The 72,089-nt window shown below is 34.6% G+C and overlaps 1 protein-coding gene and 1 pseudogene across 1 annotated transcript; both read left to right on the forward strand.

The window, feature by feature from the left end:
• Positions 1-12,124: 12,124 nt before the first annotated feature.
• Positions 12,125-12,802, forward strand: LOC131658175 (uncharacterized mitochondrial protein AtMg00310-like). The gene has a single exon (XM_058927504.1). It carries the CDS (start codon positions 12,125-12,127, stop codon positions 12,800-12,802), a length of 678 nt encoding a protein of 225 aa, XP_058783487.1.
• Positions 12,803-13,364: 562 nt separating this feature from the next.
• LOC131658181 (protein FAR1-RELATED SEQUENCE 11-like) lies at positions 13,365-57,948 on the forward strand (annotated as a pseudogene).
• Positions 57,949-72,089: the final 14,141 nt, after the last annotated feature.

Here is a 72,089-nt window from a genome sequence, read left to right on the forward strand (position 1 = left end):
CATAAACCCTAAAACGCTTGATCCAACGTCAAGTTGGTAATCTTCTTTTTTTTAACTATGTCAAAGTGATTAAGTGACAAGGGGCGAACACCTCTTGAATACCTTTGATCCTTTGAATCGAGCCTTAAAATTTAATGAAAGTGATTAAGTGACAAGGGGTGCACACCTCTTGAATACCTTTGATCCTTTGAATCAAACATTAAAATTTCTTTCTTAATTAAATCAAAGTGATTAAGTGACAAGGGGTGCACACCTCTTGAATACCTTTGATCCTTTGAATCAAACGATTACAAAATATTTCTTAATTAAATCAAAGTGATTAAGTGACAAGGGGTGCACACCTCTTGAATACCTTTGATCCTTTGAATCAAACATTAAAAAAATCCTTCTTAATTAAATAAAAGTGATTAAGTGACAAGGGGTGCACACCTCTTGAATACCTTTGATCCTTTGAACCAAACACTTTACTAAACATCCGCAATCATCCATCCTAAAATCAATCAACAAACGCGTAGTTCTTTCGAACTACAATCGCTCTGATTCTTCCATTGAAGATATGTAGGCACAAGAATCAAATGTCTTGGCGAGCACACTAATAAAAAACCTAATTTCGTAACCTCGAACTACGATTGCTCTAACTTTCCCCATTGGGAATACGTAGGCATAAGACTCAAACGTCTTGGCGAGCATAATAATAAAAAATCTTTTCTTTTTTTTCTTCATAATAAAAAACACAAAAACATGTTCTTTCTCTTAATTAAATAAACATAGACTTAAGCTAACTCTCGATTTCGAAACAACTAAATGGGTCTCATCGAGTACGATGGAGGTAAGGGGTGCTAATACCTTCCCCTTGCTTAACCGATTCCCGAACCCAAATTTGGTTGCGAAGACCATCTTATTCATTGTTTTCATTTCCCAAGGGTTTTATCAATATTTTCCCTTTCCCATCGGAATAAATAAAATTTGGTGGCGACTCTGTTTGTTACAATTTCGTGGCGATGATTTTTTGACCCGCGACAACTGGAGACTCTGCTGGGGATTATCCTAAGAGAGTCAACCCTAGTTTAGTTTGTTTTATGTTTGAGTGTTTGTTTTTGTTTGTTTATTCTTGTGTTTTTTATGTTTATGTTCTTTATATTTATTCTTGAATTATTTATGTTTCTTTACTCTTGCTTTACTGCTTTTTATTTATTTCTGTATATACTCAATTGTGGGTATGGGAATGATACTTGAGTGAAGCTCTCAACCCGAGCTTTGAAAAACAAGAGAAAAAACATAAGTTAGGAGGTGGTTGTGTAGTGCTAGTCCCCAAGGTGAACACCTTGAATGGCTAATACGAAAACCCCCCTTGGAGGAGACTTATTCATGAAATTTGTCATAAGATGGCTAGCCCATCGCATGACGAAAATCTGATTTCGTCGTTAACTCCAAGGACCTTTAGAACCCGTTCCATCTATAGTGATGTAGACATCTCTATTATCTAAAAATCTTAGGGCCATCATGTGAGGGGATATTTGGGTAAAAGAACTTTGAACTATCCCATCATAAGGAGCCTTCCTCATTAGGTTGTGTTTTTCCATATTACATCAATCTATTTTATAGCATCATATTGCATTCCATAATGTATGTATGCCATTGCATCTCATAAGAATCACTCTTGCATAAAAAATCATCATGCATTTGCATTCATTAAATATGCATTTCCCAGAGTCCTGTATTCATACCTTTCTTCCTCCAACACAATTTATAAGGAAAGTTTGATTACCCGACACTGTATTGGACTTAAAGCATGTCTCAGAAGAAGTTGAGTGAAATCCAAAGAGACAAGAAATGAATTCAGAAGATCTATGGTCAATATCATGGAAATGCTTCAAAGCATTAAATACCAAGAAGGGTCAACCTCAACACACTATGTGGTTAACAACCCCATGCCCTGAAAGGTGCCAAGTCGCTGAGGACATGTCTAAAGCCAATTATCAGACGAGAAAGCTCTCCCTTGTTTGTATTGTGCTGTATTGCATTTGAATTTTGTCGTTTGTAATCGTAATTTTAATGAAATAAGCACTGCATTAATTTTGAATCAATCATGACATGTTCTCTTGCTTTACTTCTGTATCACTAACACAAATTCAAAAATACAAAAACAAAAAATTGCTTTTTCCACTTCACTTCCTTTATCAGCTTTTGTAAGCAAAGATTGGAGGGAGGATGACGATAAACGAAATACCCGATTTGCATCAGTATGCTTTCAAATAGAACTTTGTTGATGATGTACAGGCATTCTTTCAAATCCCCAAACACTGGAGATATAAGGATGATAATCCCTCGTTAACCCCTTTGAGCCTTAGAAGTAAGTGTTTTCTTTCTGCATGAAAATTGAAACCCTTAATCAAAACCTGGGGCAGGGAAGTTATTCAGTTAAAATGACTAATGCATGTGGTCTCCAAGAGAATCATTTCATGGGAACCATTCTCGACTTGAGATTCAATTGTATCCTCTCTTCGTACACAATGTCAAAGTATTAGTGAACATCCATAGCTTACAACAGTTGTTTCCCTTGGAGCATCAATACGGCAGTCACAACTTTCAAACTCTCATATCATTGAACAAATGTCATACAAGTTTGTTCCAAAAAAATCAAAGAAAATCCCGCTAAGTCAAAACCTAAAAAGGAGACCTAGGCAAAAATTAGGGATACAAAAGTCAAAATAAAAATAGATCAAAAGATCATTGTCAAAAGAAAAGCAAAAACAAACTTGTGTGACTTCCAAAGAAGAATAGGGGACTGCCACCTTAGAATCCACTGGTTCTCAAGCATCAGTCGTAATCCTTCTTGGAAATTGAATACACGAGTCAGTTAACTGATCTTAGGACTGGAGTACATCACGAAGAATGGGTGGGTTAAAATCAAAATTTGAGCCTATATCCTTTGTTTCTTAAACCATGAACCTGACCAAGTTACAACCTTCAAAAGTCCTAATTGAAGCAAGGTTTCTTTTGAAAGCATACTGAAGCAAGGTTGCGTTAACCTGACTCCTAATTGTTTGCTAAATCATTTGTTTTGATACCACGCTATCACATCATCTTTCACACCTTGAATTTCAAACTTCCATTGCGTCCTCATTAGGATTTATTCATCGAATATCACAATTTCATTTCAATAAATGATTGATTTTCAAAAACACGCATGCACGTCGCCTTAAAATTACCATTTTAAATAGAATAGTTTCATTTGTAATGTCAGCACTTTCCATCAAGGAAGTTTCGATAATGAAAATCATTTGAAGAGCCTATAGTGGAACCATCAGGGTTGCATCACTTCACAAGTCCTTCACTCAGAGGTTTCCCATTTCAAAGTTCCAAGCACTAGGGTAATTCATTTCAAAGTTCCCAAAGACTGGGGCATGTCATCTTAGGATCATCAGTTTGAATCCAAAACTTTGTTGAAGCAAATTTCTCCATAGACTCAACATTCTGGGGCAAATCAATGCCAAGACCTTTCCTTCAAGCAGTCAAAGCAGACTACGCCATATCAAGCAGTACTCAAATTCAAAATCAGTGTCGGGAATTATGCTTGCACAAACCTCCTACCACAAGACCTTTTCCACTTCAAAAAAAAACCATTGCCCTCCACTGGGGCATTCCTTCAAATATTCCAAACCATAAATTTCATTCATAGCATGCATTCATCAATCATGCATATCATTCATGGGGCAATCTCCCACAACATCAAATCATAATTTTAATCTTGCTCGGTCTTTTCCATTGAAAACCAAGCCTGGTCCACCATGGATACCCAAAAAATTCACGGCCCATTGGCACCCATCCAGTAAATTCATTACTTGCATTGATCAGTCATCATTTCACGTGCATCAATTTGCACAAAAGAAAAACAAAAATGTCTCATACATCAGCACAAAGCATGCATAGGAGATCATTATCTTCTTGTTAATTTGAGTCAACCCATTGGTTAAAATCAATCATCAATTCTCTTGTCATTTGAATAAACCCATTGGTTGAGAATAATCCTTCTCTTGTTGTCAGCCCATTGGTTGAAATTTATCATTTACCTCCTCAACTCATTGGTTGAAATTTCAGTCTAATTTTCCATTTAACTCAAATCAACTCATAGGTTGAAATCACTTTCTTCATACCCTCATCAGCTCATTGGTTGATGGCAACTTTATTTCTGTTCTGATCGTACTCAACTCATTGGTTGTGTACAATGTATCGACTTTCATCAACTCATTGGTTGATGTCAGTTATGTCTTTTAAAAGTCAACTCATTGGTTGATAACGAATTGTTGTTCACCTTAATTAGCTCATTGGTTGATGTTGGCGTCCTCCTGTTTTAAATCGTACTCGACTCATTGGTTGAGAACGATGTGTCGACTTTCATCAGCTTAGTGGTTGAAGTTAGTTATGTCTTTTTTTCAACTCATTGGTTGATAACTAATTGTTGTTTACCTTCATTAACTCATTGGTCGATGTTGGTGTCTTTCATGTTTTAATCGTACTCAACTCATTGGTTGTGGACGACGTGTCGACTTTCATCAGCTCATTAGTTGATGTCAGTTATGTCTTTTAAAGTCAACTCATTGGTTGATAACAAATTGTTGTTTACCTACATTAGCTCATTGGTCGATGTTGGTTGTTTCCTTGTTTTAGTCAACTCATTGGTTGATACCGAATTGTTGTTTACCTACATTAGCTCATTGGTCGATGTTGGTTGTTTCCTTGTTTTAATCAACTCAATGGTTGATAACGAATTGTTGTTTTCCCTCATTAACTCGTTGGTTGATGTTGGCGTCTATCTGTTTTAATCGTACTAGACTCATTGGTTGAGAACGATGTGTCGAATTTCATCAGCTTAGTGGTTGATGTCAGTTATGTCTTTTTTCAACTCATTGGTTTATAACGAATTGTTGTTTACCCTCATTAACTCGTTGGTTGATGTTGGCGTCTATCTGTTTTAATCGTACTCGACTCATTGGTTGAGAACGATGTGTCGACTTCCATCAGCTTAGTGGTTGATGTTAGTTATGTCTTTTTTTCAACTCATTGGTTGATAACGAATTGTTGTTTACCCTTATTAACTCGTTGGTTGATGTTGGCGTCTATCTGTTTTAATCGTACTCAACTCATTGGTTGAGAACGATGTGTCGACTTTCATCAACTCATTGGTTGATGTCACTTATGTCTTTTGAAATCAGCTCATTGGTTGATGACAATTTGTTTCTTTACCCTCATCAGCTCTTTGGTTGATGTTGGCTATATTTCTTGTTTTGATTGAACTCAATCCATTGGTCGAGAACGATTCTTTTTGGCACCATTGCCTTTCCCCAGCAAGTGTTCTCATTGGAACTCCTTGACTAATCATTTCATCAATCCCCACCGATTTACTTTCAGTTTTCATATCCCCATCAAGAATTCATACATCCATGCATTCCTAACATCTCATTGTGTCAAAGGGCAAAATTTAGGTCTTTCGGTATTTAATTCTCTTCCGCCATTGATATCACGAAGACTAAGTCATTCAAGCTATCTGCCTAAAGAAAATTAAATAGGGGCATCTGTCATACCCTAAATTTTGACCTAAGTTTTTTTTGTTAATAAATCAATTCATCAACATAGCATCAAGTCATAATAGATTCATTTGCACCATCTTTACCTGATCATTCATTTGCATCCATTATCCTTTTATTATTTATTTTAAATAATCGATTTATTTACTAATTGAAATGTCATATTTTGATTATTAAATAAATGAATATTAAACTATATGATAAATTTGAAAAAAAAAAACAATGAGATTTTTGTTACAAATCCATTCCAATTCATGCATAAATAAATGGTTGGGCTATGGCAAGGTTTAAGGCCCAAGTCTTTTTTTTTTGTCTTTGTTACAAACCTTAATTTTGAAACAATAAGTTTTAGAAGCCATGTGATTTACAATTGCATCCAGCATGTACAAAATGACAACAGAAAAAAAAGAAAGGAAAAAGTGTTTCTTCGTGAGCCCTGATTTCATCTCCACGTCTCAGTCCATCATCTTCACCATTAAACCATCATCTTCATACAACATATTCTTTGTACAAAACAACAAACAAAACAGTCCAAAAAAAAATACTGCAAATCTGCTGCTCTATTCCAACAACCTTCCTGCACCACTGTCCAAACCTTGCACCAAAATGGACAACCACAAAACCTGTACAAAAAGCAATGAAATCAGATCACCAGAAGTGTTCAAAATCCAGCCAATTTCCCCCCCAAAAGATCCCTCAATCCAGCTATAAATTGAGACTCTCACAACAATAAAAGGGAGGAGAAAACGCAAACAAAAGAAGCCTCCAACCTTTGCCCAGAAAATTACTCTCCATACACCAACAAAGAACTGTGCTCAAATCACCTTCACAAAATCAACCATCACATACAGAACCTCATCCTCATTCAACCCTTCAATCGAATACCAAACATTACACACAAAGCTTCAACCATTCACCCAATACTCAGCAACCATAACTCACGCCCTGCAACCTAAACATACCAACACCTTCATCTCTCAGACACTCATACACTCAACTTCATCCAAATCCATAGCTTCACTCACCGAGCCACCCCCACCCAATTCCTTCACAAAACCGACACACCACACACTCATTCACTCCACAACCAAACTCTCATAAACCTTAAACTTCAACCTTCACCTATTGCAATACTCAGCACAGAAACGCACAGCCTTATCACTAGAACTTCTGCCAAGAACTCACCCATACAACCTCACAATGCTCACACACACAGACCGACATAATTGCACTCAACAGACATAACAGCAGAAGCAGCAGAAGAAGGATTGAGCAAAATCAGAAGCAAATGAAGAACAGACGTTGAAGTAAGAAGAACATACCTGAGTTTGCATTTTCTTCTTTGATTCTGTTTTGATTTTCTTTCAATCTCTTCTTATACACCTGTGTAAATTTATGAATCATTGAATTAGGGCTTAGGATTTATGTTTGTTTGAGTTGTTATTGAGCCATAATCGAAAAAGATTGCGAGAGATGGAGAGAAATCGTGAGGAAGAGCGTGTTTTTGTTGTCGTTGTTCGCAGAGCATGAGCTTCAGAAGCAGAGCGTGAAATGGCTTCTATTCTTCTCCTTAAACGCGTTTTGGTTTCTTGGTTGCTTTAGGGTTTGCATCCTAATGGGCCTGACCCTCAAGGCCCATGCGCCTAATCTCTTTACACCCCCATTTTCAAATAAAAAATCACCATCTCTTTTAGTTATCTATTATATTAGTTTTTTGTTAAATTGCTATTAATTTCTCATGCCATTATGCTTAGAACATACGTCAAAAATCCTCAGAAAAACTATTTTCATTCAATAAACACTCGACTCGATCCAACATCGAGTCCATTTCAAAACTTCTCACAAAAACTTCAAAAAATCAATTCAAACTCATTACTTCATTTTTCGCCCAAGCGCGAAGTCTTTTCATTGCCCAAGTGCAAATTTCGCCCAAGTGCGAATCTTATTTCAAAAACTTGTCTTTTCCGCCCAAGTGCGATTAGACCCATTTCATAAACCCTAAAACGCTTGATCCAACGTCAAGTTGTTAATCTTCTTTTTTTAACTATGTCAAAGTGATTAAGTGACAAGGGGTAAACACCTCTTGAATACCTTTGATCCTTTGAATCGAACCTTAAAATTAAATCAAAGTGATTAAGTGACAAGGGGTGCACACCTCTTGAATACCTTTGATCCTTTGAAACAAACATTAAAATTTCTTTCTTAATTAAATCAAAGTGATTAAGTGACAAGGGGTTCACACCTCTTGAATACCTTTGATCCTTTGAATCAAACGATTACAAAATATTTCTTAATTAAATCAAAGTGATTAAGTGACAAGGGGTGCACACCTCTTGAATACCTTTGATCCTTCGAATCAAACATTAAAAAAATCCTTCTTAATTAAATCAAAGTGATTAAGTGACAAGGGGTGCACACCTCTTGAATACCTTTGATCCTTTGAACCAAACACTTTACTAAACATCCGCAATCATACATCCTAAAATCAATCAACAAACTCGTAGTTCTTTCGAACTACAATCGCTTTGATTCTTCCATTGAAGATATGTAGGCACAAGACTCAAATGTCTTGGCGAGCACACTAATAAAAAACCTAATTTCGTAGCCTCGAACTAAGATTGCTCTGACTTTCCCCATTGGGAATACGTAGGCATAAGACTCAAACGTCTTGGCGAGCATAATAATAAAAAATCTTTTCTTTTTTTTCTTCATAATAAAAAACACAAAAACATGTTCTTTCTCTTAATTAAATAAACATAGACTTAAGCTAACTCTCGATTTCGAAACAACTAAATGGGTCTCATCGAGTACGATGGAGGTAAGGGGTGCTAATACCTTCCCCTTGCTTAACCGACTCCCGAACCCAAATTTGGTTGCGAAGACCATCTTATTCATTGTTTTCATTTCCCAAGGGTTTTATCAATATTTTCCCTTTCCCATCGGAATAAATAAAATTTGGTGGCGACTCTGTTTGTTACAATTTCGTGGCGATGATTTTTTGACCCGCGACATACGCAAAAACGCATACAACAGAACGTACAACCGGAACTACGGATAAAACAATAAATGACCAATCAAGGCACTTCATATGTATTACACCAGTATACATAAACCGTGTCCATACCCATATTAGGATTTTCAATGCCATAACATAATTATGGATTCCAATTACTCATCATCATTTAATTTCTACTAAAATGATCATATCATACCATTAGGAATTCAATTACCATATTCCATAATTGAACCAAATTCATTATATTTAAACATTTTACTATTAAAGACCATTGAAAGACCTTTCCAACGCTTCCGACCGGGCTTCGTTTCGAGTGGTAGAACCCAAGTTATGGTCGAAACAATAAAGGAATAATTTTCTGTGAGGTGCAATCGATTGCTCACTGAACCAGAAGCACAGAATGTCAATTTTTCATAGTGCAATCGATTGCTTGACCCATGCAATCGATTGGTCACTGAACCAGAAGTAAAAATCACATTTTTCTTGCATTATACCAGTTCCAATACATCTATTTTCATCCAAAACTATTCCAAGCATAAAATAACCATTCTTAGCAGAATATACATGTAATTAACACCTCTATCATCATTATGAACATAGCAACAATTATGATCATGCAACCAAGAGCAAGGTTTTTGTGATTCACAACTATATGCAACATAGTAATAAAAGCAAGGCAATTAGGGTTCATAATCACCCTTAACCTGCAATATTAGTCCATCTTCTGGGCAAGCTTCTGATGATCTTCTTGACATGACCAGCCTTTGTATATCCCTTGTCAAGCACTCTTAATCCAGCAGTTAGGGTTTGAAATCTTGAGAACATTGTTTCAATGTTTTCATCATCCTCCATCTTGAAGGCTTCATACTTCTGGATTAATGCAAGAGCTTTAGTCTCCTTGACTTGGGCATTTCCTTCATGAGTCATTTTCAATGATTCATAGATGTCATTGGCCGTTTCTCTGTTTGATATCTTCTCATATTCAGCATGAGAAATAGCATTCAGCAGAATAGTCCTACACTTGTGATGATTTTTGAATTGTTTCTTTTGATCATCACTCATTTCTTGTCTTGACATCTTTACTCCTCTAGCATTTATCGGATGTCTGTAACCATCCATAAGAAGATCCCATAAGTCACCATCTAGACCAAGGAAGTAACTTTCTAATCTGTCTTTCCAGTATTCAAAGTTTTCACCATCAAACACTGGTGGTCTAGTGTAGCCATTGTTTCCATTGTTTTGTTCAACAACAGAACCAGATGTAGATGTATCTTTTTCAGCAGCCATAAAGACGTGTTTTTCTCTTCCTGAATCTTTTTCTAACACGGTTAAGTGCTTGAACCTAGAACCGACGCTCTGATGCCAATTGAAGGATAGAAAAACACTTAGAAAGAGGGGGTTTGAATAAGTGTGACTTTAAAAACTCTTAAGATAAAAACAATTGCCCAATGATTTTTATCCTAGTTCGTTGTTAATGAAACTACTCCATTCCACCCCCTTAGAGTGATTTACCTCAACTGAGGATTTAATCCACTAATCAATCTTGATTACAATGGTTTTCCACTTAGATACCCTCTAAGTCTTCTAGAGTATTCTGATCACAACTTGATCACTCTAGGAATACACCACTTAGAAACTTCTAAGTCTTCTAGAGTCTACTGATCACAGCTTGATCACTCTAGGAACCTTTTACAAATCAATGTAAAATAAATGTTTACAAGAGTATTCAAATGCTTCTTAAAAATCTATAATCATAACTGTGATATTTCTCTTAAGTTATAAGCTTAAATCTTACTAAGATATTACAAGTGTAGTGAGGTTGAAGATGAAGTTTGAGAGCTTTTGAATTTGAGAGCGTTTCTGTATTTTACGCAAGAGTTCTGTGTGTTCAGCTTCTCATCAGAACTTCTATTTATAGGCGTTTGAGAAGATGACCGTTGGGAGCATTTAATGAGCTGCGTGTTCCGTATAGCTCTGCATTTAATGTTTCACTCTTTTGTCAACTACCTCGAGCCTTGCTTTTACTGCTTCTACTGACTTTGCCTTTTGTAGCTTCTAACGTTCCTTTTGTTAGTCAAAGTAACCTGTCACCTTGTACTTGCTTCTGATATGATATTTGTAGATACAACGTTTGAATAATCAAAGTCAAACAGCTTGGTGCAGAGCATCTTCTTGTCTTCTGACTTTGAAGTGCTTTAGCGTGATACCATAAGAACTTCAGTGCTTCTGCTTTTGATCTCATGTTTTTCTGATGCTTCAATAGACCATGTTCTGATTCTGCTTGACCATCTTCTGATGTCTTGCGAGAGCATGTTTTGATGTTGCATACCTGAACCTTCTGAGTCAGTGCTTCTAGCGCTAAATTGTGCGTACTCCTTATATAATTCCTGAAATGGAAAATGCATAGGATTAGAGTACCACATTATCTTATACAAAATTCATATACATTGTTATCATCAAAACTAAGAATATTGATCAGAACAAATCTTGTTCTAACAAAATCTTCTCAAAGGAAGAAAGTCAATATAATTCAACAGTTGAAGGATGAGGATGGTAATTGGAGGGCGGGAAGGAGGAGTTGTGAAGATTTGTTAATAAAGTACTTCTCTGATATATTTTTACAACTTCTAACCCAAACTGTAATGAGTTAACTTACAATGTGGTGAGGGATAAGCCTAATGCGCAACAAAAATTGTTGTATGAGAATAGATTCAGTGAGGAGGAGGTGGAGACAACCCTTCAGCAGATGCATCCCTTGAAAGCTCCAGGACCAGACGATTTACCAGCCCTTTTTTTCAAAAGTACTGACATGTGGTGGGGAAGGATATGAAAGAGACAGTTATGGGAATTTTCAATGATACTCAAGATCCTACTGAAATAAATAACACTTTCATTGCCCTTATCCCCAAAACCAAAAACCCTTCATTCCCCAAAGAGTATATACCTATCAGCCTTTGTAATGTTATCATGAAGCTGGTTACCAAAACCATTGCGAATAGAATGAAGATGATCTTCCCTGAATTAATTGATGAAGAGTAAAGTGCGTTCATTAAAGGAAGGTTGATTACAGATAAAACACTCATTGCCTTAGAGTGTTTTCATTGGATGAAGAAGAAGAAAAAAGGTAAGAAGGGCGTGATGGCTTTAAAACTTGACATGTCCAAGGCATATGATAAAGTTGAATGGAATTTAGTCATTGGGGTCCTCAAGACCATGGGATTTCCGAATTTAATGGTCCAAGTAATCACCCGCTGCATCAAATCTGTCACTTACCAAGTTTTACTTAATGGTCAGCCTAGTAGTATGATTTATCCTGGCAGGGGGCTCCAACAAAGGGACCCAATCCCCTTACCTTTTTGTGTTATGTGCTGACAATTTATCTGATATGCTTAGGAAGGAGGCAAGCTAGTGAAGTATTCATGGAATTAAAGTGGCGAGGACTGCTCCAGCAATTACACATCTCCTTTTTGCTGACGATAGTTTGCTATTCACAAGAGCATCTATTTTAGAAGCGGATCGTATGGTGGAGGTGTTAAAGAGATATCAAGATTCGTCGGGACAGATGGTTAATCTTGATAAGTCTGAGGCTTCGTTTAGTCAAAATGTGGCTGAAAGTGAGAAAAATTTAATCCGTAACAAGATGGGTGTAAAGACGATTGAAGCTCATACTAAATATCCGGGGTTACCAGTTCTGTTTGGCAGATCTAAAAAGGTAGTCTTTTCTCAAGTTATTGACAGGGTGTGGAAAAAGGTGAAAGTGTGGAAGGAAAAGATTATCTCGAGGGCTGGAAAGGAAGTGCTAATCAAATCAGTGGCTCAAGCAATCCTGACATATGTTATGGGTTATTTGAGGCTTCCTAAAGAATGTTGCAAAGAGATAGATGAGCTTCTAGCTAGGTTCTGGTGTGGTTCCTCAAAAGAGGAAAGAAGGATCCATTGGATGAGTTGGTCCAAGATGGCTAAAGCGGAAAGTTCGGAAGGTTTGGGCTTTAGGGTTATCAGTGACTTCAATGTTAGTCTGCTTGGTAAACAGTATTGGAGGCTTTTAACTGGAAGCTCCTCTTTGCTTGAACGTGTGTTTAAGATCCGATACTGCCCAAGAACTTCTATCAGTGAGGCACAAGTGGGTTACAGGCCCAGTTACGCTTGGAGAAATATTCTTGGAGCAAGAGGTGCGGTGGAATTGGGGAGTAGATGAAGGATAGGAAATGGGAGGAAAGTTGACATATTAAAGGATCGTTGGCTGCCTCTAGTGCCTAGATTTAAGGTGCTAGGGAATGTTTGGGGATTGGATCAAGGAGCCACGGTCACTGATCTCATTGATAGTGATCTATGCTGCTAGAAGCGGGAATTAATTTCTGATTGCTTTGGGCCTGTGACTAGTTTTCAAATTTGCAGCATACCTCTTTCTTGGATCAACTTGGATGATTCTATCATTTGGCACTCTTTGAAAACGATGGTCTGTATTTGGTGAAGTCTGCGTACCATCTATTGAAAACGAATCATGAGACTAAAGCACCAGAATCCTCCATTCACTCCCAAGGCAGAATTTGGAAGAAAATTTGGAATGCACCCATCCACACCAGATCTGGAATTTTCTGTGGCGTTTAGTTAAGAATATTCTTCCTACTCGTGGTAACCTAGTCAAGAAAGGCATCAAGACCACAACGGAATGCCAACTCTGTCATGGCAGGGATGAAACCGTGGACCATCTCTTTTTTCACTATCATTTCATTAAACAAGTTTGGTTTTTGTCACCTATGGGGTTAAGAGTCGGTGTTAATTCCTATGTTGACTATTGGTTGGAGAAAGTATTGATTGATGGGGATCCCCTTGGTTCTCAATTTTTCAGTGTCATTTTATGGAAAGTCTGGCATCATAGGAATATGGTTGTTTTTAACAATAGCAGGTTCTCCACACAATTGGTTGTAGAAGAGGCGAAGGGTTGGGTGCTCGATTTCAACAAGTCTAATTCGGTTCACAAGTCTCATAGAAGACAACAGGTCCTGGTAGAAGAGGATGATAATGGTAACGGTTTGGTAAGAATTTATATGTATGCAGGTGTCTTCGGTGATGGGTCAATTGCTATGGGTTGTGTCATGAAAAGCAATGAGGGAAGTGTCTTCTATTTTGCAACAGATAGAGTTATCATGGAAGTAGATCCTACGGTTGCTGAAGCATTTGCTATTAGGTGGGCGCTCAGCATTGTAAGGGCATTGAGTATCCACAAGATCATTATTTTCTCTAATGCCCTTTCTGTAGTTGATGGTATCAAATTTCTGTTAATGTTGTTTTAGAATCTTATGTTGTGGACTGTCTGGCTTTGCTGAAGCAGTTTATTGTAGCCACAATTGTTTTTATAAGTAAGAATGGTAATCAGGAAGCCCACCAACTTGTTGGTTTGGGTCATAGTGGAGGATCCAGATCTTGGTTGGATTTTCCTTTCTCTGATGTACCTCTTGCTTTTGTATCAGACTTTCCTTCTAGTTAATAGAATTGTCTTTGCATAAAAAAAATATTAAAAAAAAAAGGAAAAACTATAAATTAAGATACTATTTGAAATATTGTTTAGAAAATAAACTATAAATTAATAAATATATTATAAATTCATGATGAAAATACCGTTATCAAATAAATCTTTATTGTCATATAAACGTATGAGCTATATGCTACTCCTGCATTCTATATTATAAGTAAATTTTATTTTTAAAATTTATTAAATAACTAATAGATTTTGTTTAAATATAAACCCATTATATATTATATTGATTATAGGGTGAATCTGAAAAGTAAAATTTAATTAAACAATATTAAACGGAGGAAGGATAAACTATAAGCTTAAAATAAAATATGTGATGACAAATAGAGCATTAGTCTTTACATTCACACATCAATAAACGGAAGATGCAGCTGATTGGTTTTGTTAATTTAATGATTGATTGTAATTCTTTATTTCAAATATTTTTAATTGGACTTAATTAATTTGTTTGTTTAAAAATGTCAATCATTTTGAAGTAAAAAAAAACCTCAAAGTACAAACAAAAAAATGAATGAAAGGAGTAAGTTGCCTTTTATGGAAGCTCAAAGGCCATATTGGCCATATTTTTAGGGCATTTAGGCAAGTGTTGACCTGAATTGGATTGCATTGTACCATGTACAGGTGACAAGGTGACAGATATATTATTTTCGTTGATATATCATTATACTTGCTTATCTAAACTATCTCACTTTTTTTTTCTTTCTTCTTATCTCTATTTTGTTTGACACCATCTTTGACGTGAGTCATAGGAGACGTGAGATTTTGAAAAACAAAATTCCATATATTAAAAAAAAAAAAAGTGTATATATTAATTATTGAAAACGCGGTATGTCTAACAAATTGCCTTATTAAGAGCTCAAAGGCCGTATTAATATTTGTTGACCTAAATGGGTTGTACTTTTTGTCAAAAAAAAAAATGGGTTGTACTTGTACAGTTTACCTACCATAAGCTTTTGAATGCCTCACGATTCACGAACTAAGATGATGATCAACCATTAGTTTTTTTTGAAAAATCATGAATAATAAGTTCATTAAAAAGGTTTTTTTATTTATTTTTAAACAATATTTTACTCCATTTTATTGATCTCTAGAGTCCATTTTATTGTAAAAGAAATGAAAGTCCTTATTTACATGAGCCATGACTCTTCAACTAGAAGTTTTTCATACCCTATGGTTATCCATCTACCCCAACAATTTTTAAATATTTTAAATTTACTCTTTTTAAATTGACACACCATTTTCATGTGAACCGGATAACCTGCTACAAAGATATTTGATATGTTATTTTTCTTAATCGGATAAGTTGACTATCTAAAATTCAGTTCAACTTCTCAATAAACTGAAAAACATGGTAAACAGTTATCTGGTTCGATAAATTCATCTGCATTACTTGTCTTAATGTTATGTGGTTCACTACATTTACAACACCGGGTAACTTCCATCCAAGTGTTCTGGTTTTGCTTTTTTTAATTACCAACTAGATTTCTTTCCTAGGTTCGCCTTTTTTAAAATATTTTCTTGATTGATTTTTTTTATTTATATTTAACAAGTATGGGTATTCTTTTTATCATATGTGATAAAAAATAAGACATGCATAGATACCAGTGATGTATTTGCAACTGCTCAAAAATTTGATACACGAGAAGAGGTAATAAGTTGGATTAGAGAGATTGGAATTAGGAATAAAGTGACGGTTATAATGACTCATTCAGATACCAAAACAGACAGAAGAGAAAGAAGTGACAAAGTAATATTTGATTGTGATTGAGGTGGAAAATACAAAGAAGAAGATAATGAACTATAAAGAGTTAGTAAGTGATCGGAAAATAGCAAGTGTACTATTTTTATTACCGATGTAGTTATTAAAATGGAGTTGAATCCAAGTATCGATCACAAGGACTGCGGGTAAAATATAAGCCAGGACTAAATTTTCAATTGAACAAAAAGCTATGGTTGGTTTTTTGATTTGCTTGATAAAACTACTAACTGTTTATAATTAAAAACGATAAGTAAATGATGATTTGGTTCACAAATGAGAAAGCATGCTAAGGTTGATGTATAAATCTTATGTAACCCCTTGAAAACACCGTTGTTCATGAAAAGATGTGCCCACAATTGAGTATCAATTCTATAAAATAGTTTTCCCTAATTCCTTAGTGGGGAACTTCTTAATACTTAAAAGTCAATTTCAATTCCTCAATAATTGATTTTAGTATTAAGGCATTATGCATCGTGTTCTAGAATGGATGATCACTATGGTGAAATCCTTATTCCTTAGCGATTTACCGGTAATGTTTTGATTCAAAACGCATTAGAGTGGTGTGTCAAGCCTAACCCTAATCATAGATCAACAAAATATTTTCCAATACAATGAAGCATGAAAATCTCTGAATCAAAAACTCAAATTATAAAAACATCAAATTCATCACAACGGTTTTAACAAGTCATTACATGAAAAGATTTAGGGACATCACCCTAGCATAAAATAGTTTAGCTACTCATAATGTTTAAGAAAATAAAATATAAAATAGAGACTTTACAAGAATTGAGATGATAGTTGATCTTCAATCGCTTCCGTTCATGAAAACCTTCTTCTCTCCCAAACCCTTGTTTTCTCCCATCTTCAGTCGTGCTTCTTCTCTCGGCCAAAAAGTCCTTTTCTCCTTCTCCAAATCACTTATTTATCCTCATAGGTTTCCTAGTCTATGTAAAATACCAAAACTGCCCTCTGGTTCTTTAAAAAACACAAAATGCTGAATTTCTAAAATCTGACGCGCAGGCTGACACGGCCGTGTCAGCTGACACGGGCTGACCGTGTCAGCTTCTGCCACTTTTGGGAAGAATTCTTCCACAGGTCGGACACGGCCGTGTCACTTGACACGGTCTGACCGTGTCCGACTCTGCCTCTTTTGGCTTTGACTTCAACATCAAAGTTGTAGCTCTTTTCGTTAGCGAAATTTTGCCACCGGAACCGCGTCATTCCGAGTTACGAAGCTTCAGTTATGATCAAAATACTACACGCCTGTCACGATTTTCAGCTTCTTTTACACCAACACTTGTGCAATTTCCATCTGATCCAGAATTAACCTACAACCACCAAGTAGAGAGATCAAAAGCACCTAATAGCCAAAGATAAATGGCACAAAAACAAAATGCATACAAAATAACTAGAACTAGATGAATCAAAGAAAAACACTTAAAAACAACCACAAAGTGTTACCAAGTATGGCGATCTTATGCCGAATTTATGACGAAATTAAGTAGAAATGGTGACCGATCACAACCCCAAACTTATCTCATTGCTTGTCCTCAAGTGATGCAAGAGATCAAACAGAGGTCACCTTAAACTTTTCTTTTCCACAACATAGTCGATGTCTTTCGCAACTTACTTCCCTTTCTTGATTAAGCTGTTGGGCTTATCGAACCTTGTTGCCCATCACACTTCACAATAGAGTGTATTTCACCTGCAAAATTTTCACACTTCTCACATTGTCTCTCGGGGTTAGAGTGTTTTTCGCTCAACATCATGATATGCAATATCAACCCTTGACTTTGCACACATTCTACTTTCACTACACAAAAAGAATTCACACACTTTTGAGGGCGTTTTAGGTTATAACGGGGCTGAGGTGGAAGGAAGGATAAACAAGGAATTGATATGCAAATGGTTTATGAACTAGCACTTATGTTATTCTTCTTGTCTTTGTGTTCGGTTTTGTGTGAGGGGGTTTCTTCTTAGACTCTCCTTTTTACCTAATTACCGGGTAATCAACATCGTTCGAGTCTTTCAAATCTTTTTAGGCAAGTGTTTCAAACTATTTTTTTCTTTTTGTTTTCTTGTGCTTTACACACTTTTCTTTTCTCTTTTTTTTTTCATATCACACTTGCCCTTTATTTTCTTAAGCACCACCCCAAACTTACAATTTCACACAAGTTCAAAAGAAACAATAATTACACAAGTGCCAAACAAAAATGATAGAATTATGGTTAAGGATGACATGTGTGGGATTAAACAAACAAGGGGGAATGGCTCAACGGGTTTAACGAGGGATAAAACAAAAATAAATGGAGGACGGAAAGGCTCTGGGGAGAACAAACAAGTGCCTCAGTGTGTGATTTCATATTTGTACTGTGTCGGTAGGACAAACGCAAAATTAGAGAGATAAAGCCATACCTGATTTCACTCTCATGATGATCTTTACATGTGTTTGGCTTTTTATGTTCCTCACCATGTAGGCTAAGTTCGCAGCTTCAACACACCCTTTATGTCATGTGACTTTCCTTTCCGGCTCGATTTCACCACTTGCCTTCTCAGTCCAGTTCTTCAAGTTGCGTCCGACACTTTCGGCTATGTCCACTTCCAAAGTACCTCGAGAGATTAAGTTCAGGTTGCACCTTTCATCCACTAACTACCATTCATCATTCATTCGGCATCCATCGCCCAAACTATAACACAATGTCAACACAACACACAAACACAAAAACAAAAAATGGAAATCAACTAAAAGCAACTGAAAAGAACCCCTCCCACACGTGAACTAAACATTGTCCTCAATGTTTAAGAACCAGCCTTGGAGAGGTTGCTTACAGAGGTATTGCATTCCGATGATCACTTCCTAGCTTCCACTAGAGATGCTCTCTTTTATTTCCTGAAAATATAACAAACCAACAGAAAAAATTAATTATTAAAACCGGGGGTTGCCTCCCACGAAGCGCTTCGTTTAACGTCGCATGGCTCGACGGTCCATTACCCTTTATTAGGGTGGCATATATGATACAAAGAACACATCATCTTTTTTCTTTCTTTTGTTTGGTAGCAATCCCATGAACTTAAAGTATTGATAATGTTGCTGCCAAATCCTCTTTAGCTTGATTTTATTGAACAAGGCATAAATGTCTTCCAATACTTTGTCAATTTCTTGTCTTTCATATACCTTGTTATAGAAATAGTTTTGGGGGATACTCTTTTGTTGAAGATTTTCATGTGGGATGTCCATATCTTCACAAATTGTTAAATTTGTGGTTTTATCCAAGACTCGATCATCTTCAAGTTTCCTTATTTCTTCTTCCCCACATTTCTTTTTTACCTCAAATTCTTCTATTCTTACTACATCCTCTTCATCTGATGTTATGTATTTTTCTTCTGGTTCAACATATTCTTCTTCCAACTCTAACTTTCTCCAAATAAACCTATCTGGATAAAAGTTAGCTTCCTTACATTCATTCATAAGGATTCTTACCTCCCTCTTATATGCTTTAAAAATTTTAGTCGCCTCTTCCAAAGTGACTCCCGAATCAGGCGACCAACATGCAGGAGATACAGGTGGCAATGTATCAAAACAATACATGGCTACAAAACTCAGAAACTTTGTTACTAGCAAAGTATAGAAGAATTCATGAAGCAAAAATAATCTGACTTATTTTTTTCTTTTTTTTTATGATAAAAACAAATTCAAATAAAAAAAAACAAAAACAAAATTTTAGTTGACGAGCAACAAAATTTCAATTGAACTAAAATCAAAACTCTATATTTTAGCAGTCCCCGGCAATGGCGCCAAAAACTTGATCGGAAAATAGCAAGTGTACTATTTTTATTACCGATGTAGTTATTAAAATGGAGTTGAATCCAAGTATCGATCACAAGGACTGCGGGTAAAATATAAGCCAGGACTAAATTTTCAATTGAACAAAAAGCTATGGTTGGTTTTTTGATTTGCTTGATAAAACTACTAACTGTTTATAATTAAAAACGATAAGTAAATGATGATTTGGTTCACAAATGAGAAAGCATGCTAAGGTTGATGTATAAATCTTATGTAACCCCTTGAAAACACCGTTGTTCATGAAAAGATGTGCCCACAATTGAGTATCAATTCTATAAAATAGTTTTCCCTAATTCCTTAGTGGAGAACTTCTTAATACTTAAAAGTCAATTTCAATTCCTCAATAATTGATTTTAGTATTAAGGCATTATGCATCGTGTTCTAGAATGGATGATCACTATGGTGAAATCCTTATTCCTAAGCGATTTACCGGTAATGTTTTGATTCAAAACGCATTAGAGTGGTGTGTCAAGCCTAACCCTAATCATAGATCAACAAAATATTTTCCAATACAATGAAGCATGAAAATCTCTGAATCAAAAACTCAAATTATAAAAACATCAAATTCATCACAACGGTTTTAACAAGTCATTACATGAAAAGATTTAGGGACATCACCCTAGCATAAAATAGTTTAGCTACTCATAATGTTTAAGAAAATAAAATATAAAATAGAGACTTTACAAGAATTGAGATGATAGTTGATCTTCAATCGCTTCCGTTCATGAAAACCTTCTTCTCTCCCAAACCCTTGTTTTCTCCCATCTTCAGTCGTGCTTCTTCTCTCGGCCAAAAAGTCCTTTTCTCCTTCTCCAAATCACTTATTTATCCTCATAGGTTTCCTAGTCTATGTAAAATACCAAAACTGCCCTCTGGTTCTTTAAAAAACACAAAATGCTGAATTTCTAAAATCTGACGCGCAGGCTGACACGGCCGTGTCAGCTGACACGGGCTGACCGTGTCAGCTTCTGCCACTTTTGGGAAGAATTCTTCCACAGGTCGGACACGGCCGTGTCACTTGACACGGTCTGACCGTGTCCGACTCTGCCTCTTTTGGCTTTGACTTCAACATCAAAGTTGTAGCTCTTTTCGTTAGCGAAATTTTGCCACCGGAACCGCGTCATTCCGAGTTACGAAGCTTCAGTTATGATCAAAATACTACACGCCTGTCACGATTTTCAGCTTCTTTTACACCAACACTTGTGCAATTTCCATCTGATCCAGAATTAACCTACAACCACCAAGTAGAGAGATCAAAAGCACCTAATAGCCAAAGATAAATGGCACAAAAACAAAATGCATACAAAATAACTAGAACTAGATGAATCAAAGAAAAACACTTAAAAACAACCACAAAGTGTTACCAAGTATGGCGATCTTATGCCGAATTTATGACGAAATTAAGTAGAAATGGTGACCGATCAGTAAGAAATATGGTTGCCCATTCAAAATTAGGTCATCACTATCAAAAGATGGTTATGGTTGGAAGATTAGTGTAAAATGTGGACTTCACAACCATGGTTACCTGACAGATTTATTGGTCACATGTTTGTAGGTCGACTAAATATAGATGAACAACAACATATTGTTGATTTGACAAAACATCATGTTCTGCCAAGACATATACTATTGTCATTGCAAGAGCGAGATCCGGAGAATGTCACTCGGATCACATAAATATATAAACATAAGATTAAGTTACAGAAATACATAAGGGGTCCTAGAACGAAAATGTAACATTTGTTTAAGTTGATAGAGGATTCAATTTATGTTTACTAGAGTAGGAAAAAAGATGAGTCGAAATTTGTGAGAGATACATTATGGGCCTATCCAGAATCAATGAAGTTGTTGAATATGTTTTCTATTGTATTGATTATGGACATCATGTACAAGACAAACAAGTATAGGTAACCTTTGTTTGAAGTAGTTGGTATGACATCAACTAAGTTAACATTTGTTGTTGCATTTGTCTATATGGAATCTGCGCAAACAGAGAATTTTGATTGGGTATTGGATAAGTTATCAATAGGTATGCTTGATTTTAGCAATAGTTTGTTTATTTTAATATTACGGGTATTTACTTGTTTTTTTAAGGGTTGAGTCCGCGCATTGGAAATTAAAGCAGATGTTGGAGAACAACTTAGGTGATATGTGAAAATATTGGGAGGCTATGAATGACAGTCTCAAGATACAATTGAGCAACATTAGAGCTTCATTTCATAAGAGTTTTTATGAAGTTTTATCTTGCACACACTAGTCCATTTTACGGGAATTTGCGTGGATCAGAAACAAGAGCTTCTTTAAGGCGCATTGCTAAAGAGTATTAAGGGTTGACATGGTGGGTAATGTTAGACGATGTGACAAATCTAGAAGGAGGGTTGAATAGATCCCTTATTTATTTTTTCGCGCTTTTTAAAAGATAAGCGAAAGCTCCCCGGATTCAAAGTCGTCTACAAACAATCCGTTATTGGAATGACTGGATATGCGAAACCGAATGGTGAAATATTGATGAAAAGTGATTCAATACTTAAGTATATCAATTTGCTTAACGTATACACCTAGTGATTATTACTACCAATGATCTATTTTAAGATAACGACAATAATTTATGTGTTTGTTAATTTTGTCAAACACATGGTGTGCAAAATACACCAAGTTGGAAGAGCTCATAATCACACGAATTATGGTGAATGAAAGTAAAATGTAAAAATACATTAAGTGTTTACAAGAGAAGAATAGTTACCAATACCTGTTAGGAGTGAATTAGTAGTGTTTTCATGTGATAAATTAACTACCTTTTGAGCTAAAAGTGAACTTATCTTATGCTTTTTAAGGAGTTTATGGTTAGAATTGAACTTTAGTGGTTTGATACTAATTTTAGAACAACTTGCGTCACTTTGGGTGTTATTTGTGCACATATTGAAGGTTGGAAACAAAGTCGAAGATACACGCAAGTGGAAAGCTCTTGGAGAGGAAGAATTACAAAGAAGGAAGGTGAAGCAAAGGCCGAGCCGCGCCAACAAGGAGCGAGGCGCGCCATCGCCTCTAACTTGTTTTCGCGCCGCGCCAATCCGTTCCGAGGCGCGGTGGCTGCGTGACAAGGGTCAATTATTATAAATAGAAGCCCTAATTCTCATAAAAGGGGGATTTTTTGGTGTGCGAAATTGAGAGAGCAAGCCTATTCCAGAGTAAACAACAACTTCCGACGGAGAATTCAACATCAATTGAAGATATTCCCTTGATGAAGATGAATCCTTCCATGAAATCTTGTGTGTGCTTCATGGCTATGGAGAGCTAAATCCCATTGTGTTGAGTTTAAGGTAGTAGTTAACCTATGAAGATACAATTACTTAATTAATTCCTGTGAACAATTTTTTAAGTTTATTATCAATGAAAAACCTTGCTTTTATTTTATATCATTGTTGATCTATCAATCGAGAGATAGGGTTCGTACTTTCGCCCTAGGTTTTTACATTGACTTGTTGATTAATACTCAGAGATGATATTTTGAAGAAGTTTTCATAAATCATCGCGGTTAATTCCCTTTATCTTTATAGTTATTCTGAGAGATCGAATATCATACCGGTAGAGGTGGTTCTAGATTGATTATTAGACATAATATCAGTTTTGAGGATGAATGAAGATAATAACTTAGATCATGTTCACTTGTGGATTAATTGAGTATTGCATGTGAATAGGTTGATGAACCCTAGAACTCAACGTATTCATTCACCATTGTTATTCGTCTTTAAGCTTTTTATCATTCAATTATTATTCTGTTATATGCAATTTGAGAACAAACAATCAAAACCAAAACTTTTCACTAAGTCATTATAATTCGACTATAGAACGGCAAACATATTACTCAGTCTTTGTGGATACGATATATTAGAAAATATTTACCCAAAATACTTTCAACAAATTGGCGCTGTTGTCGGGGACTGTGTCAATATTGCACGCATTGCAATAGTCGTATTATTTTTAGTTATTTGCTTAATTTTAGATTTTTTGTTTAGTTACTTAATTTTAGATTTTTTTTGTTTAGTTACTTAATTTTAGATTTTTTTTAGTTGCTTAATTTTAGATTTTTTGTTTAGTTACGTAATTTTAGATTTTTAGTTTAGTTCCTTTTAGATTTTTAGTTAGCTCCTTTATTGTAGATTTTTAGTTAGTTCCCTTATTTTAGATTTTTAGTTAGTTACTTTAATTTTGATTTTTATTATTCTTATTATTATTTTTTGTATCCTGTTATTTCACTTGTTTGCTAGTTTTGTAGATGTTTGTTTGTCGGAATGTTCGACCCAAATATAAATGTTGCGATTCATGCTCAAAACGATATCCGAACTCAACAAATGGAGTATCTCCTTCAAAGTGTGTCACAATTTACACCTCAAGTCAATGAGTTTCATGATATCGGATGGTGCACACCGGAAGATACGATGGAATATCATATGGCTAACCCTGAATATCAACAACAAAGGCTTTCACACTATAATCAAGGTTATCAAAGAGGACCCTCTGAGTTAGAGGAAACCATGAATCAATTCATGCAATTCTCTTTAGCCATTCAACAAAACCGGGAAAGTCAAGATGTTCAAATTACCAAACTCTTCACCGAGCAAAACGTAAGTCAAGTCTCAACTCTTCAAAACCCTATGACTTGTGAAGAAACCTGCAATGCTACTTCTATAAGGAGTGTAAAAGTGATTGATGAGGAAGTTGAAAACAATGATGATGACAAAGAAGATGTTGTTGAAAAGGATAATATAGAGCATGTAAACATCAAGAAAAATATAGAAAGTGAGTATGAGCTCTCAATGAAGCTACCTTATCCAAGACCTCCTAAAAAAGTAGATGATGTGTAAGGCGAAAGAACAAAAAAGGAGGATATAATCAAAGAAGTCGTGAATGAGTTAGAAACTTCAAAAGTTGAAACTTTTTCAAAAGAGAATATGGTGGACTTAGAGTTGAAGAAGAGTAGTAATGCAAAGGAGCATAAACTCTCATTGGAATTACTTCCTCTACAGGTTCCTAATAAAGAAGGGAATGAGAGTCATTACTTTCGGCCAATGGAAATGTTTAGCCGTTTGCAAATCACCATCCTATCTTTAGAAGGTTTAGAGTTAAAGCCAAAATTTGTCAAAGTCATCAAGGATAGGTTCTCACCGACGAAGAAATTAACGGATAAGGAGGTTATCTCTCTTAAGGAGAGGATAAAACAAATGAAGGAAGAGAGATCGCGAGTTGAAGTGGTAAGAATTAAGGATGAAGAAACCAAACAAGCAAACATTAAATACTTTTGGGGTTTCACATTGGTAAGAAAAGTACCAAGGAAACGAGACAATGGTTGATGATTCAACCATGAACCGTCAAGCCATGTGACGCTAAACGAGGAACTTCGTGGGAGGTAACCCACACTTCTAATGTTTTATTTTGTTTTGCTTATTTTTATTTCAGGAAATAAGAAGGGGACCTTTCCGGTGAAAGTTAGGAAGAAGCAATTTATATGGCAATACCCTTTGTGAGTCAACTCTCTCGGGCTTGTTCTGAAACATTGAGGTCAATGTTTAGTTCAAGTTGGGGGGTGGATTTACTCGTTTGCATTTTTCAATTTTCTGTTTATTATTTGTTTGTTTTATCCCCAGTTTAGAATGAGTAGTTTCTACAGCATAATGAAAAGCTCAAGCAAGACAGTGAGAATACCAACAATGGAGCAACATGCATGAAAGTGGTAGTGAGTGGAAATTTTTGAATAATTAATTTTTCCCTTTCTTTTTCAATAAAAGTGACAAGGCAGGTATGAATTTTCGAACTCAAACTCTTAGTATGTGCATGAAACGTAGGTTGTTAGTAAATACTGGCAGAAGTTCTTTATGGTACATTATTTTTGTTGGATCAGCTTAGCCTTAACCATTGTGAGAAAAGCTTTCCATTGTTTACTATATGTAGGAGACCATCGATTATTTTGACTTGTTTGTATTATGCTAAACCGTTTGTCGTATCGTTTTGTGGAAATCTGTGAAAAGGACTTAGGCACTTGCTTGAATCTGAGAGTTTCTTTGAGCCTATTCCATCTTTAAACTTATTTTTTCTGTGAGAGTGTGATCCTTTGCTAACCATTCTTTGAGACTGAGGTCAAGATAAATTTCATAATATGCGCCGAGAAAAACATCTGGTGAGGTTTTGATCTCAATGAAAAGTTTTGTTTTGGACCATCAACCATACACTTTGGTGATGTGTTTTCTCTTTTACCTTTTTAGAAAGTAGGGGAGCATTCATAGAATCTGAATACAGGTTAATCTCCAAGTTGGGGAGATTCATAATCAAAAGAAGAGTAAGTACAGGTGGTGATTTGCAAAGAACAAAAGAATTTCGTAGCTTGAAAAAAAAAAGAGAAAATAAACAAGAGAAAAACAACATCTGAACTTAGACAGTGTTGACAATAAAAGAAATATTGAGCTACGAATGAAAAGATGAACATGTAAGAAAGCTAATGGTATAATAAAAAAAGAATGAGTTGTGTGATTCAGATGCTTCCCTAGAATAGGAACAACCCTTGAACATCTTCTTTTCTTTGAATCTAAACCACATTACAACCCTATAAAGACCTTTTGATTCTCAGATTCCACAGGACTTGATGCTAACAATACGGTGAACGTATGATACAGATTTTTGTTGATTTAATTGTTTGGATGAGTGTTTAACTCCTCTTTTATTCATCATACTTTTTGATGAGAGTGATTAGCGCTGATTCAACTGCGGTGGTGTAGTGTTTTGAACTTTTGGAGGTAATTTCCTTTCAAAATCTGTTTCATGTGTATGTTCTGAGTTTGTAGGGAGATGAAGAGTATCTAAGTTGGTCACTGAATTGAACCATTTGAAAAACTTTTTGAAAAACCTGTTGCATGATTGTTGGTATGTGTTGTTGTAATCACTGAGGTAAGTAATTTTGTTTAAAGACAAACAAAACTCTAAGTTGGGGAGAGTTTGTTAGGAGTGAATTAGTAGTGTTTTCATGTGATAAATTAAATACCTTTTGAGCTAAAAGTGAACTTATCTTATGCTTTTTAAGGAGTTTATGGTTAGAATTGAACTTTAGTGGTTTGATACTAATTTTAGAACAACTTGCGTCACTTTGGGTGTTATTTGTGCAGATATTGAAGGTTGGAAACAAAGTCGAAGATACACGCAAGTGGAAAGCTCTTGGAGAGGAAGAATTACAAAGAAGGAAGGTGAAGCAAAGGCCGAGCCGCGCTAACAAGGAGCGAGGCACGCCATCTCCTCTGACTTGTTTTTGCGCCGCGCCAATCCATTCCGAGGCGCGGTGGCTGCGTAACAAGGGTCAATTATTATAAATAGAAGCCCTAATTCTCATAAAAGGGGGATCTTTTGGTGTGCGAAATTGAGAGAGCAATCCTATTCCAGAGCAAACAACAACTTCTGACGGAGAATTCAACATCAATTGAAGACATTCCCTTGATGAAGATGAATCCTTCCATGAAATTTTGTGTGTGCTTCATGGCTATGGAGAGCTAAATCCCATTGTATTGAGTTTAAGGTAGTAGTTAACCTATGAATATACAACTACTTAAATAATTCCTATGAACATTTGTTTAAGTTTATTATCAATGAAAAACCTTGCTTTTATTTTATATCATTGTTGAACTATCAATCAAGAGATAGGTTTCGTACTTTCGCCCTAGGTTTTTACATTGACTTGTTGATTAATACTCAGAGATGAGATTTTGAAGAAGTTTTCTTAAATCATCGCGGTTAATTCCCTTTATCTTTATAGTTATTCTGAGAGATCGAATATCATACCGGTATAGGTGGTTCTAGATTGATTATTAGACATAATATCAGTTTTGAGGATGAATGAAGATAATAACTTAGATCATGTTCACTTGTGGATTAATTGAGTATTGCATGTGAATAGGTTGATGAACCCTAGAACTTAACATATTCATTCACCATTGTTATTCGTCTTTAAGCTTTTTATCATTCAATTATTATTCTGTTATATGCAATTTGAGAACAAACAATCAAAACCAAAACTTTTCACTAACTCATTATAATTCGACTATAGAACGGAAACAATATTACTCAGTCTCTGTGGATACGATATATTAGAAAATATTTACCCAAAATACTTTCAACAATACCCAATTTTAGAATTGCATAAAATTAATATAATACTCTTCTCTTCCCTTGATTCGAGCTAAACCAAGTATATCAAATCCTTCGAACAAACTTACGGATAACGCTACTCATTTACACGTTATCAATGATCTGCATACCTTTCACTCGGTTGATTTCAATCTTAAGAATTTGACCCCAAATCAATATTCACAATCCTCCGGTTATCGTGATATAATTAAGCGAACCCACAGTTCCTCAATCTCTTCACTCGGCTGAATTTGATGAAGCTTTGATTTGTGAAAAAAACCCCAAATATTCAAGATCTTTGAGGAGAAAATCTCAAAGATTTTATCCAAGAAAAAACCCACAAAAAGCTCAACCCAATGCTGAATCTCTAACTTTAGTTTGAACGTTATCAATCCATCAAAGCACTATGTTTAAAAAACAAAATTGTGTGTAGTTGTTGAAGAATGTTTGGGTGATAGAAGATGAAGAGCTCTTGGTGTATATCCTTCACTTTTCTTGTTATATCTGAAAAATGACATTCAATGATATTATATGTGTTAGCCAAAAAATCAATGGATCAGAATGCAATAAAAAGAGCTTATCAGTTGCGAGCGGTCGACCGCTCCCACAAGGCCAGTCGGCGCGTCCTCTCCCGAACCAAGCAAGAGGCGAAATTTTGCTCAATACGTCATCCGTTACAAGGGAGCGCATCGACGCATTTGGTCAATGTATTGACTCCCAATATACGTCCACTATTTGGGTCGGCGTGATCTCTCCCATTTTTGGTGGAATCATTTTTCTTATTGCCATGTGTCGACCCTAGTGATTCATAGATCGACGCATGCTGGAATTTTGTTACTTCCAGTTATGAGCCGACCATTGGGTCGGCGTGATCTGTCCCGAAGTTGCTCCAATGCAGATTTATGTTGTATACGTCGACTCAAGGATGGTATGCATCGACGCATCCAGTGTTTACTTGCAAAACCACTTATTTCTTTGAGAGGTTCCCTGACTACCCATCTTGACACTGCAATGAGAGGGTTTTGACATCATTAAAATACAGTTGGGAGTGTATGCCCTCACAGGTACCAACACTCAAAAGTGCAAGTGTTCTCATAGAAAAGTATATTGGTTACCTTGTGTTTGTGAGTTTGGGAGATACAAATTGAGTGTTGATTCGATACCAATTAAGGCTAGTCATATCCATTGGAGAAAGCTAAGTATGGAAGGAAAACAAGAGGTAGATGCATATGAGTGATCAGAGGTGGACATGACCAATGCAATTGATGCAATTTGGAAAAGGTTCGGGTCACTAGAAGTTGCAGGATAAAGAGCACTAAAAAGTAGGGTGTGTGAAATTGCTTATCCCACTACAAAAAAAATGTGCCCACTGCCTGAAAAAATAAAAACCAAAGGAGGGATGAAGAAGAAAGAGAAGAAACATGTGGGATATGATGTTCATCGTGACCCTTCATATCAAAATATGCGACTTCTTGGATGGTAAGATTTGTCAGATGATTACAACATTGACAACATCTTACACTTGTACTGCCATAATATGCTAGATTATAACTGTAATGTGGTTGTTATATTTTGAATTATATTGACATTTTACTTTATGTTATATTGGATGATATTGACATTTGACTTCATGTTATATTTTGAATTCTATTACATAATTCTTAAAAATAGTAGATAAGTATCCTAATACACGAGTCTCAAAATAATACATAAGTAACTGGTCCACCCCTAGGTAATGGTCCGCCCTGAGCTACGCTTAGTGACCGAAATATCTCAATGAATTCATAGTCTTCCTTATCTGTCTGTGACGCTGTAAGTAACGATGAAGCTCATATGAAATATATGCTAACCTCTGATCTAATGGTCCATCGTCATAGATAGGAACTGGGACCTCTCTCATCTCATCCCGTGGTAGTGCTACCAAACGAGGATGTGACACCCTACAATACAAAGCCAAATAGTCATCATCCACATCATATGGGGTGTTGGCGAAAACTGCCCCATGGATCACCTCTAATACGCTCGGTACATATCCAGCCCACTCAACATCAGAAGGTGGATGAGGTATGTGTTATCTATATCCAAACTAACGCAGAAACTTGTCACGTAAATATAGCACAATTGTCCCATACCATTTTAAACCACCCATGTACTGACATATATCATCAAATGGACGGTATTGTCTATGATCCTCAAAAGGCCTTCAAATGACATCAATAGGGTCAATGCATCTAATACATGCATAATGTCATCAACCTTTTGTGTTTCTTGCTTGTAACCCCATTTCATCGCCCTCAGAAGTGGACTACCGATACGACCAAACCCAAATAATCCTCTGTTGCCAATTGTTGGAAAATACTCATGAATCAACATTGTTACACAACATGAATATTATTAATTAAAATAATTATAAATAAATAAATTTAAGTCAAATTAAAATTAAAATTAAACATTTCGTACTTGTAGAAGAGAGGCATATCCGTCAAGCTGCTTGCCTATATAGAAGGAAGCATCACCTAAATATTCGTAGAGTGTGATAAGTACAGATTCCCTCAGCAATATCTACCACATCCATCCAAGTTCCTAAATAGTGGTAAATATTTTGCCTCTACAAGAGTAAAAGTCTTGTCGGCAAGAATGATGCAATCGAACAACAACAACATATATGCTCCAACAACATTGTCAAATCTACTGGAAGCTTGCTGACGCATAAATATCACCTTCAACTAATCCTACCTATAATAGCCCTACAAGTACAGATATCCTCGGCGGCCTCCTCCAAGGAAATACCATCAGCTCAATAGTTAGACTAATAAAATCTGTATCAGTGAAACCTTCTATTGAGTCACATAACTCACCCCTACATGTTATATGAAGAAGAAAAGAAACATCGTCTAAAGTAATTGTTATCTCGCCAAATGGCATATGAAAGGACAATGTTTCTGGATGTCATCTGTCTACAAAGGCCGATACTATATTTTGATCTATCCTCGACAAACTGATTCTCTGGAGAATGGATAGGCCAGAGTTAGTCAACCAAGACTCTATCACCGGTGAAAGACTATGTAGAACCCATCCTATCAATTTGCTGCCATATGCAACAACCTTTAATTATTTCTTCGGATGTCTCTCCTAAACATAATTTATAGTATTGATGTTATAAAATATAAGTAATTTCAATTAAAAATGATTCAACATTAAATGAAAGAGATTAACTTACCTCGTATAACCTTAAATATCGAGCAACGTGACCCTGATACCTCACTAGAAGAGACATATCGATTGGTCCTCCGGGGAACCTCGACTACTGCGGACCAACCTCAGGTGCAACCCTCTGATATCGCTCTTTATCATCCACCGCCTATCGTCGTTGTCATCCTTCACCCCTTCGTCGCATATTGTCTTCGTTTAGGCATCCTCTTCTACGAACAACTTTAAAAAAAATGAGAATCGGATAACATATAAGGCGTTATCTGAAACAAAAAAACAGAACCAGAACACTGGAATAAGTTATCCGGTTTGATTGTTTGTAAACCGGAAAACCTTTTGCTAAGTTATCCGGTTGATAAAAATGATCAAATTAAAATTGGATAACTTACTTGTAAGTTATTCGGCGTGTGCGAATTATGAACCAGAACTCTTCTTTGCTTGTTCTCCGGTTTGAGAATTGATGGTTCGAAAAACTAGCTTTTATGTTCTCTGAATTTTAGCTCTCGCGATGCAGGAAAATGAAATGGAAAAAAATGCAAAAGAATTTATGGTATAAGTATTTATAGATATTTCTATCCAAACTCAAATTTTATAAGAATAGAGAGATAATTGATGGAGTATAGGGTCAAATTTCCGTCTCTCTCTGTTGTAACAAATTATTTTAAAAAATTAATTTTTTAAAAATTATGACTAATTTAGTTTTTTTTAGTTTTTTTTTTCAAAAGACAATTGGATTAAGAGATCGCACTAGGGGTGCAACCCTTACAACGAGATTACAAAGAATTGAAACAACCTAACAGAGCTGTGTACCAATCAAAAAAGCTAGAAGGAGAAGAAAACATTTCCTTACTAGCCAACCAACTCCAAAAATAGAATTTAAGATTATAAAACACCTCAATAAGACTATAAATCAAGATGATGGATTAAAACTATTTTATAATTAATTAATTTTTAATAGTTAAATTAGAATAAAGATAGAAATAAATTGTATGTTAGTTATAACTACCCTGACCTTTGAATGCCTCACAAATCAAGATGATGGTCGTCCATTAATTATTTCATTTTTTTTAATGAAAAATCATGAATAGTGGTTCATATATACAAGGTTTTTAAAAAAATAAAGAAAATTTTCATAGAAATCAAATACTATTTAATTTACCATGTATAAAAAAAATTCCTATATAAGATGCAACAATAACATTTGTAGTAGTTTAGACTGTAATTTAAATTATGTGTGCATTAGGAGAATAATTAAACGTACTAAATTAACTTAATATCATAAAACTAAAATTTAATTTAACTTTTAAAATTGTTTAACCATTTTAAATGTTGACATATATTCATAATAAAATTTATAATAGTGTTTTAGATTGGTTTTCAAATATTTGCAATATGATTTTAAAGTATGAGACATAGAAAATCCACAAAATAGAGTTTCTACGCAAACTAAAAATTTATAGTGATTTTTGAGTTAACCTAAAAAAATTGATGTCAAACTAAACACAAACTAAAAGTTGCTTAAGGTAGGATCCATCTATAAAATAATGAAAAATTAAGAATAAATTGAACAAGTTTGGTAGTAAGACAAAGTTTCTATCCAACTAATTAATTAACCACTAAATACCACACCTAAAAAGAGATGTTTGAGTGAATCACATATTCACTCAGAGCCATGATTTAGAATACGGTTGAGCTTTGAGAATGGTAATAATAGTGTATTATGTATCCTTCTTAGAATAATATAAGGTCCCAATCATTTTTACATAACAAGTTGATTCCCTTTTAAGTAAAATAGTATTTAAGCCATTAAGCTTTAAGCTAATTATATTACAAATAAGTTGATAGTCTATTATTTATCCAATGTAATAGAAACAATATGTTTAATCATTTTAAATATGCAAACTGGTCATTTCAATGGTCAAGCAACTTACACTAGGGCTTTAGCATCAAAATTTGAACATTTAAAATTTTTAAAAGTGTAATTGTGATAATAATAATAATAATAATAATAATAATAATAATAATAAAAATAATAATAATAATAATAATAATAATAATAATAATAATAACGGTTAAATATACAAAATTTCATGTAATATTGGTGAAATTTGCTTTTCTTCCTGCAATTTTTTTTTTCAAACACTCCCTTACTCCCTTGAAATATAAAAATACTATATCCTTTGTCCCATAAGGGTAAAGTTTGTCTCTGTAATATTTTTTTTGTTTGATTTTTCCCTGAATTTGGTGTTTAAATTGCATGTTTAGACAAGTAATTTAAACAAAAAAATAATTACAGGAGGAAAACTAAAAATAATAATTACCAAGAGATAAAGTGAATTCCGTCTATATTCCAGGGATGACAAGTGATATTAACCCTAATAATAATAATAATAATAATAATAATAATAATAATAATAATAATAATAATATAGGTGGGTAGCGTAGCTCAACTGATTTCATTAAATCAACTTAGTTAATAGTTATGCAAAACTATCGAATGCAGAAGTATAAGTTCGAACGTGCGATTTTTCACTTATTCATCTTAAATTGAAAAATTCTTGTCACTAGACTGCTTATCAGAAAAAGAAAAAAAAAAAGAGCAATCCAACTGCTGTATGTTAGTCGAGTCAAATTGATATAAATTGTTGATCTAGAATACAACAATAGTATTTAATTTTTAAATTTTTCTATATAGTTTATCTCCTGTAATTCTTTTTGGTCTAATAATTTAATGATATAGTGATTAAAATTTCACCTATTAAAACTAAATAAGTGGTAATGCGCTGATTTGAACCTAAATATATTGTTGCATTTGATTATTTTTGTATATTTATTAATTGAGGTGATTTAACTATTGTCCGCAATTTTCTGGCAGTCTAAAATTTTAGCCTCACAATTTTTAATATGTCTATTATATTCTGTTTTTTTTGTTGGTTTTTACCGGCACAAATATTCACATAAAATTTTATATTTTTAGATACAAAGATACAAACTCAATGGACATTTTCCATCCTCTTTTTTTAAAGCGAATCAAGCAAGGTTTTAGGCACACTATTAACTATGTCTGTTTTATTCCATCTTATTTTTTTATAAATTTCTGTGAAACATATCTAAACGGACGGATATGCTCTTTTGCTCCTAAATCTTATGCACATATGGGGAAAATAAGTGCTAAACAAAACATAAGGCAAATTTAAAACTTTCATTCTCCTCTACGTATTAAACTAAACGTCCATTCTACAACTTGAATTGTATTTAGATAATTAATTTTAACTTTTTCTTTTTGATACAATTCTTATTCTTATAATAACTAAAAGGATATTACGTATAACTGATATGTTGATATCTAATCTCGTGCGCCGCGTGTCTCACTATACAAATAAAATACCGATCTTTTCATGTACACATAAGCTATTTTCTCATTTAATACTAATAATGTCCATTTTCGCTTTTCTACATAAGTGGATTATTAGAATAAGATTTCCAAGATCTGGTTGCATCTCCCTTTCTCAATTATTACAATAAACAAATGCTCTTATATCATCGTGCTTTATTTCTTCAATTCTTCTCTTCTTGCAGTTTTCACCTCATCAATGATGTAAACTAGAATGTGTTCTTCCTAACCACACGCCACTAGTTCTCTCTCATATCTTTACTTTATTGTAATAATTAGTGAGGATGTCATAGTTCTCTCATATCTTTACTTGATTGTAATAATTAGTGAGGATGTCATGTGTGTTATTTACATGTATATTTTAAATTTTCAATAAAATATCATGTAATATGAATAATTAGTTTAATAATAAAATTTAATCGGACCTATCAGAACGGATCGTCTTGACCTGCAATTTGTTGGACTGATGGAGATTAGTGTACTTTCAAGGTACTCCGGGGGCAAAGTGAGAAAGAGAGCAAAGAAGCGTAAGTACAAGAGAATGAGAGTATGAATAATGAATTGACCCTCTCGTCAAAGAGGGTATTTATAGTCTCCAGCATTGGGCCGACGTTCTCATATTGGGTTGGACATGCAGACCCAAAATGGAGACTGTCAGGATCTACGTGTGTAGTGGAGACCAGTACGTGGTCTCGGTCCTGGTTCAACCGCTCTAGAGTTTTAGGGGAGACGCTGTCTTTTCAGAAGCGCGTAGACTCCAGGAGATTCAGAGGGATGGAGCTGAAGGAACCCTACAAGAAAGAGGGTCCTCGGGTAGCTGGTCGTGTTCGGGTGTTACGCCTGCCCGGGGTAATGCGAGTGGTCGTGCTTGATAGTCGCACGTGTCCAAGGCGCGGCGGAATTGTCGTACTTAGGCAAGTGTGATCCTTGTTCGCCGGTCGACCAAGTGTAAGCCTGAGCAAGCAGGAGCTAAATTGGGCCTTTCCCTTAGTCAGACTCGGTTTGGACCTTTCGCAATGACTGGCCAAGCTTAGTTCCAGTCTAGAACAAAATTTAAACAAAAAAAAATAACATGTATTGTTATTATTTTTTTTAAAATTATATCATTTTTATAAATATTATTAACTGAAATGAGCCAAATCCATAATGGATCGATCTTGAATTACAAAAGTAAATTTTTCTATATAAATTTGGAGACATTATTTAATTCACCATATGTATATTGCTCAAGAGACGCCATAAAAACTTCATTTCAACCTTGTTTGTAAGAATTTTTCCGGACACATTATGTTTGAAAGCTTTCTTTCGAAATGTATATTTATATATCGGGACACATACTTTCCCTTCCACATTTTTAGTTTTCCATTCAAAAACTACCAAAAAAATTTCATAAAATCTTAAAATTCTCATTTTTTATCCGGATCAAGTGTTAAGGCTTACAATTTCTTGTAAATCATCAAATAGATTTTCACGTATGTTTTAATCTACAATATATTTGATATTTATATAGTTTCGTAGGATATTGGATTCCTAAGTAAGAGGTCAATGATGCCATCATGCATCTGAAAGGTACCTTCCGGAACCACCTTGTGAATTGATTTTTCAAGAGCTATGTAGAGTGTTATTTAAACGTTTTTTTATGGATTGTTTCTGAAGAACAATGTGAGGACTTCTCTAAAGTTAGTAGGAAGAAGCCGCAAGTGTATTTAGAGTTTTGTGATTTTAGGATTGCTTGCATTTAGTGATTCTAGACTAAGACTTTTATAGTTCTTGTCTAATAATGACATAATATCATATTCATGACTCTTAAATGCAATGGTTCCCTTGTCGTTTGGGAAATTGTAAAGGGAATTTAAACTCTGTTTTATGAGGATGTCTTCCATATTGAAGGCCGATATGGTAGGAGGGAAAGACGGGGTGGCTTGCTAGTAACGGGCTAGGGAGGTTAGGTAGTAATAAGCGACTTGGTTTACCCAGGATGTATATCTAGAATGTACCTAAGCCCCTAAGCGTGAGGCTTGGGAAGGGCGAGGCGTTTAAGTTATTTGGCGATTTGGACTCCACTCTGGAATGTATATCCTAGATGTACATAAGCCACCCAAGCGTGACGCCTGGGAAGGGCGAGGCGCTTAAGTTGTGTGGTGGTTTCGAACTTCAATCCGGGGTATGCATTTCGGGTGTATACAGAGCACGACAAAACGAAAAAAGAACTTTGTTTTTTTCTTACTCATTTTGCATGTTTATATGTGGAAATTATTATTGTTTCTTTAGTTGTGAATATGAGTGTTCAAAATCGAACCAGACAAATAAAAAATCGCAAACTGAACCAAACCAAACTGAAAACTATAAAAATTGCATTTGGTTTGGATGTGTATGGATCATATTTTAACAAACACGCTTGAGTCAGTTTGATTTGCAGTTTGTATTTTGCAAACCGAATCAAATCGAATCAAACTGCATTATGTTACAACCCAAATTTCACTTAACTCACATCCAACTCAAACCTAAACCTATTATTCCTTAGCCTTATGATTACGAACAATTTCCTCTTCCTCACACTTAGGGTTTCAGTTTCAGCCTTCTTAAATCTCTCATAGCAGCATATCACCTTCTTTTCCAAATACATCTTGCCTCTTCTTCTCTAATCTCTACTATCTTATATTTTTTTCTTTTTCACCTTCTCATTATTATGCTACTGTTCTATCTATCAATTTTGCTTTTCTAGCACCTCTTCTTCTTCTCTAATCTCTTATCTCTTTTTTTCTTTCTTTTTCATCTTCATCAATCTCTCATCTCCTCTATTTTTTTTGTTTCATTATAATGTTTTTGATATTGTTTTATGCTATTGTTTTATGTTTATTATTTTACTTTTGTATACTATTATTTTTAATGGGAAGTTGTTGTATAAATATTATGGATTTTATTGTTATTTGGTAGTGTGTGAATGACTAAATATAAATTTATGTTGTCATCTATATTTGTATGTATGACTCAATAATTTGTTTGAAAAAACCGGAATCAAACGAAACCTCATTGGCTTGGTTTGGGTTGATTCAGTTTTATTTCTAAAAGCTAACTAAACCAAACCCAAACACACGTGTTTTTCTCTTGCGGATCGGATATTTTTTGCGTCAAAACCGCCCAAACCGCACCGCGAACACCCCTATTAAATATGAACGGGTTATCAATTTTGCATTGTTTATAAGTGGAAATTATTCATTTTGTATGTTTCTCATTTGACTCTTACTCATATTTTTTATTCTTCAATAGTTTTGCATTGTTTGAAATTGTAGAGAAATGACATATAAACACGAACTACTTAAGCAATGTACTATCTCAACATGAATTTGTGCACTAAAAGTAAAGACTCTCATCATCGGCTCAACATATAGAGGATCATTAACAATGATTGAAAGGATCATTAACAATGATTGAAAGGATCATTATCCACTACCAATCATTGAAAGGATCATTGACAACAAGTTGTGTTTCTACGAGGCCGAAAAAAACATTCATAACAAATTGGAGCAATTATTATTAGGGTTAAATATACAAAACCCCCTGGTAATGTTAGCGAGTTTAGGTTTTAGCCCCTGGTAAAGTTTTTTCCCCCCCGGTAATGTTAGCGAGTTTAGGTTTTAGCCCCTGGTAAAGTTTTTTTTGTAAAACAAATCTTGTAATTTTCAGATTCTCTCACTATAGCCCCTATTGAGCTCAAATTCCATTTTTGAATGACTTGGTAGTCCAGCTGGATTTTAATTTTATTTTGATTTAATTTTTATAAGCCACGTGGAATTTTCAATTATTTTAATTAAGCCTTTATTCTTTTTTATCTACGTTTATATTTTTTTTACATTTTTTTAAAATTAGTTTTATTAATATTTTAAAGAAAGATCTATTTTATAAATTAATTATTAAACCATTATTTGGGTCTTTGAACCCATGATATTTTCACACACAATGATACTTCCAGCCCATTACTCCAGCCTGTTTTAAAGTCAATAATAAGCATGTATTTTTGTATTATATACACTCATATCCTCTTCTTCAAAAACGATGTGGGACTCCAAAAAGAAACTCCAAAAATATTGAGTTATTTGTTCTTCGCTACTGTGCAATATAAGAAGCTGGCCACTTGAAACACCAACCAAACCAACTGTACCGAATTGAATGAAACACGTGCTCCTTTCATGAACAACTTCCACTTCACCTTCTTCTAATGTACACCATTTTGTCTACCTTCCAAAAAATATCATCTTGTAATGGTAGTTCATCTTCTTCATCTGTAAGTGAAATTTGGAGTGAAAGAATAAGTGTGCAGGAATAGATTAGAGAGTTAACTGGGAGAAGAATATTTAGACGAGTCATTTGGTTCTCTTTGTTCCTATGATGAAATTGTAAGTGAGTTTCTTTTGAACCCAGTTAGAAATTACTTCATGAACAATTATTTTTGTTTATTTGTCTCTGGTTAATTTCTTCATAGCAATTGTTGTTTTGAATGTTGCTTCATTTTTTCCTATGAAATTTATTACTTAGTATCAGTTACTACTGCATATTGTTTTATGATGCCTTGCAATGGATATGAGCATGGTGAGATGACAAACCTTTTTTATGTCACAGAAAAAAAAGAAAAGAGGAATTATCATTTCTTTTTCCACTCTTTCATGGTGAGATTCATTTTCAATGGCCATTAATATTAGTAATTAAGTAGAATAAGATAAATTTTAAAACCTGAATACTATTATTAACAGATAAAATCCTTGAGATTCAATTTGTGACAAATATTGCATACTGCAACATTCATTACTAACCAGTGACTTGCTGAATCTTGCATGCTAATATTTGTAGGAGGCGCCATTTTTTTAACAATGAGGGTAGATTGGTTACTAGACCTCAATTTTGCAGAATTTTTTTCCTATGAAATTTGTTGCTTAGTATCAATTACTACTGCAGATTGTTTTATGATGCCTTGCAAAGGATATGAGCATGGTCTATCTTGCCTTTTTTATAGTTAATGAATAGCAGCAACCTGAAGCCCTTTGTGTTGCCTCAGAAGTCCCACATCGTTTGATTAAACATTAGAGTTAATGCTTATATAGCAATGAAACATAAAGACCAATGAATTAAGTATATTGTAAGAGTAAGTGGGCCATTAACTAAATGGGCTAAGACCCAAATATTTATTTTGATAATTAAAAAAACAATTCTAAAAATTATTAATAAAAATGATTTAAGAATTTAAGAAAACGTAAAATAAAAATAAAATATAAATAAAAAATTAATACGAAGGAATATGAAAATTAGAATCTGGAATGCACGGGGGGCTATATCCACGGAATCTGAAGGAATATGAAAATTACGAGGGGGCTTTTAAAAAAAATCTTTTACGGGGTCTAAACCAAATCTCGCTAATATTACATGGGGTGTTTGTATATTTAAACCTTATTATTATTATGATGGCATGCCTTTCGGGTTAAATAATGGAGGTGTGATATACCAGAGACTCATGAACATTGTATTTTCCGATCAGATAGTTCAGAACCTTAAGGTGAACATCGAAAACATAGTGATTAAAATCCTGGATGAAGGGAGGCCTTATGAAGATTTGAAGGAGACATTGTCGTCAATTATAAGGTTCGATGTGCAGCTAAATCTAAATAAATGTTTGTTCGGGGCGTAAGCGGGAAATTTTTTGGGTTTCATGTTAACCAGGCGCGGAATGGAGGCAAATCCAAATAAATGTCCTCCAATCATTAATATTATAATCCCAACCTCAGTGAAAGAAGTTCAACATTTAATTGGAAGTATTACAACACAGTCTAGATTCTTTTCATGTGCAGGCAACAACTCTATCTATTTTTTCACAACATTGAAGAAATCAAAAAGCTTTTAGCGGAAAGAAGTTTGTGTGAAGGCTTTTGAAGAGTTAAAGAGTTTACTATCATCTCTGCCCATTCTCTCCCACCCTAAGGAATGAGCATTATTAATTATGTATTTATCTGTCACAGAGAAAACTCTAAGCTCAGTTCTTGTTCAGGAGGGCGTACACGAAGAGAAAACAATCAACTTCATCAGTAAGGTTGTAAAAAGGGGTGAGTTATGCTATCAAAAGATAGAACAGTTAGCTTTGGCGGTCGTTATTACGACGAGGAAACAAATACCTTATTTCCAAGGACACTAGATCAGCGTTAAGATAAACTACTCAGTTAAGCAAGTGCTAAATCAGCTCGATCTTATAGGCTAGATGATGGCATGGTCGGTAGAGCGTTCTTATTATGACATATCATTTATACCCATAAACATTATTAAATCTCAAGCCCTAGAAGATTGTTTGGTCCATCTTAGTACTCTGGTTGAGGTGAATCCCCATGCTTTTGGTTCCAATCAGTGGACAAGTTTTCTAACCTAAAAGGAGATGGAGCAAGAATCGTGATGGAGGGACCTAGTGAAATACTCTTGAAATATTCATTATGTTTCAACTTCCATGCCAGCAATAACTAGGCTGAGTATGAAGCTCTTATAACGGGAATAAAGTTAGCCCGTGGGGTAGGAGCCCCTCATCTTAGTGCCATAAGCGATTCTCAACGGGTCACTAACCATGCGAAGGGGGATTATTCAAAAAGAACATTTATTGACCAAATACATGCAACAAATCCTCATGATGGCGAAGGAGTTTGAGACTTTAGAGATGGTACATGTTCTACATGAAGAAAATATTCGCGTTGATCTACTAGTAAAGCTCGCCAGCACCAAGAAGTCGGGTCTTAATAAAATGCTGATACAGGAAACCTTCGACACTCCAAGCACAAAATTCAGAGAGATCATGATGATAGAAAATATTATAAGTTAGATGACTCATATAATCGAGTCCCTGACTAAAGATCATTTTCTAGAAGAGAAAGCGGAAGCTCAAAAGATACGAAGAATCTCTACCAGATATGACATTTTTACTAGAGGAATATCATTTTCCAATTAAGCCTACCCAGGGCCATCTTCTTCGATAACGGGATGGAGTTATCCAGTTTAACTAGGGTTGAGTTTTGAAAAAACTTAGGAATCCATATGAGATTTATATCGGTCGAGCATCCCCAGGCGAACGGGAAAGCTAAGACCGCCAATAAGGTCATACTGTCAGGTATAAATAAAAGGGTTAATACCACTTTACCCCCTGCCATATAGACGTGTTTTGCTTTACCCCCTCTAAAAAAAACTTATTGGACGAACCTTGCCAAATAAAGATTCCATCAAATTTGACCCTGATCAAATTTTTTGGCCAACATTCTTAGAATCTTGCCTACGTGGCATTTTTGGTAGTGCTGATTGTACAACACATAAGCGATGTGGCACAGTCAGCACTGCCACGTGGAAATTAAATTTTTTTTTAAATTTTTCTAAATTTTATTTTTTTTAAATTTTTTTTATTAATTTTTTTGATTTTTTAATTTTTTTTTACGTTTTTAAAAAATATTTGACAATACCTGCGGATTTACCTACGAATTTAACAATACCCGCGGATTTACCTACGGATTTGACAATACCTGCGGATTTACCTACGGATTTAAAAATACCCGGGGATTTACCTTTAAAAATACCTGCGAATTTGACAATACCTGCGGATTTAAAAATACCTGCGGATTTACCTACGGATTTGACAATACCTGCGATTTTACCTACGAATTTAAAATACATGCGGATTTACCTTTAAAAATACCTGCGAATTTGACAATACCTGCGGATTTAAAAATACATGCGGATTTACCTACGGACTTGACAATACCTGCGGATTCACCTACGGATTTAAAAATACCTGCGGATTTACCTACAGATATGAAAATACCTGCGGATTTACCTACGGATTTATATATAATAAAAATAAATTTTAAAAATAATAAAAAAAACAATAAAAAAAATTTGGAAAAAAATAATAAATTTTTTTTTAAAAAAAATTTTAAAAAATTAATAAAAAAAACAAAATTCCACGTGGAAATAAAAAATAAAAAAATGCCACATGCGCATGCCACGTATGCAGATTCTCTTGGAATTTTGATCTAGGGTTAAATTCTTTGGAATCTTTATTTGGCAGGGTTTGTCCAATAAGTTTTTTTTTAGAGGGGGGTAAAGCAAAACACGCCTATATGGCAGGGGGTAAAGTGGTATTAACCCTAAATAAAAAGCTGGATGAAGCCGAAGGATTATGGATTGAGAAGCTCCATTAGGTTATGGTCATATCACGTAACTCTTCACTCTTCAACCAAGGAAACTCCATTCTGGATGGTTTATAGTTTAGATGTTATGCTACCAATGGAGATTAATACCCTTGCATAAAGATGAGCACTTTAATGAAAGGGAAAATCAAGCCAGATTATAAAGTTCATAAGATTTATTAGAAGAAGTATGAGAGATGGCTCACATCCAAGAGTGTATATTAAAGTAGAGAGCAGTAAAGAGATACAATACCAAAGTGAAGCCATGAATGATGGAAGAGGGTGATATGATGTTGAAGTGAGTGGTAGACCCAACGGAGAAAGGCAAGCTACCCACGAATTAGGAGGGGTAATACAGAGGACGTAGTAGTTTTCACGAAGGGCATATCAACAAGACATCCTAAAAGGGAATGAGGTCTCCGAGGACGTATAATGCAACGAATTTGAGGGACTATTTTAGTTAAACTTCCATTGTGAAAATAAATTATAATTTGTAGTTTAATATTTTGAATAAAATAGTGTCCTATGGTAGCACTCTTTTCCTTTACAAGGGCATAGGGTTTTAATGGAGCACCCTCGGTGTTTCAATAAATGTTTTCTTTTAGGTATTAGTCAAGCTCAAGGTTGGAATCCATTGGATTATCCATGTTAAATAAATAAGATCTCAGTGTGAGCTCAAGGTTGAAACCCATTGAGCCCTCCATGTTAAATGAAAAATCTCACCGTGTGAGCTCAAGGCCAGAACCTGTAACACCCCAAAAATCTAGATTAATTATTTAGATAGTTATTTAATTAATTTAGCATGGTTATGTGAGTATTTGCGATGATATGATAATTTAACGATGATTACATGATGTTTTGTTGATTTATATGATTTTTCGATGAGGTTGGGTAATGCATATGTGTTGTGGAGAGTTATTGAGAATTAAGAGTATTTTAGAAATAATTAGAATAATATTGAGGAAGAGATATTGAAGGAAAGTTGGTAAATTCAATAGGGTTAAGTGGAACAAAAAGAGGAAAGGAGGAAAAAAGGGGTTTCATTCGATCGTGAAATTTGGGAGAATGTGAAATAGAGGAGAGCTACGGCTTGGGAGAACTTGAAGGCTTTTTAGAATGCAAAGAGAAATTTGATATCAAGCTTCAATCTAAGGTAAGGGGAGTTTATCCTAGTTATTATAATTGTCCTAAGTGAATGATAATTGTGAGATTAGTTTTTGGATTTTGGGGCGTTGGTGAGTAAGTGATAATGTGATGAAGGTTGATTTACAATAGAACATGTTAGGTTGATATTAGATGATGAAAACTGGTGTAAAATTGGTGTTTTAGGACTTATAATGTGCAAAAATCGCAATAGGTTTGGGTTTGGAATGTGCCAGAATCGCGGTAGGAAAACCCTGTCTGCTACAATTTTTCGGGCGAAGGAAGGTTTCACCAGGCGAATAAAGTGGGCGAGAGGGTGGCAGGCTATTGGAATGGCTCGTCGGGCGAGAAAAGGGACTCGCCGAGCGAATGACACTAGCAGCAGAAAAATTAAAAGAGCATAACTTTAGATCTCGGGCTCCGTTTGATGCGTCGTTTGAAGAGTTTGGTAGCTAATAAAAAATAATCTATGTTATGGGTGAGTAAAATGAACCATAAGATGTATGTTTCTAGAATTTTTTGTGATAATGTTGTTGTGATGAATATTAGCATGTATGCTTTCCAATTGTGGAAATCGAAATAGCTATGTCTTGTTGACTATTTGACTTGTGTTTTATGATGTTTTGACGTTGTTATGATGAGTGATGTATTATGAGGTATATGATAATGAATATGATGAGGTATGAATTGTATGATGAATGATGATGCATTTTGCTATTGTATGTTGTTGCGCGTCGTGAGTTCATAGCATTTGTAGGAATTTTGTCCAGTGAAGGAAGGGAAAGTGCCTAGTGATGTTTGGACTGATGTCCAGTGTTGGCCTTAATCCTATTATGCAGACTAAGTGAGTTTTGTGGTTTGCTCCGGATCCAAGCGGGAATCGATCCTATGTTGGGGATCTTTGGAGGTAGATGGATATGTCATCAGTGAAGAAGAATTGGTCCACATGCATGAGTCTATTGATGTTTCATCTCATTAAATGTGGCATTGCATATTACTTTAATTAAGTGATGTATTTGATTTGATTCTTGGGTTGGAGCATTGATGTGAATAATAGATGATTGTTGATTTTGTTATAGACGTAATAGATGATATCATGTTATTTTTGTTCCTATGATATGAATACTATTTCTATTACTTATTCTTTTTATAATGATTGTAATTTATTCACCCTTTCTGTTTGAATGTTGCCTCCACGTGGGTAACGCGCAGGTAATCAAGAGTAGTCTGCTGAAGTCTAGATGATAGCTTTAGAGTGTGTTTACCTTAGTTCCGTTGAGTCTATGGGTCTTGCTCTGATATGTAACACATGGGTTGGGATCAATTGAGATGAGAATGATGATTTTAATTGTTATGTTTAAAGAAGTTTTATTTTGTTTTTATAATCATGCAGTTGTAAGCATGTATTGTGATAATTCCGTTGATACTTGAATTACCTTTCATAGTAATGGTTATTTTGTGATGAAGATACTTTGAATTGTTTAATCTGTTGCGAAGTTATAAGTGCTTTATTTACCATGCTAAAGATGTTATTCATGTTTTAAAGTTTGGCAACCCATGTTACGGTGTAGGGCTATATGTTATATGATGTTTAGCGAAGATGTGACATCCTTGTTATTGTTTCACGTTTATTTATTTAATAAAATATCCGTGAAAATCGTGGAGTTTTAGAAGGGTGTTGCAGAACCCCACTGAGCTCTCTGTGTTAAATAAATAATCTCTTAGTGTGAGCTTAAGATCAGAACCCATTAGACCCTCGTGTTAAATAGAATAACTCTTAAAGTGAACTCAAGGTCGGAACCCACTGGGCTTTCCGTGTCATTTTGCTTAATCGTGTGTCTTATGCAACGAACTATTGAACCCAGTGGGCTATCATTCTAATTAATTTCATGCCATATGTGATGAACTATTAAACCTATTGGGCTATCATTTTTCTTGATTTTGTGTCTTATGTGAAGAACTATTGAACCTATTAGGATCTCACTTTGCTTAATTTTTTTCATATGCGACGAACTATAAATCCCACTAGATTTCCATATTAAACAAAAATCTCCAAATATGAACTAAAGACCGGAGCCCATTGGGCTCTCTAGATTAAGAGCTCTCATATAAGAGTTTACGATAAAAGTTTGAAATAAGAGTTGAAGAAGAAGGTCGTATTGACTCATATATCATGATTTAGAAAAACAAAACCAAGACTGTCATTACATAAGAACATCAAAGGGTTAAAATTTCTAATAAGAAAAAATTAAACCATAAAAAGATTCATAGACTTCATGAAAGCACTCGACACTTTCTCTCGCCTTGGAGGTCTTGTTCCACCTTGGCATCGATCTCCCTAGGCATTTAATATTTTGAGGGGGAATTCAATCTTAGGGCGACATCAGCATCCAGGTTTGGTTTAGGATCAACTTCGTCCACCAGACGTACTTCTACCACCACCTTGAAATAGTACATCTCGTCCAGGTCAAGATGGGGTTAGAGACAGAGAGTTTGAGCTTTGGCTTTATCAAAATCTTGATATCCATAAAGAAGGTTTTTAATGTGTTCCTTAAGAAAACTTTCCTCTTGCTCGACTTGAGAAAGTTTTTTACAATGAGACTAGAACTTAGTCTCTAGAGACTCTTTTTTTTCCTTTAGTGAATCACGCTCTTTCTAGGATAATTCTAAGTCATTTTTTAGCCCAAGAATCCTCTTATTAACTGAAGAAAGTAGATATTTACAAAGGACTTAAGCCTTTTTCATTTTGAAAAGCTCATGTTTGAGCTATTCCTCTCTCTTTCCAGAAGAATCGGTGAGTTAAAATAGAGCCCGCCCTAATGTTGCATGAGTAGTTTTCAAGCACCCATGTTATTGGACTTTTCAACATCTTCAGTAGTAATAAGATGGTCATATATGAAACTCAAGCCATCAGATATTCTATCCCAAAATTTTAATTCACCGCCTTCCCCGACAGAGGAAAGCCCTATGTTACCAACATTTCTTCCACTCCCTATCCCCCCAACAAGTCGCGGTTTCCTAGTTTATTGAAGTCAAATTTGCCTCATCAACAATAAACTTCCCCACATATGTCTTGTTCTTCTTTTATAGAGGTGACTTAGAGCCTATAGGGGTGGGGATTGTCGTGATGAGGATGAACGTGATCATGGCACCCTCTGACACATTTTTCCTCTTCTTGGTTACTCTATTTTGAAGACTAACTAGATCACTCTGATGCACAAACAATAAAGACTAACCTAGGAAAAAGATGAAGATAGAACAATAAAATGACATGAAAGTTACCATACCAAGAAGATCACTCAATTTATCTAGGTTACCTTAATACTTGAACAAATCACACGCCTTCATAATGCATTATTATTCTAAAAGATCAAATACCTCTCTCTCTCAGTTGTGCTTTGCTTTTGTGGGTCATAACACATAACAGAGACATGGTCACTATAGTAAAGGGGAAACTGTTATGTCCCATCCTCCTCATATATACCTTTTGGATAATAACAACATCCCCTGATCTAGAGAAATTTCTCTTTCTTGCCCTTATAGTTTAAAGTGTATGTAGAAAAGATAGCTCGTCTGTGGATAGCGCTTATGGACACATAACCTCCTTTATACACGAATTTGGCCTCAAAGAGAGAAGAATATTCCAATAGTAGTCATGATATTAGACCCTAACAGGAAGCTTTAAACCCAGTGCCAAAGTCCCGGTTATTAGGATGAAGTTGGGAGGACGATGTTTAGAGCTTTCAGGAAATTGGACAAAAAGATAGTGAACGGGATACCCATGCCAAAGTCGTTAATAACGCTAGGGTAGAAATAAAAATACTCATTAGGCATGTGGGGTGGATGCCACATGCAAACTTTCTCACTCAGGAAGCATGGTTCCAAGATGATATTGACCTTGTTTCGAGTAGTAGATAGTTTCAATCCATCTCGGAAGTCGTCCACTCAAGTATCGTAGAGCGAGTCATTACACAAAACCTCTTCATTAAAAGGGTCGACAGAAAAATCCATGATGTTTCAACTTAACTTGAGGAAGAAGACACTGAGTCAGTGTCACTATCATTAGAAGTGCTATCAAAGATGTTGAACACCTCTCTTTCCACAAACACTCAATACACTTTTCACGTAGCGCGTGTAGACACTTCCATGCACTATTTCCACAATGCATTCCTTTCAGAGACAATTCTAGGGGAAATGACCCTACCCCATTCATCGCACTCAAGAATCAAAACCATTGAAAGTGTTAAGAGGAGAATAAAAATGAAAGGAAAGCAAACACAATACCTATAGCAGGAATAAAGAAGGGAAGCATGGATGAGTTGAAACGATTTTAATGCGAGAAGTGGATACACGAAGACTCGTAAACATAGAGCGAGGGATAACTAATTGTGTATTTTTTTGGAAGAGATGATGAAGGCTTTAGAACGAATAATCACTATTTAAAAGCGTTAGCTATGCGAAAGATCGCAAAGCTAGAAGTGAAGAAGCCTAGTGACTAGGTATAATAATGACTATAGGAGTGTTGCGAGTTCCAATAAAATCAATCATGAAACACTAAATTACTTTCTGAAAATGCAAAAGACCATGAGTTTTTAAGCGGACAAAAGAGCAGAAAAGGAGAATTTAAGTGAAAGCATGATCTAGGTCCAAGTACAACAGTCAGAATTCCTATATGACTTTCTCCTTAAGTATCTTGCCACATTGGGCCTCATGCTTGGAGGATTGTCTACATCCCTGGAAATTGAAATGGTCAGATTTGAAGTTCAAGTCCACATACAATGGCCATATTTCCCAGATGAATTTCTCCATAAACATCTCGCCGTGATAGGCCTCCAGGTTGTCTACATCCTAAGAAATTGCAATGTTCAAATTTGGAGTCCATGTACATATTCAATGATCAGATTTCCTGAATGACCTTCTCCTTAAGCATTTCACCGCATTGGGCCTCATGCTTGGGGTTGTGTTCATCCCAAGATATCACGAAGGAGGATTGTCTGACCATGACCGAGAATGAAGTAGCTTAGATAGAGAGGGTTGGCGAGCCAACGGGCACCCTAAGAAAGCTTGGAGAAGACAAGCATTTAATGATCATTATCATGTGACATTAACACCTCCAAGAATGTCAAGCATGTCCCCCTAAGCGTAATAATTGTCATTTATGAAGAAAAGCAATGACATGAATATTAGTTATGGCGAATACTGGCAGTTAAGTCTTTTGTCTGAGATCTGGTCGCCAACAAGCACATATAAGTGAATGGCTCAACTAAAGAAGAAGCATACTCAATCCTGATAAAAAAAACAACTCATTGTGACTCTTTCTAACTTGCATCAGAGGAGATATCCATTAGTATTCTTGCGTGAAAAAGATGATATATATATATATATATATATATATATATATATATATATATATATATATATATATATATAAGAAATGCAAATGAGAGATATAAAAGTACGAAAGGATTCACACAAACATAATGAAGGTAAATAATATGAACAATGAGTGTCCTAAAGTCCCATCAAAATAAAACAAAAACCCAATAAAAGTATGAAAGAAAATGATACAAGAGGAAAAAACTCGAACAACCACCAACTCCAGCAATGGTTGCCATGCTAGAAATAAAAAAAATCATCATCAAGATATGTGTATCCATCAAAAGCACCCAAAAAGATCACAATGCCAAAGAACACGGTCAAAAAAATTCTAACTGTTATTGCTCAAATATATAATAAGGTTCTGAAATCAGGTAGAAAAAGTACATGAGTAAACCGACAATATTCTAAGATACCATTTCCAAGCTAATGAATGCCAAATGTTGGCAAGGTTAACTCTAACCCTAGTCAAACCCCCTAAGATCATCACTTAAAGGAGCCCAATTGCATAAATAGAATTATAATCTATAAGAAACTATTAGTGGAGGTATTAGAACCATAATTCGCCTAAAAAGTTCAATATAGGCGGATGCAATAGAGAAGATACCATCATTCCCAAGACACGATGACCAACGACATTTATCCAAAAAAAGAGATAGTTCCCTGAATACATGATCTCTTAAATGAGACACTCATTAACAAGAATAATTACATTCTCAAAGAACACAAGCATGCATTCAAATATTCGACTTATTTTTAAAACCAAATTTAACTAGCATATAGTCCAAAAAAGCTCCGACTAAAAAAGTTATACATCTTTTCAAAATTCATATTTGTTCTCTCACTTCTATGCATATTGTCTTAAATAAAAAATATATATTAGACGTATTTTTACATTTTATATTTATTATTATTATATATATATATATATATATATATATATATATATATATATATATATATATATATATATATATATATATATATATATATATATATATATATATATATATATCTTTAGTAAGCTTTTCCTTTTTGCTTCACTTAAACGCTTACCACATATTTATTTTGTTGGCCAAGATAGATTATCACCATTCGTTTATATTGCTTGGACATATACATATAACCATAGGTTTGACATGTGGTACATGTTTAACATGTCAAAAAGGGTACATATTTTTTAACCGTAGATTTATTATTTAATGTGTTTTATCTTTTAATGGGCCATGCAACCATTATCATTGATGTAATGTAACGAAAACTTTATTGGATAATAACTAAATTATATATTGCACTTTACATTGTGACTAGTATGATATACACTTTGTTTAGTTGTGGAGAATGGAAAGGGAAAAAGTAACAATTATTGAATTTTATAAAGATAATAATTGTACCAATTTTAGGGAACGCACACATCTAATCTTTATGTATTTTATAAGTTAATGTAACAATGAACTTAGAAATATAAGGAACCAACATGTAAGGTTCATAGCTAATATAAAGTAACTAAACTTTCCATCGTGATGCAAAAGAGATGTATAGCACATCCCACCAACAAAAGAAGAATGTCATCGACTGGTAGGCAATGCATTCTTTTTGGTTTTACTTTTGTCATTATAATCTATATAGATAAATATATAACTCTGTTTTCCTTTGCAACATAACAAAAGTGTTGGGGAAAAATATAACGCCGTTTATTAAAGGAATCAAAGTACCTCGTACCACCATCTTATGGTGTTTCAACATAAAAAAAATTTAAAAAAAAAAACTAATAGTGTTTTTTTTTTTTTATTGTTTTTGAAACAAAATGATATTTAGTGGTTGAGCTAGGAATTTAGCATCAAAAGGACCAAATTTAATGAGCGAAATTTAACTGAAAATTTTATGTTTAAATAGAAAATATTTTCACAAAATTTCATACAATTTTTTTCATGTGAGCCTATATTGATCATCACTGGTTCTTGTATGGTCCGATAGCTCACCACGTGTCTCGTCATCATCATCTTTGGCGTGTTTCCCTATATTGTCCATACAAACAATGCACTAATGTAATAGCAAATTTAATGAATACTAAAAAATTAAAAGAGATGTAATGGTGTTAAAATTCATTAGAAAATAATCACAATCTTTCACTATTTTGATAAGTTTGATACAAACATTTTGGTTACAACGAACAATCAAATGATAATTTCCTCTATTGATGCAGATACTCGAACTGTTGATAAAAACGAGATATCTAAAAGATCTTGATCCAATAAACTTGTTATCCACAATAACCTGCTCCATATATTCATATATGGCAATCCATTCGATCCCACCAATTTCTTGTCTAAGCAATTTCCATTAGCTAAGCATTGATTGGAGACAACTCCCAACTTTATTTGCGATCAATCTTTCTCTAACTCCACCAAAGATAGATAACTTCCACCTCCGTCTTACAGACAGTTGATATTCGATATCGTCAAAGTCTTCCTTGGATTATAATGAAACTCTCTCCTTGATAGATAACAACAAGGACCGAAATGCATTCAAGAAATGATATATGTACCTATTTATAACAACAAACTTCACACAAAAATATTAGATACCCTAATGTACCACATGTCTTCCCCAACACTCAATCTTTAGTGATGAAGGTCGATAATAATGAAAGAATGACTAAGGATGAAGACGATGACCAGTGCCAAATTATCTAACAAACACACTAAAACACAAGGTGTTAGCCAAAGGATTAAATGAACGTGAATGAAGAATACACACAAGGTTCTCTTAAATTTAGGGGTAAGTGGGTCTTGGTTCATAATTGTTATCATGAGCTTGATTAATCATGATCAACACAACAAAATTAATCAACTCACTCTCTCTAATTCACTCAAAACAACAACAAACTGCACAATAATAAGATGCAACAAAAATAAATGAATTTGACATGGATTACACTCAAGAAGTTGTTCTAGAGAATAAGAGAAAGATTCATGGTGATGGGTATAGACACAATAAGGAGAGAAGACAAATTGACATCTTTATCTCTATGGGTTTCGCCCACAAGTTTCACACACTTGTTGATTTCACCAAAGAAACAACTATTCGAATCATGGAGGGAAATTTGGTTTTGTGAAGTTTTGACTGGAATTAAGAAGAAACTTTGATTCAAATAAATTTGAGTTGATCCAAGATGTGGCTTCATGGAGGTATTTGACTCAAATCAGGATTTGCACTTGATTTGAATCACGTGACGTTGTGATTTGAATCATGTTCATTTTGTGATTGAAATCAAATTTTCCAGAGGCAATTCCCAATTATCACAAGCTTCTAATTTAAGTCATGCTTAACACTTGATTCTAATCATGTAACTCAACATCTAGATTTAAGAGCTCTAACTTGTGGTTCAAGCCACACCTAATGAAATGGTAAAGTATCAATTTGCAAAGATAAAAAGAAACATTATCACATATCAAAACACTCTTATTTTATTGAGCAAGGAGTTTTCTTAGTGGTACAACAATACAATAACTAAAGAAATTACAATACAATTGAAATACGAATGAAGTACAAGCATACGAATATTAAATTATAAACAAATTACAAATACGCAAATAGACTAGAACAACTACATTCAACTTGGCAAAAACTTTAAAACAAATAAACGATATCATATGATACCGTGAGTGCACTTTCAATATTGAGTTTTTTTTCTAAAAATAAGATATTAATTTAATATTATACTGTGTATTTTCTCTACAAATACAATATCATTTCCATATTGTATTAGGTTTTTTTCTAAAAATCAAGTGTCAGCATTGTAAGGTTTGAGGATCATGTTGAGAACCCCTTTGTAGTCTCTTCTCTTGTGGGCCCTTGATGATTGTCACTTATCGTACTCAGGAAACACTTTATGGTCAAACACCTCACCATATACCTATGCATCAATATGATCAAACACCTCAGAATATTCCTCGTCATCATAGCCTCGGGTGTGTTCCCTTCTACCACCCCTATCACGGAGAGTCTGTGCTCCATGGATCTCTTCGATTATCAAACAGTGAGAGTCGATTATACCTAATTTAACTGCCATAATATGCAAAGGATCATCATCAACTTCATATGAAACATGTCTCTTAATTAAAGCACTAATAGGTTTTCCTCTCAATTTACAGATAACGCTTCCATATCTTCTTGTTCTCACTAAAAAATAACATTTTTTATAAAAAATAAATAAATTAGCCTACGTGATTTATCAAGAAATTCGCTGGAACCCCAGCATATGCCATTTTTTTACTAAAAATCTAGTGTCACCCTTAATACATACTAGTTTTTAATTCAAAAATAGGTGCCACCTCCTTCCCTTCATGCCAAATTTTTTTTTTTTTAAATATGGTGTCAATCCCTTATTATATCATTTTTTCTAAAAATATGGTATCACTCTCATTTTTTCCTAAAATATGGTGTCCCCCTAATTTATACCATATATATTTATATTTTTGGTGACACTAATATTACATACTATATATATTTTAAAAAAGGGAAACAACGTTTCTCTAGTCAAATTTATAGAAGATAAGGCCTTGAAGTTGCATATATATGATACCTCAAGGGTTATTATTTTAATCCCTTGTTTTTTAATCTTTTTAATTTAATTTTTATGTCATTGAGTCTTCTCATCAATTGTGTATTTCTGGATTGCATTTTAGATACGTATTTTAGCATGTATAAATCAAAGTGTTTGATTATATCTTAAGAAATATGATTGAAATCAATATTTTTATGTTTTTTAATCAAGAGCTATGCTTGAGAATGATTCAAGTCATGACCATTGTAGAATACCAAAATACCTTTGAAATTTAGTGAAAAAGAGATTACACTTTTGTGACTCAAATCCCACAGCTAGTCTAACACGAACCAATCTTACAGAGAGCTTAGGAATGCATTTCTTGATATCCTGATTCCAATCACAGGAAGGTATGACTCAAATCACAACACTCTGACTCGAATCACATAATTATCTAATTTGAATCACACTAAAATAGAAATCCTCCTGGTTGCTTAATAATTATGATTCGAACCACCAATTTGTCTGATTTAAATCAAGTGACTCAATTCACACAAATGGGTTTCATATAGTTTTCTCTTCTTGATTGCAATCACTTGGCCTTATGATTCCAATCATAACCCTTGCTTTTGACTCTAATCATACTCCATTTTTTTCTCATTTTTTTGCTAGATCTCCAACATATATAAATACCATTTTCTCTCAAAACCTTCACAATGTTGGAAGATATACACTTCTAATATTAATTTGAAAACTCACAAACCACTTGTTCTTTCATATTTTTAAAAAGAGTTTTAAATCTTTCGTGAACACTTGCAAATGATTTTTTTCATATTCTACCTCATTCTTTTTTCCATTTTTACATGGATCTAAATCCCATATTTAAAGATTTGTGATAATTGAGGATATTCGTTTATTGAATTTAATGTTTCTTTGAAGATTTCATTCAAATTTCAGAGGTTCGTAGGGTGTGTGGTAATGTGGTTGGTTTTGACAATTGTAGTGGAAAAGAATGGTATTTTTCTCTCCAATTTCATCTTAGTAGTGTTGTGTGAATGCCTACAGACAATGTGGGAGTGCTTTTCAATCTTCGAATAGACCAGCGCTCAAGATACTTGTAGGATTGAGTAAAGATCATTGCAGAACATAGACTTTGGAGCAGGTTGTTGGGGAAGGAAGATTCAAGATGATTTCACAAAGAGTTTAGTTCATATAATGTGTAAAAGTCAAGAGATCCAAATTGAAGATTTTATATTTTCAGTGTTATTTGGAATTTCTGATTGTACTAAACTCGTGTAATTTTTTCATAAATTATAGTAAAAGAAAAAAAATTAATTGGCAACCATTGGAGAATGGACTAAGCTTGGAAAGGACGATACCTAAACCACTATAAATCCCAGTGTATGTCTCTCTCTCTCTCTCTCTCTCTCTCTCTCTCTCTCTCTCTCTCACACACACACACTCTTTCTCTCCCTCTCACTTTCTCTCCCTTTTTTTTAATTTCGTAGAAATTGCGTGTTAGGTTGTTCTTTATTTCTTCCTAAAACTGTGTGCCACTAAGATTTATTTTGGTAGTGATTTATTTGTAAAGTGTGGTTTTTGTTGGAATCAGAACTTTAAGTTTGTCTTGATGAAGATTAAGCTGAAAACTATGACTGTAGAATCCATGTAGTGTTGATATTATGCAAACACACATCTTGTGTAGTTTTGATATATATATATATATATATATATATATATATATATATATATATATATATATATATATATATATATATATATATATAGGGGTTTGCTACAATAGACTCACTCATTTGTATGAAGGTCTATTTTAGCAATTAACACCTTTTCATTTGGACAAAAAACCCATTTTTTTAATTTTAACAAGTAAAAACTAAAGGACACAAATGTAATTTTTGTTTTAAAATAAATATTTTTCTTTTAATTCTTTTTGACCATTCAGTTCTCTTTTTCTCTTCCATGTTTCTCTACAGCTTTCACGTTTTCTTTTTTTAACCTAAATCAATTCTTTTTGTTTGCTCTCTATTGTTATACTTTATGAAGAAGTGTTGCTAGTGAGGTTGCATCACGTTCTCTCTCTGCTAATCTATGCTAAAAAAGGTATTCTTTTAATGGCTTTTATTATTATTTTGTCTTTGCATGGTTTAACATATGTATATATAGACATCACATTCGTCATATTTTCTCTTTTATTATTATTTTTGTTTTTGTCTTTTTATGATAATTCTTAATTGTTTTTGTTATCATTATTTTTTTTTAAATACTTCTTGCTATTTAGATTTGAACTGAAATTATTATATCAACTGCGGGAAGAAATGAGGCCATTGATTGTTCTTGGGAGCTTCTTAGAGATAATAATTTAGCACATGAAGATGATGAAATAATAGATTCTATGATTTTACAAGAGCCACAACAGGAACCTTTGCCTCAAGCCAATGATTTTGATGATTTGGTTCTATATGAAGGAAAGGTATTTAACAATGATGATGAGGCATACAACTTTTACTGTTGGTTTGCACGAAAAAATGGTTTTTCAATTAGACGTCATCATGTTTACAAATCTATTAAGAATCAGTCTGAGGATAATCCATTAGGTATTTATAAAAGAGATTTTGTTTGTCATCGTGCTGGTACTATGAACCAACACAAAGATAACGAAGTGCAAGTTCAAAGAAAACGAAAGTCATCAAGATGTAATTGTACGGCGAAATTATTGGTGACTAAAACAACAATTGACTCTGAGAAAAAATGGGTGGTGAAATACTTTAATAATAATCATAACCATGAGTTATTAGATGATAAAGAGGTTCAATTTCTTCCTGCTTATCGAAACATTCCAATTAATAATCGCATTCTTTTGTTATCAAAAGCTTGTTGCTCTGTAAGTTTGATAATAAGAGTGCTTGAGTTAGAGAAAGGAATAGATGCAGGAAATCTACCATTTTTGGAGAAATATATTAGAAATTTTATTCAATCTCAAAGTGGTATTGGTAAAGAGTGTGATGCTTCAAATGTTCTCAAATTATGTAAGAATCTGAAAGATATAGATGATGCATTTGAGTATGAATTTTCAATAGATGAAAATAACAAATTAGAGCATATTATTTGGGCATTTGGTGATTCAATCCGAACATATGAAGCTTTTGGAGATGTGGTTGTTTTTTATACCACCTATCGGATAAATCGTTATGACATGCCACTTGGAATATGGGTCGGGGTCAATAATCATGGAAATTCCATTTTCTTTGGTTGTGTTCTATTACGAGATGAGAAGATTTCTTCTTTTACATGGGCTATAAAGGTACATTTCTATTTACATGAGGTTACCATTTCTCAATTTCTAAATTTGAGTTTTTAATAAATTAATTTATATGTTCTTTATTATATTCAGAATTTTATCAGTTTTGTCAAAGAAAAATATCCACAAACAATTCTTACAGATCAAGATCTTGCAATGAAAGAAGTTATTGCAATGGAATTACCAAACACAAAACATGCATTTTGCATATGGCATATACTAGCAAATTTATCAACTTGGTTTTCTTTTCCATTGGGGTCGAGATATAATGATTTTAAATATGATTTTCATCGATTATACCTTCTAGGATGTGCTGATGATTTTGAGAGAGAATGGAAATTGATTGTTACATAGTTCGGTATTAGCAACGGCAACCATATTAACTTGCTTTATTTGCATCGTCAATTTTGGGCACTTGCTTATTTGAAGGACTTCGTTTTTGCTGGAATGACAACAACTGGACGTTCAGAATCTATAAATTCATATATTAAAAGATTCTTGGGTGCCAAAACAAGTCTGGAAGATTTTATAAATCAAGTTAGCTCATTTTAATTAAGTTAATTCATTTTTCTCCAACATCTTTTTAATCCATTTTAAATGCATGCCTGAACTTCAAGAAATGTGTGTGGATTCAGATTCTGCTATTCCAAATAATGATGAATTGAATATTGAAAATCATTTAAGTTCAAAAACAAAAGGTCGACCAAAAGGAGGAGTTGAAATTGCAAAGAAACCTCGTCGTTGTCATGTTCCAAATTGTGGTGGAAATAATCATGATTCGCGGAACTGTCCAAATAAAAAGAAGACTATAGTATTACCATCTCAATCTCCTAATAAGTAAACGTCATTGCGATTTATGCATACTTTTGTAGACTTTTGATCTTTGTATTATTGTGGGAAAAACTGATAATCTAGTCTAAAGCAAATGTCATTGTGATATATGTTGATACATCCCTTGATTTATGGAAGCACATAATTTTTTTTTCTGGAACTGTCAAACCTATAGTATGTATCTTTTAGTTGTTAGGATATATTTTTAGTCTACTATGTAGTATTTAACAATTAAAAATGTGTATTTGAATTAATATGAAAAGAATTTTCTTGTCCATTTATGTACATTTGCTTTAGTCCCTGGATGATACAATGGATCGGAACCTAAGTGTTGCAGCCTGAGAGACACTTCCATTTTTATATCTTTAGCATTATTATTTATACACTTTCACGACAAGAATTGTGGTTCTAAGACTTGTACTAGATAAAATTAATGAATTTCATTATTTAGGTGTCTTAGCTTGTACGAGGTAGAATTATTTTATAGTTTCTACAAAATCATGGTTGCACTTTGATTTGCAAGTGAACCATAGCATGTAGACTTTTTTTTGGTATGTTTTTAGTCTATAATGAATTGACATAAGAGATATATTAGTGATCATAAACCAAGTGGTAAATTAATTCATCATTTTGGATGCTTCTGCTAGATGATGAAATGAGTTTAAGTCAACAATTCACTTTGTTTATGTTAGTCTGATTGATGACAGTGTATCCATCTTTAACAAATAAAACATATTAAGTGTGTTCAACCAATTGAATCAAATCCAAACCAGTTAAATACCATCCAATTAAACCAGAAAAAATTGTTCAACTAATTGAATTAAAATTAAACTAGAAAAATTAAACTCATACAATTTGTACATGTTCGATTTCATCACCAAAGTACAAGCCCCCTTCTAAAAAAAGTACAAACCCCCTAAATAAAACACATCCAAACACCCTAGTTACAATACACAAAGCTTAACAATATCTTAAAACCTCAGTTCTACACCAACATCCATAAGCTATACTATAAAAATGTTTCACGAATCTTTCTTCAACTGAACTCATAGATATCCTACTGAAATCATTTTTCTTCAAGAGAAATCATTTTCTTCACTGCTACAATAGAACCTCCATAGATATATACCCATTAGAAGATTAGATGCAGTAAATAATTTTTTTTGGAGAACATAAAAAAAATTGATTTCGATTGAAAAGGGAGGAACGAAGAGAACAATGGAAAGATTAAATTGAAATTTTAATCGAAAGCAAATAATTTGAGAGGAAGGAAAAGAATGAATGAAAGAGAACATGAAAGCTACAGAGAAACATGAGAGAGAGAGAGAGAGAGAGAGAGAGAGAGAGAGAGAGAGAGAGAGAAAGAGAACTGAATGGTCAAAAAGAATTAAAAGAAAAATATTTATTTTAAAACATAAATTACATTTGTGTCCTTTAATTTTTACTTTTTAAAATTAAAAAAAAATGGGTTTTTTGTCCAAATGAAAAAGTGTTAATTGCTAAAATATACCTTCATACAAATGATTGGGTCTATTGTAGCAAACCCCATATATATATATATATATATATATATATATATATATATATATATATATATATATATATATATATATATATATACACACACACATTGCATTGGTTGTATATTTTGGTAGATTCAGTAATTAGATCTTAATTGCTTTGTGTATCATTGTTGTACCCCAATTTTTTACCACTGAGATCCTACACCATTTCAAATAGTATAATCATCATCATTACCATTATCATCATGCATACATCATTTGCTAACCAAAAAATTGTTGTTTATTGCTTGTTTTCCAAGACAGGAGACTAATCAAGAGGAGACTGGGCAAATTAGGGCTTTGAGGCCCACAAAGAAGTTCAAACATTCTCATATGCCTAAGTAGCTCCCTTTAAAAAAATCAAAGTCCAAGTATAGCTCAATTCAAGATCAACAACTTTCAAATTCATCTGGTGCCCAAATTAGGATTTTGACATAATTCACCTGGAGAGTTGACTTTTTATCAGACATAGCTCCATGGCTCAAACTATGATTCAATGGTCTCCAAATCATTATTATAATCCATTCATATCATTTATTTGAAGTAGAGAACCTGATTCAATTGGAATCCACAAAATTGCAATTCATCCGGAAACATTCAACTATGTGGGTCAACCTTTGACTTTTGAGAAATTTGGTCAACTATGGACTTTTAAAGATCAAAATCATCAACATATAATTATTAAAGTCATTTGATAAAGAAAAATCAAGAAAATCAATCAAAGATCAAAAAGTCAACAAAAGTCAAAATTAGGGTTTTAAGTGATTTTGAGCTCATTTTGGGAACTTCAAAATTCATCTACAAACTCAAAAATATCCCAACATGAAAGTTGTAGATTTTGATCAAAAAAAAACTTTGTCACTTATAGCATCTCTTCAAAAAAAATGATTTATTTCAGAGATATTGGATCAAGAAGTTTATGTCGAAAAACTTAGAGAAATTTTTAACTCTTTTAACATTTCCAACTTTGTGGCCATTTTTCACCATGTTCCAAAAGGAGTTTGAGAAAACTTTTAACAGGTGGATTGAATTATGTAGCAAGGTATTTTCAAAGAGACCATTAGCATGGAAATTCATCACTTGAGCTATGAGATATGATTTTGTCAATAAGGCTCCACGATACTTGAATTCAAGCTATGAACAAGAAGAAGTTATGAACCAAAACCATTTCAAATGCAAAGATTCCTTTCTTTCAGCCCATGTAACTTATTCCAAACACTAAACTCAGATGATTTCACTTTCTTTTGAGCTATGATCCATGAGTTTTATGCATTATCCAAGTTTCATACCATTTGTGTACAATAGTCACCACTTCCATTTTAAAAAAGCATAGCTTTATGCTAAGTCAACTCTCCTTGAGCCTCTCCCATGTCTCTTCTGCACCAAAAGCATTGAAAACATAACAGGTAACCTTTTGAGCTGCAGAAGAATCTCTACAAGCATGCTTAAAGCAGTGTACTTCACCATGGGAACTATAACTTTCTCATTTCTTCACAAACAAGCAAAGTGACATAACTTTCACATGTGATCTTCACTTGATTTGATTTTTCCCTCCACAAACCCTAAATTATGCTTATAAATAGAGAGCAAGGCTCATGGAATCAAACACACCAGAATTCTCCAAGTCACTACCTATTAGTTCTCTGTTTTTAGGGTTGTCATAGTCTTTGTAAAACAAATAGAAGGACCAGTATGTGTAAATATATAAGAACAACATGTACAACAAAGAGTCCCACTGAAATGATAGAACATGTTATGTTGGAGTAATTCAACATCTGGAATAACATGTCACATGGGATGTTATGACATCATGCTTGAGCTGAAGTGTACAGTTTTAATTAAATCTATGTGATTTAATTACTAGAGAAGAATGCAGAATATCCAGGGATATTGTGAAAATCAAATAAAGGCATGATATATTATTTGACAGGTCTAAAGAATAAGTAAGAAGATTTGAGGAATCATTCAGAAGAATCAAATTAGAATATTTGAAGATTATATAGTTTCTAATTATAGAGATTTTCTCGCAAACTAACAAATTGAAGACTTGAGTGTAGCAGAAGATACTGCTAAATTGTAACAGCAAATATGTTGTGATTCAAGGCCCAAATCCAGTTGGGTATAGGTTATAAATAGAAGACTTTGTAACCTAGAAAAATAAGACAACCACCGAGTAGAAAAGATGTAATTTTTAGGGTTTGTCGAGGTAAACCACCCGGCCTATGGGAAGGTTACCTTTGTGATCCTCGAAGCTTGTAAGAAAGAGGAGAATTGTTCTTGGAGGAAGCTTTGAAGTAAATCCAAGTTCGTTGTCATAGTCAAGATTCTTGGCTAGGGATTGTCATGGAAGTATGTCTTCCAAACTGTTTTATATGTGGGATCATAATGAGTTGGATATTGAGTTAATGCTACAACTCTTGGGACTAGAGAACTGTACAACATCATTGCGATGATTGGAAGTGGGACGGGGATATTCCATATCTAGGTAGGACCTAGGTAGAAGGGTCATTGGGTAGGGATTAAGTGAGGGGTTGTAAGATTGGGACTAGTTTAGCTCCGCATTAATACTAATGATAATGGACTTATTCCTGGCTTGGTATGCCCCAAGAGTGGGTGTGATATCACCGAACTGGGTCAACAATTTTTGGTGTCATTTACTTTTCAGTTTGGCATAATTCAATGTATATACCTTGATAATGTTTCTTGATAAATCACATGTCTCGACATCTTTCACGACATTTGGATCTGTTACTCTAGAATTTCAATTGGTATCAAAGCAGGCATCATGTTTTATCTCTGGATGAGATCCTGGGAAGATACTTTCTGGTTCAGAAAGGAAGGTTTGTGATGAAAAGATGTGTTGATCGTCGATGGGTACATGGTCCCTAGAAATGGAGGATGGACTGTGTTGAACATCAAGGGCTACGGTATGTCTTGGTGAGGGTTTAATTTATGAGAAAACTCAAGGTTGTTCTTTTGGTACGTGGGATATGGTAAGTAGGTACAAAGCTCTGTGCCTAGAATATGATGAGAAACTGTTATGAAAATTCTGCTGCATGGTATCTCTTTCAAACCTGGTTCTCTTAGCATTAGGGTTTGATCTCTTGGGAAAACTGCACTCATGATGGGGTATGAACAATGGTGGGTTACTCAAAGGAGCCAATGATACTTGAGTTCTAGGTCTCAAGCCCACTTATAAAGGCACTTTAGCATGACTGACTAATTGCTTCTTCAAGTAGCATGAAGAAATAATGAAACCATTCAGGCTGGTCTCAATGCTATTCTTCATATCTCTTGACTCCTTTCAGATAGTAACTTTGAATCTGGCTATGTGAAGTATAGCTAGGCCATCTATATTAGGGTTGCTCGAAGGATGATATAATATCCACAGCACCAAGTTCAGATATACGGAAGGAATTGATGTTCTATGACATGTTAGAACATTACTTCAACAAGTATGCAACTACTGGTTGAAGAACATATGTTTTGGGTGCTAAACAAAATGTTGTGATTATTTTTGTTTGGAACCTACTCCTGACCTGGAAGAGGAGAAATCTGATTTGTACAAGTTGATCAGGACACGATCAACAGTCTATCTACCTCTGTGTCAATTTATTTCTGGCCAAGGTATGTGGATGTATAATAGTCGAGCTCTTGAGAAGAACTCATAAAGGCATCTGCACTAAAGCCCTTATGTAGAATGAGCTCTGAAGGACTATTTGGATCAAAGAAACCAGGTGGATGGAATATTCATCTTTGAAATCAAAGGATATGGATTTTCCAGTGGCTATGTGAAGAAGGTTCTTATTGTTTGGATTCACTTATGTGGTGTTCTCGCATATTGAATCAGTAGTTGTGCAAGGATACTTGTGCTCTGATGAAGTAGACATGGCATATACAGTCTACTCATGACCATTAAAGATCAAGTTAATGCCAAATTTGTTGAATTATGCTTTAGATACCTATTAGAGAGAACCTCTTCTATAGGTGCATAAGGAATGGCATCCAAACATCTCATAATCAGACAGGAGGTATGTATGTTGTGCATATGATATATGGTCTTTGAAGGGCTAATCAACTATCAATTGTTGATTCTCGTGGATCCCTTACAAGATTGGTAGGTTGCTATGAAAGTCTTTTCCATAACCATAACAAAATTCTGAAAGAAAGGTTAATGTTAGAACTGATGATTGAACATCACTTCAGTTCTCTGCTTCCCAACTAAGGAAGGTTATTCAATTTAGGATGGGATCAAGGGTCAAGTAACTGACCATATAAGGAACGACCTTTATAACTGTGTATTGTATTGAAGAATTCACTCGCTTCAAGTGATGCATAACAATGACATTGGCTATTGGAGGCAGTCTTATCAGCGGACTATACCTCTAAAGGAAGTGAATCATATCATCTTCTGAGTGTGTGAAGATGAACACGTATCTGATGATCGACCATGACCTAGTCAGGGTACAAATCTGAAGTGTGTGCAAGTCAGTTTTCTGATCTATGTTATCAGGAAATGATTGAGAGATTATTTCTCTCACATAATGCAGTAGTGAGATTTCTGTTGAAACTTCCGAAAGGACCTTGGTGCATAACGAGTCCTTGATATAATGATTTAAGAACCTGAGATGGTTTGTTGAAATAAATGTCCCCAAACGATGTTGTGACATCATTGCTGATAATAGTCTGTGGAAAAGACTTGGGACTATGAATCTTTATATTCAAAAACCATGTTCAGAAGTAACGGCTCTGTGTATGGGTTAGAATGAGAAGATTCTTTTGTTAGATATATGCTCAGGTAAGGCATATCTACTATTTTTAAAGACGTCATTAGCGTCACCAAATACTAATGAGTTTAAAGAACTGAGGGTTGTTTTGGTCAGCATGTCAGATCAAGGTAGTTCTGCTGTTGCAGTCCAAAAATTCTGAATCTTGGTAAAGCTGGTAAGTACACTAAGAAAATGACTAGTTCGAGGTAGTACCCAGAAACTATGACTGGTTCTTGTGTTATGACTAGTTCGAGGTAGTGCCCTGAAACTATAAATTGTTCAGTCTGGAGCAGTCTCCAGTGAAGCTATATGTTCAAGTGCTTGAGGTAAGCCTGAGCCTTGATTGTCCTTGTTAGGGGAAGTCAGTGGAACAATTGAAGTGGTTAGATATTACCAGAAGGAGAAAGACTTTGCCATCCTCTCAAAGGTGTGAGACACGAATTCCATTACTGTTGAAAGAAATAGTATGTAGACATCAGAGTCATGCTTCTGAGTATATGAAGCGAGTTGGAAAACTTCATCAACTTAATCACATAAGTTTTTGAAGTTGAAGATAATTTCTGGTAGGATGTCAGAACATATTTCATGACATGTGTCATTAAGCCTAACAAAGGAATATTCTAGACTATACAGCCAGCTTCCTAAAAAGAAAGTCTAGAAAGTACTTTTGTCCTTGCATGCGCATGTCTTGGGACTAATATAATCAAAAGAAACAGTCCAAGCATAATAAAAGCATTCAAAGTGATTGTTGGATGGTGCACCTAGTTTTTGGTGGTATTCTCTCCTCGAATAACGCCATCTTTGACAAAAAAGAGTCACATTCAAGGAACCGTTATCCCACAAGCAGAGGACCATCTATTTATAGGAAGTTATCAGGGTTCACTCACACATTGTGTGTGGTTCTGCTATTTTGAATACATGGGATTCTTTTGGACCTGGGTAATCAATACATGGGTGTGGTTTTGTGTAGGCTTCCTTTGTAAATTTTTGGCCAAAAAGGGGGAGAAAAGGTTTGGCACTTAAAAGTTTAGTCAGAAGACTGCAATGACCAGATATAGTTCAAGCATATTGAATTGTAGACTGAGCCGGATCTGTGATTTGGTTTTAGATATGGGATTTGGTTTTGTGACTTGTGATCTGAGTTATGAACACACTTGTGACTTGTGTTCTGAGTTACCCTAGGCAGCATGAGGATACTACTTAAGTTTCCTCTCATGCTCTAGGTCGGCTGGGGGTTGCTGATCAAGAAAGGCTTAGCAGATTCTCTTATGCCACCATTGGTCTTCTGTGAGAAGAATTGGGAGTGAAACTCATCTTATTTCTCATATACACAAAACAATTGGTGTTAAGGTCTGTGTTGGAGCTCAATCAAAATACTTAATTGAAGATGTTATACGAGATATCCTGGCATCTTATCTGAAGACTAACTCTATTCAACAGCTCTATTCAACAGTTGTTGCAGCCACTGCCCAGTTGTTGAGGTCTACTGACCATCAGAAGTTCTGTTCTAACTGTTTATATGCAATCTGTAATTTATTTGTTTTAGCCAAAAATTTGCCAACGGGGGAGACTGTTAGTTCTCTGTTTTTAGGGTTAGCTTAATTTTTGTTAAACAAACAAAAGGCTCAGTGTGTGTAAATATATAAGAACAATAGGTACAACAAAGAGTCCCACTGAAATAATAGAGCATGTTATGATGGAGTAATTCAACATCTGGAATAACATGTCACATGGGATGTTACGACATCATGCCTGAGTTGAAGTAAAGAGTTCTAATTAAATCTATGTGATTTAATTACTACAGAAGAATGCAGAATATTCAGGGATATTATGAAAATCAAATAAAGGTGTGATATATTATTTGACGGGTGTGAAGAATCAATAAGAAGATTTGAGGAATCATTAAGAAGAATCAAATCAGAACATTTGAAGATTATATAGTTTCTAAAATTATAGAGATATTCTCACAAACTAACAAATTGAAGACCTTGATTGTAGCAGAAGATACTGCTATATCGTAACAGCAAATATGCTGTGATTGAAAGCCCAAATCCAGTTGGGTATAGGTTATAAATATAAGACATTGTAACCTAGAAAATAAGACAATCACTGATTAGAAAAGATGTAACCTTTAGGGTTTGTCAAGGTAAACCTCCCGGCCTGTGGGAAGGTTACCTTTGTGATCCTCGAAGCTTGTAGGAAAGAGGAGCATTGTTCTTAGAGGAAGATTTGAAGTAACTCCAAGTTCGTGGTCATAGTCAAGAGTCTTGGCTAGGTATTGTCATGGAAGTATGTCCTCCAAACTGTTTTATCTGTGGGATCAGAATGAGTTGGATATTGAGTCGTTGCTACAGCTTCTGGGACTGGATAACTGTACAACATTATTGTGATAATTGGAAGTGGGATGGGGATATTCCATATCTAGGGAGGACCTAGGTATAAGGGTCGTTGGGTAGGGATTAAGTGAGGGGTGTAACACACTTCTAAACCCCGCGACTATTAAATAAAAATCTCAGAGTAAACATGAAAACAAGGGTGCCACAATTTAATTAAACAATTTATTATAAGTCAATTGTCATGCTACACTTAGGAACAGATCATCTAATTATCATAATCATGTTTCTACAGCGGAACATTTTTCAATGGATAAGCATAACATCATCTATGCAATATCCCACAAAATAAATCCAAAAACAAACAGATGGAATTAAAATCAAAACTCTATACTAGCGTTCCCCCAGTGTTACAATATCATAACATGACACCGACTCGAACCAACATAACGGATAAACTCTACGAGTCATCCTCACCGAGCACTAATGCCACTACACCTCAATCTGAAAAATGTCAACAAGTAAGGGTGAGTCTCATCGCAGTTAACAAATATTATTGCATCATAAATAATAACACATCGTAGTTATATTAATCACCCAATTGTATTATATTCAGACAATTCCACAAATACACAACCAACACATCATCACGTCATAACACTGAAACACATTCAATCATGTTATGAAAATCATGCATATCAATGAACTGACACTATGCATGTGGTACCATACATGGGCTAAACCCATCCAACTGATCTTTTCATCATCAAGATACAGTCCAACCGGCACAAATTCCGCACTATGGGAATTATGCCCACCATTTGATCCACAACATCACCGGAATCCATCACCAAAATGCGTATGAATGAATGCACACATATGACATACTTACAACATCACCGATCCGATGAACAAAATCGTCTCACATAATTCAACATAATTATCACTAACAAGTATGTACATGTATCATGCATCATTCAAAACAATCATCATCATACGATCAAAACAATCACCACATGATCATGTTATACACACATTATCAAAATTATAATCATGTTGTCACAACATCACAACTAGATCAAAATGAACAATGTCGTCACTAATAACTCATCAAAAGCAACACCGAATGATATATTCGGTTTCAACACCATCCACAATTATATCACGCATAATCATATCAACATGTATTCAATTCTAGCATCATCATTTTTCAATTATATCACATATATTCATGTCAAAACACCTCCCAGTCACAATGGATTCAAGGTAGTTACATCACCATAAAAACACATTGTTACATTCACACATATATGTACACAATGTTACCATCAATCAATTAAATTAAATAATCATTTAAAATAAAATAGGGTCATTTCCCATTTCATCAATTCATCATATAAAGCTTTAAATAAGCTTCACAACGCTCGAAACGACGCTCAAAACGGATGTACGGTCTGAAAGTTATGGCCTTCGGAAAATTTGTGAAAAATTTGTATGTTGTAGGTCGACGCATAAGTTCCATAGGTCGACGCATAGAATTTTCTATCCCCCTCGGGTTTGCTCAGGCCGACCCATGAGTCGACTCATGCTGGTCTTTTGGGAACCTATAGGTTGACGCATGACTTTCATAAGTCGACGCATACTGCGCTGATATAGAATTTTTTTCTGCGATTTTGACATCTTTCCTCTCCCAATCTCAATCAAATCGCACCAAAACAGTCCCCACACCAAAACATCATCAAATAACACCACATAATACGATTATAACACATTTTAGTGGTCATCTAACACTAAAATCATTCATCAATCACATCAATTCAACAAAATAACCTAAATCTCCCAAAACCCCAAAACTTAAACATACAATCCAATTGTTCTAACTAATATGCCTAATCAGTATCATCACTTAAGATACGATAAGAGAAGTTAATCGGAGAGTCCCCCCTTACCTTATTCAAGAATCCTTGGTTGGTCCTCTTCCCCTTTTGCTCCTCTTTCATGTATTCTCCTTTCTTCTCTATTGCTTCTATTTTCCTTCTTCCCTTAATTCCTCATTTTTATGAAAATAGATTTTAATTTAGTAAAAGGCCTACTAACATAGCACCCCCTCTTTACTAACACCACACTTGGCCCAATAGCCTATCTCATAATTCTTTTCAATTAATTCCACAAAATACCGAATAATTCTAATTAATAATTTAAATTCCAATTAAATTAAATTTAGAAAATATGGGGTGTTACAACTCTCCCCCACTAAAAGAGTTTTCGTCCTCGAAAACATACCTCAAGTGAAGAGTTCCAAATAGGAGTCTTTCATCTAACTCTCTAGTCTCTGGTAATACTTCCATCAGCCGGTCCTCAAAATTTCATCTGACATAACCAATAAAAGCACGTCTCATGCATTCAATCTCTGCTCTTACGTCGCATTCGACCAATCCAAAGGTGTACCACTCGCTATATCTCCAAAAGGTTAACAACAATAGAACATTGAGGTACAACCCCTATAATGCGCCCAATAACCGAATAATATAATTTCACAACCATGGTATGACCACACCTGATCAACACTGCACTAATGCATTCCATCCACCGAACGTACCAACCTTAGACACACCTTTCCATCTGAGCGATAAAATAATACTTACACTTTTCACCAACTGCTTCCTTTAAGAAAACTCAATACTCGTATTCCTCATACCATTGAATTTCAACTATCTGACTCCTCTCAAGTCACACCAGCAATCATCTAACACGTTACATTCCGCCTTTGCTGCACTATTCTGATTACTCATTATAATCATCATCACCAACTAGATTTCCGAGTTTTTACCCGATTCCGGCTCTCTTTACTCATTTGTTCAAGAATCATTCTTTATCATACATGGTACTAATCTACCACTTAGCAATACTTACTCGCATCCAAAAACAAATTCCAGATTTACTTCATCTATTAAAACATTCAAAGCATCGGAACGAGTACACACAAGTAGTTATAACTACACTCATCAACCTCAATATACCATTGCTTACAAAATCGATCAAACTGAGTCCCACTCTTCTATAAGAATTAAATCAACTTCGTCCTTCATAGAGTATAATTCCTCATTATATTTGGAAATCTACAATAACACCTTACAATAGCACAAAATTATTATAGCATCATATAGTATCAACTCATCGTCTTAACTTTACCGAATACATACTCGTTAAATACGTACAACCATAATAACAGATTCATCATTTCGACATTTACTAAAAAGAGTTCTAATTCTTCGACACGACATTCTTACATCCACAAGATTCTAAATCCAACCTATAGATCAATACATATTCTCTATGTGGGCTCCTGACATATTAATTCCTCATTTCCCACGAGTAGTACTCATAACACCACTCCACATCAAACTTTCACTATGTGACTCCGATTACCCGTCTTAAGTCATCGTCCAATATGTTGCACTCTTTCATGTTCACTTCTTCATAAGTTCACACAACATGGTGAGTGATTATTCTCACGGCTTAGTATCCATCACAACTTATACCATTAAGGTAACAAAACAAGTTCATCCCATTTATATGATCCCATCTACGACCAACAAAAGATTTAGGGTGATCAAGTCCTAAATTTGTCAATAGATAGTCGAAAACCATATTTAAGCACAAACCGTTGTTACTACATAATAGTGTCCCTTTCCGAGTTTGCACTCAAACTCATTAACATCATCATAGCCTAATAATTCACTTTGAGTCTTTACAACTCGCACACTTCCCTCTCATTGGATCTTGTCGGTGAGACACCAACGTCCAAACATTCTACACAATGCGCTTCATAGTCACTTAGCATCACACACTTGTTAAGTACTTCCAACTTCATAATCACTAATATACTCGTACATTACTATTCATCTCGTTCCAAATCAAAATTCTCATCTTAGCAAAAGACCGCAATAACATTCCTAACTCGTGGTTTCACTCTAAATCCCATGAAATATTTCACATCCAAGTATCATTCCACTCGGAATCTCAACAAAGTCTTCCTCACCTCAATAGGTGTCAGAAATCCTCTACAATTCTTCTTTTATACATGTCGTTGCTTTAGCATCACAAATACGACTTCAACCATTCTAAAGTTTATTTTTCCTTTACTACTAATTCAACTCTCAATAAAATCCATCGTTACTCAAATCATCTTTATGACCGAACATCTCATCAACTTATTCATCAACGACATGTTCTGCTCAACTTCGTTTCGAACAATTGCTGTAATAACAATTCCCATTCAACAAGTTTCATGCTCCCATACCTGACCTCGGACTCTCTCCTTATAGGAACACCTCTACTGTATTTATAAATATCCCATAAGTTAGAACATAATTTCACCTCTTCGTAGCCTCAAACGGCACATTAATCCGACACTCGGAACTCAAGATATGAATTTTCCAACGTTATCTGAAATACAACGTCGACATCATGCAACGACGCTCTATACGATATCTCCAAAACTCCTCAAATGGTACACTTGATTCCTAAAATTTCACCTCAATAAACCTTTAATTATTCCTTCAATCCGCTCAATTCGCTCAACTCTGACACTAACGTCCTGTGCGGTACCAATAAATAAGTCTAGTTCTAAGAACAAGTGTAACCGTAACTTCAACTCTTTCCAACATCATCCTGTCACAATTAATTATGTTACAGTTGCTGCAACCATTTTTATAACAAAGTTCATCTCTCTAGCTTTCCTACGCTTCAAACGGAACTCAAATCGGATGTCCATAACTCCAGTTATGAATTTTTGAAGTTTCATAACGATTCAGCAACTTTCCTGCGTTTTGCTAACGGAAATTTCGCTCCAAACTCATCCTCTTCAAATCAATCACATTCCAAACACCCCTTTATCATATCTCTTTACTCTCAAACTTCTTATAACTTGAGTGACACATACCTATGCCGAAGTTTGATTTCTGAAACATCACAACAGCAATCCTCTTTGTAAACTCGCAACTGAACCTCTTTCGAGAAGCAAGGCTTCTCCCCCACTTCGCTCAAACCAAGTCCTGCAACAAAACAAACAAGTATAGACAGTGATTCGCTAACATGTCACATACCAAGGGATAATACGCTGACAGTATTCAACTGTCGCGTAACTCAACTGACTCGACAATTGGCCGGACGGACCGACCTGCTCTAATACCACTATTGTAACACCCTTCTAAACCCCGCGGCTATTAAATAAAAATCTCAGAGTAAACATGAAAACAAGGATGCCACAATTTAATTAAACAATTTATTATAAGTCAATTGTCATGCTACACTTAGGAACAAATCATCAAATTATCATAATCATGTTTCTACACAGCGGAACATTTTTCAACGGATAAGCATAAAATCATCTACGCAATATCCCACAAAATAAATCCAAAAACAAACAGATAGAATTAAAATCAAAACTCTATACTAGCGTTCCCCCAGTGTTACAATATCATA

Source organism: Vicia villosa, linkage group LG1 (genome assembly GCF_029867415.1).
Source record: "Vicia villosa cultivar HV-30 ecotype Madison, WI linkage group LG1, Vvil1.0, whole genome shotgun sequence".
NCBI classification, from domain to species: domain Eukaryota; kingdom Viridiplantae; phylum Streptophyta; class Magnoliopsida; order Fabales; family Fabaceae; genus Vicia; species Vicia villosa.

Excerpts from the sequence above, each read along its gene's own strand:
- LOC131658175 (XM_058927504.1), top strand. The coding sequence starts at position 12,125 with ATGGTGGAGGTGTTAAAGAGATATCAAGATTCGTCGGGACAGATGGTT.